This window comes from Sceloporus undulatus, chromosome 1, assembly GCF_019175285.1.
Source record: "Sceloporus undulatus isolate JIND9_A2432 ecotype Alabama chromosome 1, SceUnd_v1.1, whole genome shotgun sequence".
Taxonomy (NCBI): Eukaryota; Metazoa; Chordata; class Lepidosauria; order Squamata; family Phrynosomatidae; genus Sceloporus; species Sceloporus undulatus.
In genome coordinates, this window is record NC_056522.1 from 254,536,846 (window position 1) to 254,608,934 (window position 72,089).

The window sequence follows — 72,089 nt, forward strand, 5'->3', positions numbered from 1 at the left end:
ATTGAAAGTCTCAGATATTGTTCCTGTTCTTTCCAATTTTGTACTGGGTCAAAATAAATTGAACTCGGGAGTTGATATAAAAAGTCTCTGATCATAGTAGGAACTGACAGAAAATATTTTGGGATAAACAAAACGTATGGATATCCAAAATAAAATTGGAAAGAAGAGGAACAACATTTGGGAATTTCCTATCTTTTTAATCAGTCTGGATTGCATAAGAAAATTAAGCTTTTTGATTTCTTTCTTTAGTGCTAGGAAAAGGGCAAATTCATGCTATTTTTACTTTAGAAATGGCAACATGTCTGTCATCCTACTAAGAGCATCCTACGCATCTTTGTTTTTCAGATGACAGGGGTGAGTGAGGAATTCAGAAATGTATATAACATGGAAGCAATTTTGTTCTGATCAGGGACAAAATCTGAGCAGAATAGGTCCATAGGATGGTAAAAACAACAGCAACATAGGAGATCAGGGCAATTGGAATAGGAGTCAGTGTAATTGCAATAGATAAAATGAAATGTGCCATGAAAGTGACATAGATATCTGAATGGTACAATAGAAGGAGTGGAAGAACATAAAAATGATTAATAATATTTGAACTGAAGAAATTCAATTTAGATATGTAAATAATTCAGTGAGCAGAATTTACAGAAGCACAGAAATATGAAAGTGCTACTAAAACAGTACAAACCATAGTTTTTTGTGGGTTTTTCAGGCTATGTGGCCATGTTCTAGAAGCGTTTCTTCCTGACCTTTCGCCAGCATCTGTGGCTGGCATCTTCAGAGAAAGAGATGCCAGCCACAGATGCTGGCAAAACGTCAGAAAGAAACTCTGCTAGAACATGGCCACATAGCCTGAAAAACCCACAAAAAGCTATGGATGCCGGCCATGAAAGCCTTCAACTTCACAAAGTACAAACCGTGTTGTTTTTTTCCACAGGAGAAAAAACAGAGCAGAGGGTTGTAGATGCTTGAGGTGATCATATTCCATTAAAGCCAGAAGGTAACCTTTAGTGGGCAGAAAAAGTGTGAAAAAGAAATACTGACCTCTGCATCTAGAGCAGTGGTCCCCAAATTTTTTTGGGCAACTGCCCCCTTCCCCTTAGGTGACAACTCTAGTGCTCCCCAATGTGTTTTTCTTGATATTAGGTCTACTGTTCTCTTGCAAATTCAAAACAACCAACCTCAGTTGTTGCTCCCTTTGCACTTGGCTACCCTGGGAGCAACTGCCAAGTAGTTGGCTCACCGGCAACCAAGAAGCTTCTCATCCATTGCAACCTTGTGGGAAAGGCTGGTGCAGGTAAGTAACTTCTCAGTCACTCTTCCCTTTCACCTCTGTGGCAAAGGCCAGTGCAGGTGAGAGGCTTCTCCGTTGCTATTCAGCCAACTGCTTCATCACTGCTCCCTGAGTACCAGGTCACCCTGGGTGCAACAACTGAGCAGCTGGCTGAGCAGTGACTAAGAAAACTCTCATCCATGTTGGCCTTGTGGCAAAGGCCAGTGCAGGCAAAAGGCCTCTTGATTGTGGAAAATATGGAAAACAGCATTACTGGTAAGACTAGAATGCTAAGATGGCAATGGGTTGCTGAAGACAGCAGGGGTGTAAAATGCACTTATATAAGAAGAGACATTTTAAAACAAGAAAGTGGGGGGTCATTCTCATAACTAGCCAAGATGATGAAATTAATCTCAGGGTTGCTAGTAAAATTCTTTCTACTAGTCACCTTCTCAGAAGAAAAGATCACAAAAGAAATTGCTTTATCTATTAGTCTTGTGAATTCTGTCTAAGCTCTCTTTCAGCAGTACAATCATGCCTAACAATGTACATTAAAATTCCCCAGTCAGAGCTATATCTTTGTTATAAACACATACTACATGTTCAAGTCAAAGCAATAAATATACAACAAAGGGACTGATTACAGAAGCAGATATTATATTTGTATAGTTTTCTCCTGTGTTTTTAATATTTTATTAAATAAAAATACCAGCCCTTGTATATGCAATGCTTACATAGTTTCCCCTGTTTACACAGAAATATATGCTCTTCAGTTTGTAATCTGTGCTGTTTTTAGGTATATAATGTTAGCTAGAATATTAAATGCTGTTCTGCGCCTTCAGCTTGACAAAGGTAAAACTTCAAACAAAGCCTGACCAAGTGTGTTCTTACAATAGGCAAATAGCTCAAACGAGTAAAAGGTATCTGAAAATATTACATTTGAAATGTTGAGTTGAGTGTGTGAAGGGCTGTTATTTATGTATGTATGTCCTGAATATGTGTATGTGACTAATTAGTGCCTATCAATGGGACCCTCAGAGAAAGACAACAATCTGATAGAAGGAGAAAAGAACTGAAGTTAGAGATTAACAAAGGATGGAGTTTATATTAAAAATCCCTTTCCCATTTCAAAGCATATCTTTCCAGTACTCTCATGTTGTGTTGGACAGCAGCTTGGATTCACAAGCACCCACATCTCATTAATTATACCTACACTATTTAGAATAGCCTTTCCAGCAGATGTCTTTTTTGTGGACATAAAGGAGCTGAGGGAAATAATGGAGGTGCCTAGCCCAAGTTGAAGAAAGAGCTGAGTTCCTCTTCATTGGCACTAAACCAATGGAACAATTCACAGTGACTTTCTCTTCCCATCTATATGCATCTTGGACCAGCCCACTCAAGGTTTGACTCAAGTAAGCAAGTTATTTTGTGACTCTGTCTTTATGTGCTGTTGAGAGACATGCCTTCCTATGCTGCTTGCTGTCCTGATCCAAACCTTTCCATTTCCCTACCCTGCCGTAGATTTACAACTTTCTCTCTTATTTCATTCTTTTTTTGCAAATAACCTGCTGTTTCCCTCTCCTTCCATCCTACACCCCATATCTACTCCTCTCTTCCTGCTTTAGCATTAGCCAGACCCCAAGGAGTTATAAAAAGCAGTATTGTGTTTATTGCTTTCCCTTTTCCAAACTGTTTCAGTGTTCTAAAATTTTGTTCTACTTTAATTAGAATGTTTGGGGCTAAACAGACTGCCCCTTTGGAGCATCTTGCTGCTGCCCCTTTCCTTGCCAGATTGGGGTTGTGGCAACTACATGCTGTAACTCTGATCTGGCATTTTTTTGGCCTAAAAAGAATAGCAAAATGCTGGCTCCTTCTGATTGGAAAAGAGTCACCTTTGCCACCACAGCAGCACTTTCCAGCACTCCTTTTGGCATGCATCATCTGAACACAGTGACAAAGGAGCACCATGACACCACCCACCATGTGGTTGGGCACATGGCATGATGCCAGCATCAGGGCAGTGTTGAGGCATGCATCATGCGGACACCACACCTCCACTCTGCCCCAAGGTTGGCATTAAATGCTGGTTTGTTTAGCCTCTTAGGCCCAGTATATACCGCCAAGAAGCGGCACCCAGGCGGCGATTCTAGGGTTAGGGACTGCGCACTAACTGCACAGTGCCTAGCCCTAGGATGTCACGGCGGTGGTGTAATGGCAGCCTCCCATCCCATAGGGGGGCTGCCATCATGATGTAAGTGACACACAGTGTATAGACTGTGTATTGCTTATGTCACGAGTGCACCAATGGCGCACTTGTGACATGTGCACAGCATCTCAAGAAGAACCCGTTTTTCCAGGTTGTTTTTGGGGCGGAGGAATGACACACAATTTGGCTGCTGTGGCATCCCTCTGAAGGAAAACTGGCTGCCTCCAGCCCCTCTTTCAGGGCGGTATGTACCAGGCCTTAGTCTCCTTGAGGAATTTCAAAGACTATTGAGATGGAAGCAACATAGCCTTGGATTGTCCAGCCTTGGATGCCTGAATCAGAAACTTTATCCCCAAATGCCCAAATAGCCCAGTGAGCAGAAGTAAAGCCCGAAACCCAGATAATGAAGTACTGAAAATGGAATTGAAAATAAGGTATTCACAGAAACATTTTATATTCTTTGATACTATATTGTCTTCTACAGATTTTCTTCATAATATCTGGCCATTCCATATTCCTAGGCAAGACAGAGGTAAACGGCCGATTTCTCCATACACCCTTGAATGCACACGAAAACTTAAGTGTCTGATTCTTGATTAGTAGAAAAGAAACCTTGGCTGCAATATTCAGACAGAGGTGCTCTGCTTTTCAAACTAAGTAGTGAAGTCATTTTGATATGTCATTTGGCCTGGTGTACAGGATTAGAAATTGCATGGTTCTTTGCAATCATCGACATATCCCCACCCACTTAGTCTACAAGCAATTTTACAATCATAGCTAATCTTACTGGAAAAGGTTCTCAGGGATTCATGTCCCTAGATGCCAACAAATAGCATTTAAACTACCCTTGCTAATAATTCACACAGCAGTCTTGCATTCATGGATGAAACATTACTGCTTTTCCCTGGTAGGTGCCACCAGTTTGACAACAAAATTACAGTAGATATTTTGGCTTCTTTTTTCTCCTACAAGATTTAGAAACTGAAAAGCATATTTAGTTATCCTTTCTCATCTTGTATTTGTGTGCGTCATATGTCTTACTCACATAATCTGTCTCTTTAGAGGAAAACAATTTTATCGTTTGCAACATTATGATTGAAGACTGGGGGAAGAGAAAAAATAAACTGCCTAAATTTCCTAATGAAACATGCAGTATGGTCTTTAGAAGTAAGACCCACCGAGTTCAGTTGTTTCTATTGACTATAACAGGGCTATCAAAAACTGCTGTATCTTTCATCATTTTGGCTTCATTTAATTAAACAAAACACTGCCGCTGAAATGAAGTCTGCAAAATTTCATACAAAGAGGTGCAGGAGGTTTTGTTTTTCTAATATTTGTTATTTTTAAAAGGGAACCAATAACTAACTTTTCTTTTTTACAGAACTGGATGAAATTTGCAGCCATGGTTGCTTCATTGAGGGTGTAGTCTGACAATATCAGAGAGAATGGTGGGTGGGTAGGTTATGCTAGCAAAACTTGTAAAATGGAGAGAAGATTTATTTAATTTCCTTTGGTCTGAGGGACAGTTTGTATGAAAAATGGCCTACACATTAAAGCTGCTCCAAGGTAAGTGACTTGTAAAATCTCACATATATGTCTATGTACTTATGAGTAACTAGAAATGGGAAGTTTTTAATCTTTTTGTATGGACTGGAGGGATCAATTTACTTTCCAGTGTGTTTATATGGGAGTAATCTGTTTATGTAGCACACATAACAGTACTCATCATAAAGTTTTCTCTAGATAAATAACCTGCAAAATTTCATAAGGGGGAGTTGTAACTTGAAGTAAAAAAAGAGGAGAATTTTGGTAAGTGTGTCCCCTTGGTTGAAAACTAGATCTATCAGGCACAAAACTACCAATTTTTTCACAGAAAGAGATTGGAGAAATATCATGATTTTTAAATGACACAAAATCTGAGCCTCCAGGAATTTTCTGAGACCTCCAAAGTTTGGTTGCAAAGCTTTGAGCACAGGCCAATTTGAATTATACACAGATGGGGAATTTTTTTCTTTATTACACATTTTAAGGCAAATTTACCTAACCTAACATTTTTACAAACAAGCTGTAAACTGGAGCTCAAATACCGATTGAATTTCTCACTATTCTGACTTGCACATCAGGTTTTCAAACATGTGTGTGTGTGTAGAAAAATGCATGTATATATATATAACAGTGGAAATGGTGAAAACTGTGAAAATAATGTTCAGATCTTGGATTAGAGAATTTGCTTGCTGAATGTATACTTTAAACCAAAAATCATTAAAGTGCATGTATAAAGAACAATGTGTATAACAAATCATACAGATTTCTGTATAAACTTTAAATATAATAGAATCATAGAGTTGGAGGTGAACATGAAGGCCATGCAATCCAACTCCCTGCCATGCAAGAATATACAATCAAAGCACTCCCATTTAGCCTCTGTTCAAAAACTTACAAGGAACTTATGTCACCACACTGGTATCAGCATTTGAGATAAATCTAACTTTTTGTCAGAAAAATTGTCCAAGTTTGGATAACCTGATCTAAAAAGTTGGACAAATGAGAAACTGAGTGAAAGCAAAATTGATACATTACTTCATTCCTATGTTCATGGTTTGTCCAATACTCCTGCCAAAGATCCAATTGTATGCCTACATGATATTGCACATACAGTTGTCAAAGGTAGTAGTACTTTGTGAGGGTATTACTGTATGAAACATATACAGGATAACTGTTCTGGATTATCCAGAGTTCAAAGTCTCATGTATTAACTGGCTGTTTCTTTCAAAGTACTCAACATCCATGAGAATGTATTAGACTTTAGTTACAGCAAGGCAAAGGTTTTTCTTGAGGATATGAAGAATGAGGGGGGGGGGCTGCATGTCACTACTAATAGGCATGCAGGGGAAGCTTTAAATTCACACCTCTTGAATCTTTAATTCCAAAGAAAAACAAAAGTCTATGCCTCTCCCCCCCTCCCCCAGACAGAGAGAAAAGAGACAGACACAAGTAGTTGGATTCATGCACAGAAGATTTATTGACCCACCAAAGGACTCTGCTAATAGAAAAAAGGGGAAAGCTATATAATTGATACTCTTCTCAGTATAGACTCCTGCTCTTATTTTCAAGATGTACTTGATGGAGGCCAGATTTCTAGAGCAGATTTTCAGGGTGCTGGGTGGGGGGTGATAACTGAAAATAGCCCACCACCTTCTCTGTGGCCCCTGCTTGATTTAAAAGAGCAACAGTGGACACGACCCACAATTTTCACTTTTCATTCTTCTTGCTATCTGAAACTTGATAAATACCAAAGATATGAGAAGCTGTTTCAAATAAAATGAAAGTTCCACTCTCCCAGGACAATGCTTCCAAGAGGAAGCAAATGGCTACTTCTGAAAAGATGACAAGATGGATTTAAAAATAATCTTTCCTAATGGTCTGATCCCAACATGTGCTTCTATTTCAGAAGATGTTGTATGCATCTTTCTTTAATTCTTCTGGGTCTCATTTTTGCCTGTGGTCTTGCCTCAGTTCAACCACATATTCTTACAGCCTCATCTTAATCATATTTAGAAGCAAGGCTTGCTGATTTCAGTTGGAGTTGCAGTTTCAAATAGGACTGTTCTACCATGAGGTGGATGTAACCTCCACAGGCAGCAGATGTGTGGGGAGCAGTGGCAGTGGGCCGACCTTCCTACTGTTTCTCCTGAGTCCTCCAACCATTTGCTCTTTTGGGGAACAGGACAGTGTGTGCCACACACCTTGTCCTCTACCCTCTAAGCTGGGCCAGTGTCTCCAAGAATTGGCAGAGGACTCAATTTCACTGCTAATGTTAGAGTGAGAATGAGCTACAATCCAGTCAACTTCAGCAGATGGGGATTGGGGGGTGGGGGGAGAGAGACTACTGTTTCTTTGATTCAGGCAGCAAGATGGCCCCACTTCTGAATGTCTCTTGAATTAAAACTATTGACTTAGGTTTTGCAGGAACAAAACTACTAACAGAGTAAATGGAGGTTCTGAAAACTATGAGCTCTTATGTCTATATAACACATTATTTGTTTGCAATGTACAGTACACATCACAAGAAAGGGCTGGCATATTTGAGACACATCAAGTGTATGCGAACTCTTTACTAATATCATTTTAGTGCTAATTGTAACTGTTATTTCCCTCTTGCAGCAGAGAACAAAAGAACATAAATGGAAGGGAAAAACCATACCAGTGTGACAGAATTCATTTTCGTGGGCTTTATGGATGATCCAGACCTCCAGATCCCACTCTTTTTGTTGTTCCTTGGTATTTACACCGTGACTGTAGTGGGCAACCTTGGGATGATTGTTTTAATTCAAATTGATGCCCGACTTCAGACACCGATGTACTTCTTTCTCAGTAACCTCTCATTTGTAGATTTTGTTTATTCATCTGCCATCACTCCTAAGATGCTGATGACCTTTGTATCTGATAAAAGGACCATTTCCTTCATTGAGTGTGCCTTACAATTTTATTTTGTCTGTCTCTGTGTGACAAATGAATGCTGCCTTTTGGCTGTGATGGCCTATGACCGCTTTGTAGCTATTTGTAGTCCACTGCTTTATCACTCTGCAATGTCTAAGAGACTTTGCATCTTACTTGTTATGGCATCATACATTACTAGTATTGTAAATTCTACCACACAGGGTATTTTTATATTTAGTTTGTCTTTCTGTGGCTCCAATGTCATTAATCATTTCTTCTGTGATATCCCTCCAATCCTGAAGTTGTCTTGCTCTGATATTCACAACACAGATCTTGTCCATTTTACCTTTTCTTCCATAATTGTGATGAGTACCATACTAATTATCCTTGTCTCCTATATTTACATTGTTGCCACCATTCTGAAGATCCGATCTGTTGAGGGGAGACGCAAGGCTTTTTCGACCTGTGCTTCTCATCTCACAGCTGTCATGATGTTCTATGGGACTCTGAGCTTTATGTATTTGCGTCCCACTTCAGGTTATACCATGGCCCAGGACAAAGTCATTTCTGTCTTTTACACACTTGTGATTCCAATGCTAAATCCTTTGATTTATAGTTTAAGGAACAAAGAAGTAAAGGCAGCTGTGAAAAGGGCAATAGACCGAAAGATCATCTCCCAATGAGTATTTAAATTGTATTTTGTTGAAGATAATCTGGGAGATTATTATTTCATGTTTTATGATTAACCTAAAAATAAAAAGTCTTTGTGAAAGGAGATAATGTGCACAGGTGGGGTTCCATTAATTTTTTTCTAGTTTTGCAAGCAGTCACTCCTGTGGTCCTTTGATATGTGACTGCTTGTTCTTCAACTGTTTATTCAACTGCTTGTGCAACTTTTTCTGTGTGACTTTGTCTGAAGCTAGTTTTTCCAAGTGTAAATTACACTGGAGTCTTTCCTTTCACATATTCTGGAATTAAATCTGAAAAAGTGTAACAGTATTTCTGCAATGACACCACTGGATTTTGATCATTGTGTTCAAAAGCTATGTTAAAATAATGTTTGCTATCTTGAAGATTCTATCTTATTCCATCTACCAACTCATCAATCAATAGATATGTTCAAAGAGCCGGAGACAAAGCATTGTAATTTCACAGATTGCCTGAAATTAGTTTCAATATGTTGATTTTAATACACCCCAGAATTCTTATCACAAGCTACCCAATTGAAATGATTGCTGACGATCATTACCATATGTTTGAGGGAAGAGAGAGGTGCTGGGATGGATTATTTCTCCTGCCATGCAAACAAAAAATCAAGATTTCCAGTAATCTGGGTGGGTTACACATGGGTATTTTGGCTGCCATGTGAGACACTTCAGTGGTGTGAACCTATGCAGCACACATTTCTTTATTAAGTTCCTTTCTACCTAGGAATATATACATGGAAACTGCTGACAAATGTTTTGATATGTCTTTTATTCAAATTGGTTTCATTTAAAATAAATGTGCCTGATGTGATTTCATTAATATATTTTTATTGTTTTATGCTGTAACCAGACTACGACCTTGAAAGGCAGTCCATAAATAAATAAATAAATAAACAAACAAATTGTGAGTAATGTTATCCTGAATGAAAGAACAACAAACACTGATTCTAAATTAGTTTTATGGGAGGAAATGTTTTTTTAAAGGCAGACAGCATAGAACTTTCTTTAAAGTACAAAATCAAAATCACATGATGTATTATACCCAAAGTTTTAAAATGTCCTGGGGCAAAAAAAAAAAACCTGTTTAAAATAAGGCAGGGAATAATAAGTTATTATTATTATTATTATTATTTCAAAATACAAATAATATACAGTTACATTAACTTTACCTCAAACATTCATTTCCCCACATAGAAACCCATATCCCAAACCCTCTCTTTTTCTTTTTCTTTCATTTTCTTTCAAACTTACAAATTTGTCTTCATTTCTCTTACACTGTTTATTCATTCCTGTTTTGCATCTCTACCACAAAATAATCTTTTTACATGACTGCAGTTTTTCTTCTTTCTTTTCTATTACACATATCATAGAATCATAGAGTTGGAAGAGACTACAAGGGCCATCCAGTCCAACCCCCTGCCATGCAGGAACTCTCAATCAAAGCATCCCCAACAGGTGGCCATCCAGCCTCTACATAAAGACCTCCAAGGAGGGAGACTCCACTACACTCCGAGGAAGTGTGTTCCACTTTCGAACAGCCCTTACTGTCAGGAAGTTCCTCTGAGGTGGAATCTCTTTTCCTGTAGCTTGCAGCCATTGCTCCGGGTCCTAGTCTCTGGAGCAGCAGAAAACAAGTCAGCTCCCTCCTCAATATGACATCCCTTCAAGTATTTAAACAGGGCTATCATATCACCTGTTAATCTTCTCTTCTCCAGGCTAAACATCCCCAGCTCCCTAAGTCGTTCCTCGTAGGGCATGGTTTCCAGACCTTTCACCATTTTAGTCACCCTCCTTTGGACACACTCCAGTTTCTCAATGTCCTTTTTGAATTGTGGTGCCCAGAACTGGACACAATATTCCAGGTGGGGCCTGACCAAAGCAGAATATAGTGGCACTATTACTTCCCTTGCTCTAGATACTATACTTTTACTGATGCAGCCTAAAATCGCATTGACCTTGTTAGCTGCCACACCGCACTGTTGACTCATGTTCAACTTGTGGTCTACTTGGTCTCCCAGATCCCTTTCACAAGTAGTTTCATTCAGCCATGTGTCCCCCATCCTATATCTGTACATTTTATTTTTCCTCCCTAAGTGCAGTACCTTACATTTCTCCCTGTTGAAGTTCATTTTGTTAGCTGTGGCCCAACGTTCTAATTTATTAAGGTCATTCTGAAGTTTGATCCTGTCCTCAGGGGTATTAGCTACTCCTCCTAATTTGGTGTCATCTGAAAATTTGATAAGTATGCCCCCAATTCTGTCATCCAAGTCATTGATAAAGATGTTGAATAGCACTGGGCCCAGGACAGAGCCCTGTGGGACCCCACTGGTCACTTCTCTCCAGGATGAAAAAGAGCTATTGTTGAGCACCCTTTGAGTTTGGCCAGTCAACCAATTACAAATCCATGTAACAGTTATGTTGTCTAGCCCACATTTCACTAGCTTGTTTGCAAGAATATCATGGGGAACCCTATCAAAAAGCATCACTGAAATATAATCAATAATCAGTACCTATTATCAATTCTTCTATTTTTTTTCAACTAAGGAATAATAATCTAAAATATCAGGTCAGGGTGCTGTTACAGTAATCTTAGGCCCAGCTACACATTCTTTCAACCATATGATCACCCCTTGACTATAAGACCTTTCTTTCACAATTAACCACTGATGTAAACATGCTTGAAATTTTGCAATAGTATCATCTCAAGCTGATTTATTCTTAAAATTCCAAGGGACATAGTTTGTCTGTCATGATATAACAGAACACTGGAAGAGAATGATGCCCCCTGCCCCAGTACCATGCCAAATTCAATTGATTAGGAAAAACCATTCAAATCATGTGAACCTTTCCAACCCCTGAATGACCACATTCAGGAGTCTATATTTTATATATTTTAATACATAAGCTATAAATCTATTAAAATTGTATTTTCACTGGGTGTGTAAAGAGAAAGAGCCATTAAAATCCATCATGCATGGAAAACATCAGAAATCTAGAAATTTTGTTTAAACAGTGCAGAGGGCAAGAATATGCCAGAGAGAGCGAGAGAGAGACATGCTGGCTGTGTAATATGTGTGTACATATGCCTTCAAGTTGTCTGTTGACTTCCGGCCACCCTTTTTGTGCCTAGTGGTGGGAGGCACAGGTTGCCTGTTGCATTTTGTTACTGAAAAAGATGGACATGGAGCTGGTGCAACCTCTCTCTTCTTATTACATGGCCAGACTGAATCAGTTATTGACAAAGAATAATACTCTAACTGGGTTACTGCAGTGAGGTGGGATAATTTGCATTCAACCACTCTGAAAGACTAGTAGCAATAAAAATTACATTTGTCTTTTTGTTAGGGGAAGGGAATTATAACCCACAGAGAGAGGGGGGGAGCTGTGTGAAATAATACCTGATTAGGTATTTTGCTGCTGCTTTTGCAGAAGTGATAAAAATTACAAAGGGAAAGCATAAACATATATGCAATGGTATCACTAGTGGGGGTGAGGTGGTGCAGCCTGCACCAGGTGAATTCCCAGAAGAGGAGTGACACCCAGTCATCTCCCCAATGCTGTCAAGTCGTGTTCTCAAGGGAGGCTATACACGCTCCCTTTCCCCCATGCCACCCCACCCTGGGCTTCTCCTCATGAGGAGAAGCAGGGGGCAGGGTGACACAGGGGGAAGGGAGCACGCATGGCTTCCATTGGTGTCACCCCACCCTATCTTTCTCCTCAGGATGAGAAGGATGGGAAGGGAAGGCATGGGGCGAGGGGGATTGTGCACTGCCTCAGGAAGCCTCACACCCAAAGCCCTGCTAGTGTATATTTGTGTTGAAAATGTTCAGATGTGACATTGGTTGCTAAAGTTTTAAAATTGGTTACAACTGAAGGCCAAAAGCCTAGGCCGCAGACAATCTGTTCAAGGAGAACGGAACAAGACAAAATGTAAACAAGATATGTTTTCTGTCCATACTGTGATTGGTTCCTATGTTGCTTGACAACTTGTGGGAAGGAGGCTGGACTAAGTGATCACAGCGTGGGAATGTTATACTTATGAGAACAAAGACTGTTCTGGTGGATTCTGGGAGAATGGAGACTGAGAGAGTAAGGTGTGTTGTATAGTTATAGCTATTAGCTTGTGTATATAGCAACAAGACAATAAAAGCCCTCTTTAAGAGTGAACCTGCTGGAGTTTGTTTCTTTAATTAAGCAGCTGTTTCACTAGACATTGTTCCAGCAAGCTGAAAAGTTTGCTTTGATCCTGAGTTCCAGAGGAGCCTGCATCTGCATCCAGTTGGCACCAGACCGGGACCACGGGCAAGAGACATCATCCAAAACATTTCAACAATTCACCCGTGTGAATCATACAGAGTTCACAATACTCCACATGTATGATCCTGCAATTATTCCCATGCAAAGCCTCTTAGTCATAACAGAAGTGTTCAGCAAAGTGTTGCAAATAGTCTCATACCAATCACAGGCCATGGTAGCCAGCAGAAAAAACTCTGTGGTCCAAAGATGGCAAAGAGACAATATTGTGCAACAAAACTAGCATAGGAGATGGATTTGTTGCCCGCTAAAAAGTTTGTCAACATGTTTGGTGTGATGATGGTGGAACAGCAGGCATCTAAGAAGGATAGGCTGCTGAGGAAAAAAATACAAGCTTCCCCACCAAAGTGGCAATATCGATGGTGAAAAAGACCACAAAAAGTGGAGGATGCATCTCCAGGTGTTTTGTTAATACAAACAGAATGAAGTGGAACCCAGTGGTATTGTTTTCTTTAGCCATTAGTTTTGTTAGCTGAGAGAAAAAGGGAGAAAAGATATTTTGAAAATATAGAACATGGTGAAATTTGGATCAACAGATTTGTCCAATTTTTTTTCTTCATCCTTGTTCCAAACCTCAGTAATTAAGCTATTTATTGAACCCATTTTAAGTGTTAAAATGCTTATAATTTTTGGATGGGAGGGGAGCACTCCGGTGTCCTTTGCCTATTTTCTTGATCTGTTTTTCTTCTGGGTTTCTTTTTTAAATGAATTTTGTGTCACTGAACCCAATCAGCAGAATACTTCTTAAATTTCATAAGGTTAAGAGTAGTTAAACCTGACTGTTTGATGGCCACTTCAAAATCCCATTTCAAATGGCCCTCTATCCCCAGGAAATGTAAATAAACTAAAATGGTCTGGAAGCATGCTTTGGATTAGGTTAAGTTTAGTATGTACAGTTTTTATCACATGAAAAGTACATAAAATATTATTTTTTTTAAAAAAAACCTCAGAGTAGATTATTTTAGAAATATACACCAACTAAAATATTCATATCTCTCTCTCTCTCTCTCTCTCTCTCTCTCTCTCTCAATTTCCTATTTATAGCTAAGCTTGTAGAATCAGCTCCATATGTTCATTCGTCAAAGACACCCCCCCCCCCATCCTTTGCTTTACTGAACAATGAGGACAATAGAATATACGCAAACTTAAAAAGATTGCCAAGTGAATTTTGAAGCTAGTATACGTGAGAATCTCCATGCAAGTAGGTTATCTAAAGCTGATTGTGTAATAGATTCCTGTGATGTCTGGTTTTTAAAACTGTTTATGCCTATTGCAAACATAATGGTCATGAAGTCTCACCAATGCTGACTCCTGAATTATGAAAATGTGCAAACAATCCAGTTCTAATTTACTCATATCACACAATGACTGCCGATGTTCCTATACAATGGGGAACACATATTTATACAAGCCCACAGTTTGCCTTCCCACTCAAAACTACACTTTTAGCAATGCGCAAATGAAACACGTATTACAGAATCCAGGGAAATTATTTATGAAATGTATTATTTATTAGAAGCATGTATAAATCAAATCTACAGAAACTTTAAAACTATATCCCTCCTTTTTCTAAAGCATTACTTTAAACCTAAATCAAAGGTGTAGCAATTAAGTAGCTTAATATTGAAGGAAATTATCTATCTAGCACCTTGTTGATACTCTTGTATTCAGGAATGACTTAGGACATTTGTTTCCAAAGCTAAAGAGTAGTCTGGAAAGTCAATGAGATGTGAGATGCGGGAGGGGAGGAGATAATGGTTTTGTGTATTTATGTGTTTTCTTCATTTTGTATTTAATTTCACTTTGTTTATTTTATGTGTTTTGTCTGTCTTTCTTGTAAACTGATTTGTCAATAAAGTTCATTTAAAAAAAGAAACTAGAAACATCCAATGGAATCCAATGTAAAAAAGAGACAAAATCTTAGGATGTGTGTGTTTTAAAAAAGTTTATTCAAAAATTATTTTTATTATTATTATTTGAATTATTAAATATATATAGATTTATTTATATGTTTCATCTCTCAACATATATTCCTGGGGAGAGGGATTTGTATAGTGTGCCTCAGGAGTTGTTAAAGGAAGGATGGGGAGACAATATAACCAATGAGCCATCTCCAGACAAGAGAGTGAAAATTCTCCAGTTTAGATGGGCTCAGTTCCAGGAATAGGAAAAGGATATTTGCAAATCTCCATTTCATTTAGGACAGTGGCAGCTCACTACAATACACAGTCCATTCTTCATATCTGTGGGGGATCAATTCCAGACACACTGCCCCATGGATAAGGAAAAATGTGGGACCTTGAATCCCGTTGTCCTCAATGTTGAATGCCACATGCACACCCCAACTGAAAGCAGCAGGGCTTGCCATCTGCAGGTGCTTAATTTCTAGTATTATCTTACCTACCTCATCTATCTTATTTAAATTACTGTACTTAATATAGTCCATATCCACTGATTCTACATCCATGGATTCAACTATCCACAGCTTTAAAATATTTTCAAAAACTTGAAATAGCAGATCTTGATTTTGACATTTTTATCACCAGTTTACTATGCCATTATATATAATGGGACTTGAACATCCATGGATTTTGGTATCCATGGAGGATCTTGAAACCAAATCTCAGAGAACACTAAAGGCCCATCGTAGTCAATGCATCTTATATTCATGGGTTCAGCAAAAAACAATGTTACAGAATCAGACAATTTTAGAGTTCAAAGTTCATCTAATCTAACTTCCTACCTATGCAGGACATTCATTGCTAAACCAGTCCTGAGAGTCCAGTCTCTGCATAAAAACCTTCAGAGAATGAGAGCTCACCATTTTCCAAAGCAGTCTGTTCCACTGTTGAACAGTTCATCCTGTCAGGACATTCTTCGTTTTATATAGTCAAAATATCCTTTCTTGTAATTTGAATCTATTCGTTTAGCTCTTTCCTCTGGAGCAGCAGAAAACAAATTTATTTCATCTTCAACATGACATCCTTCCAGATATTTCAAGATATATCAGCATTACACAATTATAGAAGTTTGATAGCACCTTTACTGTTATAGTACCCCCCTATAGAATCCTGGCACGTGCAGTTTGGCAAAAGAGAAAGAATTTTCCAATATAATTCTTCAATTCACTGCCATGAACTGTAGTACTAGAACTCTCTAGTAGAAAATTCCAAGTCCCTCATGAAACAACAAATCCTAGGATTCTATAGGATGGGGCCATGGCATTTAAAGTGGTATCAAAATGCTATAATGGTGTAGTGTGGATGCACACATGGTTTTCTTTTCTCCAGGTTAAATACACACAATTCCCTCAACTGTTCCTCACGGGACTTGGTTTCCAGATCCTTTCTCACCTTTAGTACCCTTTTCTGAACACATTCATCACCTGTATTTATACCAAATGGTACTTTATCCTGTGGTATGTTCTGTGGCCACATCATGAGAAGGCACTGGAAAGGGCAATAATGCTAGGAAAATTAGAAGGCAGTAGAAAAAGAGGAAGACCACACACCATTTGGATGAACTCAACTGGGGAGATCATAGGAAAGAATCTACAAAACCTAAGCAGAGCAGTGGAGGACAGATGGTCTTGGAGATATCTCATCCATGGGGTCACTATATCGCAAATATATGGTACAGTTATATTGCAAGGAAATAAAATACAGGTTTCTCCTAGCATGATTTTTATTTTAATTTAATTTCATAGAAACCCTAGATATATTAAAACTATTTACAATTAAGAGACAATGACTATATTGGTAGGTTGGGAGTGAGGAAGGTGGGAAGGGGGAGAGCAGAATCTTGGATACAGACTTACACATATTCATTTCTTTTTCTGAGATCAGTTAATATCTATTCAAACATATGTGCTTACATTCTGCTTTGAAGAAACAAATAAATATCTGTAGATAGGGACAGAGCCAACTACTAAGGTAATCTGCAGCCTCATGAGACTTGCATATCAATGTGGAACAGTGCATAAATATTGGCAATGAGGATTCTTCAGGTAGGAACTTTTGGGATATAGAAGAAGTATCAGGAGATGTGTAGACACAATTAAGGAAAACTGGATTTAGAACATGAGCCTGAGCTAGTGGTCAACATGCTTTAGGAGTTGTTTCACCATGTGAATCTTTTGAGCTAGGCTGTGTTGCCTAATCAACTCATTTGAGATGTAGTGCTAGTGAAGAGTGCTGTGGATACCATGGACAGCCAAGAAGACAAACAAATGGGTTCTAGAACAGATCAAGTCTGAACTATCCCTGGAAGCCAGGATGACTAAATTGAGCCTGTTGTACTTTGGCTCCATCAAGAGGAAAAATGAATAATCAGAAATGACAATGATGCTAGCAAAGGTGAAAGGCAGTAGAAAGACAGGAAGACCACATGCCAGATGGTTAGGCTTGATCAGGGAGGGCATGGGTCTGAGCCTGCAGGACCTGAGCAGAGCAGTTGAGAACAGGGGTTCTTGGAGATGTCTCATCCATGTGTCAAAGTCAACTTGAGGGCAGCTCACATCAACCAAGTGTTGCTATAGGTAACCATGTGATTTAAATCCCACTTACATGGAAAAGATTCCCTCACAATTAAATCAGCACCATACATTCCTTTATTTACATGGATCCAATAAGTGTCTTCACACTCCCCTCACTACTCTGGTGTACAGCAAGCAAAGTTGAAAAATGAGAGCAGGAGTTTCTGGTTCAGGAGTGGGCAAATTGTCAGCCTCCTGGATGTAGTGGAGTCTCCTTCCCTGGAGGTCTTCAAGCAGAGGATGGATGGCCATCTGTTGGATATGCTTTGATTGAGAGTTCCTGCATGGCAGGGGGTTGGACTGGATGGCCCTTGTGGTCTCTTCCCACTTTATGATTCTATGATTGTCACTCTCAGAAATCCATTATAGCCAATAGTGAGAAATGATGAGAACTGAAAATCAGAAACATCTGGGGTGTAAAGACTTGTCCACCCTTTCTATATATACGTCATTGTTATCAGAAGGCATTAGAAGCAAAGCAATCTGGATGAGTAGCAATGAGCATAGTAAAGTCTCTGGGAATAATTCAACGTGCTCTTTAATGGCCTGGATATAGGGTGGGATATAAATATTTTAATAATTTAATAAATAAATGTAATAAATAAAGTTGTGGAAGAGCTCCTCCACACTTACGTCCTGGAATGGTCTATACTTGGGATACTTATGAAACTCAGGCCTTGTGGTCCTCTGTCATTCCTCTTCCAATGAAGACCTTCAAGTTTTAATCCCGAACCTGGGCTCTGTCCAAGTGGGATCAGTTTATGGTACAAACCAAATAGGCTCCCATGTTGGAAGCACAGAACTGACCCTGCCTAAGCCTGCATCTGCAATGCAGAAATAATGCAATTAGACAACATGTTAACTGCCATGACTTGATGCTATGGAATCCTGGGATTTGTAGTTTGCAGTGGCACCGGGACTCTATGCCAAAGAAGGTTAAGTATCTCACAAAACTACAAATCCCATAATTTCACAGCACTGAGTCATGGCAGTTAAAGTGGTGTCATTGTTTTTTTCAGTGGAGATGCAGCCCAAGAAAATGTAGTATTGGTGTTGGGATCTAATTATCCCCCAACTTGGTGCCATCCTGATATTTTGGACTTTAACTCCCATCAGCAGCAGGCAACATGACCAAGGTTTGAAAATGCTGAGGAGAGTTATAGCTCAAAACATCTGAAGGGAGCAAGGTGAGAAGCAGATGTTCTCCACTAACCGTCTTCCTGAATAGAAGCAAAGAAATTCACTTCAAGGCATCACTGTGTTTTATACACAATCTGCTTCAGTATGAAATGACTCATTTAGAGGGGCGTTATTGGCTTTCTGAAATAGATGGAATTCTTTTATCAGTATCTAGCTGATACTCCATAATGGCATATGTTTTGCCAGATATGAATTATGATGCCAAAAGTACATGTTAAAGAAAAGTTTTTCTACTGCTCTTTATGTTATGCCACAACTAGGGTGGGCCTAGCATGAACTTTTCTGTCTTGTAACAAAATACTTCTCGTGTTTTGACTGGATAGTTTGTGAGCAAAGATAGGATGTGATTCAGGTTAACAAAAACACAAGCAGTATGGAAAGGGAACTTGTAGCACCTTCCCAGACTAACATGGTTATGTCTCAGAAAAACACAAATGACAACTTTAACAGTGGCTGTTGTTCCTACTAAACAACGTGAGACAAAATACTAGAAACTTTACTTGAGATTTAAAGCCACTTTTGTGCATGTTCTTTGCTTCTTTCCCAGGAGATTCAAAGGTCATTTTAATTAACTCAAAAGTTTTTAGCTTGAAAGACAAAGCTCTGACTTCGTTTTTCTTTGAAAGTAACATTATGCTGCATGTTGCAAACAACCATCAGTAGCATTGGCAGCCACCTCTCCTATCCAACAGGTATGATTGCTATTTCAAGATAAAGGAAAAAAGAGGAGATAGTGACTTGGTCAGAAATAGAAATCTTTAAGTTAGCTTTATGAGGCATATCTAAAAAAGTGATGCAGCTGGGGAAACCTGCTCTCATTTGAATTCTTTTTAACAACAATCTGCATAAAATATGTTGTAATGGTTTCCTAGTCACCTAAAATATAATTGTAAGAAGACTACACTGGTAGTCAATGAAACACTTTATGAAATAAAGTAGTGAGAGAAACTTTAATAAGAAATGGGTCAAATTTAATTGTTTATATTTGAGTGTTTATATTGAAGACAAAATATGAGACTATTTTGGCTGTTGTGTGTTTCTGTTTTAAAGAATAAAAAAGGTTTAAGATCATCTTTCCTTCTAGCCATGTATAGTACTATTTCTTCATTAAATAATAATTATTTTACACTTCTTTCATAATACAATCCTAGACATGTCTACAGAGAAGTAAGTTCTGTTCAATTCAATAGGTTTTGCTTCTAGATAAGTATATAAAGGATTTCAACCTAAATATCTGAAAAGGGCATTTGTGGTAAGGTTTTGGCAATGTAACATTGTGTAAATGTAGTTGTTTAATTGGGTAAAGCAGACATGCTGCATTAAGTAGACATTGTTTAGTGGAGGCATTGTACATTTAAATTATATTTGCAGCCTTTGAGAAGCAATATTTCATAATATTTGTAAGGGTGCCGAATAAGTATTTATAGACCCATTATTCATTATGTTAATTTCCCCCCATAGCTTTTAAACATCACACTCTTGGACAGAAACTCCTCGAATCCTCTGACCAGCATGCTCAATAGCCATCCTGGCTAGGGAGGGGGGTGTTCTGGGGGTTGTTGTCCAAAAAGAAATGTTTTCAAGTATTGGTATGCTTTTTGTTTCATTTTGTTTTAATAGTAATATTTAATATGCAGTGTTTTCTGCCTTTCCCATAAGAAACTTCACAATGGAGAAGAGTGTAACTTATTATTTGTGACAGATATATCACATTTAACTTGCACACAGTGTTTTACAGTCTGCACATGATCACACTGAACCTCCATGGGATAGGCTGTCATAATTCATGTTTTTCAAGTGATGAACAGTTTTGCAGAACTGAAAACCTCAAGCCACTTCTTTCCCATTTTTGTAATACTATAGCAGTTCTAATAAATGGTATAGCCCAGCTCTATTTTTTTTATTTACTTGCTTTTTGTTTACATATTTTTTCTATTTACTTGGGTAAATTGTCCCTAACCAGATAACCTTGTATTTACAAGGCAGTTGGAGAAAGTTAAGATACAGCACTTTTCCAGTAATTCATCTTCTGTACAATAGGGATGTGGTTAGTTGTCAATGATTTTGATCCAGTGAACTGAGCATGCAAAAGGATTTGTTCTCTCTACTATGACATTTGGGTTCTCCATGAAGCAACTGGGTATGGAAAGCACTGCAAGAGCCTGCAAGAGGCAATGGGAAAGCTCAGACAAGATACTTTCCACAAAGGAAAACAAGACAGCTTGCAAAACTGAGAACAGTACTACGTAAGGTAGAAAGACAATCTAAAAACAAAACAAATATTTCATCTCATTGTCTCTCTGGTAAATCATGAATAGTCTATGAGAGACCACAGAAGCTTCTCACAGTGCTGCTGATCAAGAGTGGATTACTGACAATATGCATGCCAAATCTGACAGTGGTTGGTTACAGATTATCTCTCACTCCCCATAAGGTACATTGATTAGATCTTTATTCACCATGCAAATCTCTATGGTGACACTGAAGTGACAGTGCATGGAATCAGGAAACAGACATTACCTTTGCTTGATTAATCTGGAGTATAAAAGTGAATCTTTCATATGCACCCTATAGAATGATAGTATCCACACAATGTAGAACAGTAGTTCTCAACTTTAGTCCTCCGGATAATGTGGATTTCAGCTCCCATAGTTCCTGACTGTTTGTCAAGATGGCTGGGGTTTCTGGAAAGTGAAGTCCAAACCAAACAGAGGATCAAAGTTGGGAACCATTGTTGTAGAATGTTACATTAATTCTTTAAGTTCATAATTTATAAAAACAACAACAATAATAAAATCTTTTAGATTTTCCTTGTCATAATCTTAGCAAGATGCTATATTTGTTGCTGTATTATTCTCCTTCTTCTAGATTTGTTGGCTGCTTTGGGGAAAATTAAGAACGAGGGACAGCAACAAGAACATGGACAGATATGCATACTAATTTGATCTTTAAATAATAATAATAATAATACTTACATTTTTATTGAAAAATGAGCTGATTTTTATCTAGTTACCTTTGAATTTCCTATATAAGACATTTTAATAATAATTTTTATTTTTAAAAATATAAAATATAAAGTTTACAATATGAAATTATACACTTCCTTCAAAAAGGAAAAACCAACCAAGACCCCCCCCCCCAAAAAAATCCAAATTAATGCCAGGTTATCTAACTATCAAATTATCAAATTGTAAAGTCATAAGACATTATTATAACAAGTCTTTTAAAATCTTTTTTTTTAAAGATGCATTTTATTCTGAAACATTTTGCTCTCTGTTGTAAATTGCAACAAGTTGAGTTTGGTTTATAGTAGAATTCCAAGATTCCTGGCAATCGTATTAGTATTTGTACTTGTGTGTGTGTTGTGTGTGTGTGTGTGTAATCTTGGCAGAAAAATGGACAGAAATTGTGCATACTGTACATTCATTATGCCTCTTAGCTGCACTTTGGAGTTTTCCAAGCATTCACACACATTCTTGTTATGCTCTTTAAAACACACTGCAAAGTATGATACTGTTACTGATATTTTGTAGAGGTGGTTTGTTTATGACAATTTGGTGAATTCATGACAAAAGTGAGATTTCCATTTGCTTGGCTACTATATTAATCAAGTTTTTGGTCTCTTTTTCGATATTTGCCAGCTCTTTAAAAAAATCCAAGAAATTAACAGACAGAGATTGTTCAAGAAAGTGAATGAACTGCTGCTGTCCTCTTCCCCACCTAACTTCATACTTTCAAGCCTAAAGTTATACAATACAGCTATCATTTCCTCTGTTCATGCACATTTCTTTCCTCCATTTTATGCAGAGCACAGCAAAAACAAAACGTTTGGTGGCTCCATGTCAGTAGAATGGTGACCCCTGCTTTGAGGTCCAGTCTGAACTTTAAAACATCCATCCAGTACTGAATCTATTTGAGGAGAGGTCCATGGAGTGTGGTGGCCTTGATGTCTGTGGAGTGGTGAATCCCACCCAGGTTTAGTCTACTTTATAAAGGAACTGTCCAAGGTACTGAACCTAGTTTGTGTTGAACACTATCCCCCAAAATGCCTGGATAGTTCATTAAAGATTAGAATCTGCAGTGTATTCAACATACCACTGACTTCCATTGAATCCTCAGATTCTACTGCCAGAAAGACTGCTGGCCCTTACCATCCATCAGTTTTTTTATATTGTGGATTAAAAGCCCACCTCTAGCAGAGATGCTGATCAGCATGAAGGAAGGGAATGGATCAGTATTTACACAAGCGCTAAAAAGATTTTTCCTCACCCATAATTCTTTCTTTGAGGTCACAAATGGACCAAAAGAGAAGCGGGGAGTGGGCATTTTATATTGTGCATGTGATGAGGAACATCAAACAGCATCCTCTCTCTGATCTGTTATCTGTAATAACAATGGCCAGAAAGCAGAAGGAATTTTGATAGGTTTCGCAGTCTTTTTGCACCCAAGAGAGCAGGATGTGTCTGAGGCTAGGGCTGCCAGGTTTTCAAACAGCAATTAGAGGCTGTCAAAATTCATGATACAGGAGGCTGACCATCAGCGTGTGGCTATCAACAAAAATATTTACCTACATGCCAAATAAGGTATTGATTTCTGTTAATTTAGCCATGCATTTATTAGTAAACATTGCACATTGTCAATATGCAGAGGTGGTTTTGCCAGGAATCAGACTATAATGGAGTAGAATACATTGATGTAGGTTACCAGTAAAACTACATAGTCCTACTGAATACAAACCATGTTGGTAGAGTTCAAAGATATAGTGTACTAGTCTGAGAATTAGTGTGCAAGGGATCTTGTAGCACCTTTGAGAATAACTAAAAGAAAGAAGCTGGTAGCATGAGATTTCATAGAATCATGAGAATCATAGAGTTGGAAGAGACCGCAAGGGCCATCCAGTTCAACCCCTGCCTGCAGGGAAATCACAATCAAAGCATCCGCCGACAGATGGCCATCCAGCCTCTGCTTGAAGACTCCAATGAAGGAGACTCCACTACACTCGGCGGAGTTTGTTCCACTGTCGAACAGCCCTTACTGTCAGGAAGTTCCCCTAATGTTGAGGTGGAATCTCTTTTCCTGCAGTTTGCATCCATTGCTTCGGGTCCTAGTCTCTGGAGCAGCAGAAAACAAGCTTGCTCCCTCCTCAATATGACATCCCTTCAAATTTTAACAGGGCTATATATCACCTGTTAATCTTCTCTCTCCAGGCTAAACATCCCCAGCTCCCTAAGTCGTTCCTCGTAGGGCATGGTTTTCAGACCTTTCACCATTTTAGTCCCTCCTTTTGGACACCTCCAGTTTCTCAATGTCCTTTTGAATTGTGGTGCCAAGAACTGGACACAATATTCCAGGTGGGGCCTGACCAGAGCAGAATATAGTGGCACTATGACTTCCCTTGATCTAGACACTATACTTCTATGATGCAGCCTAAAATTGCATTGGCCTGTTAGCTGCCGCATCGCATTGTTGGCTCATGTTCAACTTTGGTTACTTGGACTCCTAGATCCCTTTCACACGTATCATTCAGCCAGGTGTCCCCATCCTATATCTGTGCTTTCATTTTTCCCCCAAGTGCAGACATTACATTTCTCTGTGTTGAATTTCATTTGTAGCTATGGCCCAGTTTTCTAGTCTGTTCAGGTCATTTTGAATCTTGATCCTGTCCTCTGGGTATTAGCTATTCCCCCTAATTTTGGTGTCATCGCAAATTTGGTAAGTATGCCCCCAATTTTGTCCTCCAAGTCATTGATGATGTGGAATAGCACTGGGCCCAGGACAGAGCCCGTGGGACCCCACTGGTCACTTCTCTCCAGATGAAAGGGGCCATTGTTGAGCACCTTTGGCTTCGGCCAGTCAACCAATTACAAATCCATGTAACAGTTGCCTTGTCTAGCCCACATTTTACAAGCTTGTTTGCAAGAATATCATGGGGAACTTTGTCAAAGGCCTTACTGAAATCAAGATATACTATATCCACAGCATTCCCTCACAGATGCATGTACCTCTAGGTTATGAATCCATCACTGCAATACTGAATACCAGCCACAATTTTATGTATGTTTTCTGGCCACCTTTTCTCTGAATGCCTGTGTGCATTGCTATGTGTAAACTAATTTCTGCAGCCTTCTCTTGTCAACTGAAGATGTCATGACTGCAGAATCTGCTTTTAAAAAAAATGAATTCACCTATTTTGACTGTCTGTCTGCTCCTTCACTGACCTGACTCTCCACCTCCATGAAACCCCCTATGTACTTGCTGCCCCATTAGTGATGGCAATCTCCATTTTATTTATTCTGGAATGTTCTGTCTTATTTGATATTATTTGTAACCATCATTGTTTAGTTCTCAATACACAAAGGAGGGCAGTCATCTTTCAGTTGCAGATGAGAAGCTCAAGCCAAGAGGAAAACTCACCTACACAGTAAGTCCTTGGTAGAGCTAAGACTTAAACCGTGATCTCTCTAATTGATAATAATGTTTATACATAATTGTTGATAATAATGTTTATTAACAATAACATAATGTTCTATTTTCATGTGAATTTCCTGAAGGTACAGTTCCAGTGCAGGTGGTGGTGAACATATTCCCTTGCAAGCTTGGAAATTTGTGGGCTTCAGTTATAAACTGCCTTTGGTTCTGGAAAATGATACATTTTGATCAAAGCAAACTGAAATAATGTAACCCCTCATTTCTAGTGGAGACTGCTATTTTTGTATAGATTACCTATGTGACTTAGGCCCTTGTGTAATCAGTGCTGTGCTGCAGCAGTGAGGGGACACTTATGCCACCTTTGTCTTTTGTTTAATGTTTTTCAAGATGTGTAGTGCTAGAGATCTCAATTCATTTTGGAATAGTACAGATTGAGTATTCCTTCTCAGAAATCCAAATTCCAAAATACTCCAAATCCAAAATTCTCCCCATGTGTGGCTGAGATAGTGACACTTTGCTTTTGATGATTCAATGTACACAAGCTTGATTCATGCACAAATATTAAATATTAGGTGTTAAATTGCCTTCAGATTATGTGTATAAGATGTAACAAAACATAAACAAATTTTACATTAGACTTGAGTCTTATCTCCCAAGACTATCATTATGTACAGTGCTCCCTTACTTACGTGAGGATACACTCTGGACCCCCCCCCCCGACATAAGTGGAAAATGACGTATGCTTGTGCCCCATTAAAAATAATGGGGTGTGTGCATGCGGGTGGTGCCATTTATTAGATTGTCCCCGGCTTCAGTGTATGCTGAAAGCCACAGAAGTGAAGCCCACATATGGCACGGGCTCACTGTATATGTGAATATCCAGAATCCAACAAATAAATAAAATATCCAAATCCAAAACACTTTTGATCCCAAGCATTTTGATAAGGGAAACTCAACTTGTAACTCCATCAGTTGAAAATGAATATTTTATGCTGGTGACAAGACTGAGAAGGTTTCAGTTTGATAGTTTTAACTGTATATGTAAACATACTATAGGATGTTAATGAAAAATCAACTCTTTCAGACAACAGAAGAAGGAAAAACAATTCTGAAACAACTTTCTTTGCTGTCCCTACTCAAATCCATCCCTGCAACCTCAAAGGTTGCCATAGCTTCAGAGAATGACGTGAGAACCGATGAAATGACAAGAAAAATCACACTACAGTTACTGAATTTATCTTTTTGGTTTCACAGACAATCAAAAGATACAAGTAGCCCCTTTGTGCTCTTTCTAGCCATCTATGTGGCCACTCTAGTTGGAAACATCGGCATCATCTTGGTAATTTGGATCAGTCCCCGTCTACATCGTCCAATGTACTTTTTCCTCAACAATCTGGCTGTTCTAGACCTCAGCTACTCCTCTGCCATTACACCAAGATGCTGATCAATTTTTTAACAAAGAGGAGCACTATTTCATTCCCAGGATGCATTGCACAAATGTATCGTTTTGCTCCTTTGCAGATGCAGAGTGTCTCCTGTGGCTGCTATGGCATACGACGCTATATGGCCATTTGAATCCACTACTTTATCCAGTGCTCATGTCCACAAGGTTTGTGTCCTTCTGGAGCTGGCTCTTTCTCACAGGCAGCATGACCTCTTTAGTGCACACTTGCTTTACTTCCACCTTCCTTCTGCAACTCCAATGTGATCAACCATTTCTTCTGTGACATCCCTCCTTGTTAACCCTCTCCTGTTCCAACACCTACATCAATGAAATTCTCTTTTTGTCCTGTGTGGTTTCATCCAAAGTAGCACATTCTTGTTCATCCTCACCTCTTATGCCTGTATTCTTTGTACCATATTGAGGATCCATTCTACAGAGGGCCGCCAAAAGGCTTTTTCGACTTGCACTCCCATTTGATAGCTGTCACTTTGTACTATGGCACTCTACTCTTCACCTATTTGAGGCCAAGCTCAAGATACTTTCTGGATAGAGACAAAAAATCTCAGTGTTTTATACAATGGTTTTCCCCATGTTGAATCCCTTGATCTACAGTCTAAGAAATGAAGAAGTGAAGGATACTTTCAGCAAATTATTGCAAAGAAACCTCATGGTGTTCAAAAGGACTGTGACTTGTCTCAGTCCAACTCATAGCAAAAAATCCAATTTGATTTTGGTTGTGTAACATCACTTGCAAATAAAACTTAAAGCTATGGATCTGTAAAAATCTACTGACAGATTTCATGAGACGTTTTTGCTTTCATGATTATATTGTTTGTGTTTTATATACTCTCAAGTTCACTTCATTTGGCAGCGCTATTGAAAGAGACACCTCCAGGAGTCCTGGTCATCAACTGCTCCTTCTGTCCTGCAAACACAAGGCCATGGCTTGCTTACTTAAATCATCCACCTGTCTCCCTCTTTTCCTATGGCCTTACACATTATTAAGCTTATTGTTTTTCCAGTGAGTCACATTGTCTCTTGATATGGCCAAAGTACGATATTCTCAGAATAGTTACCTTTGCATCTAGTGAGAGTCAGGATTGATTGACTGTGGAACCATTCATTTTAGCTGCCCATGGTATCCATAAAACTCTTCTCCAGCACTACATTCAAATGCTAGATTAAAGTGATTAATTTCTTTAAGGTTTTTTTAAAAAATAAAACTAACTTAAACCTTTTGGTCAATCCATGTATTTATATGTTGAATGTGTGCAGCTAAGCATTTCTATAAAGGAAGCTGAAGACCTTACAACTTTTTAATTTACTTGTGCTAAACTTTCACACAAATATGCTCTGAGTTATGTGTTTATATGCTTCATGCAATGTGAATGAATGCAACTCTGATGAAGTGTTCTCTGAATAATGTCTTTGGATGATATGCCATTTTTGAGGTGTCCCCCCCCCCCATGTGGGAGCTGTTGGAATGTGTGGAGGGAGTTGCACTTTGCAAATGGATTATATAAATTCATCTAAAGGAAGGATACTGTTTACCTCCAGTTCAGCCATTTGTTAAAGGATCATCAAGTCTAGTTGTACATGGAACACCTTCAAACTTCCCCATTCATTTCAAAAGAAGGGACTCAATCACATTCCTCTTCCTTTGTTCATATGAATATATTCCTTAATTAAATTAACAGCAAGGGAAGGGGCAAATGCTAACAGGTTAATGGGTTGCTTAAGCATAAATTGATTCACAACTGGGAATAGCCCATATGGTTCGTAATTAAGCTAAGGCATGAGGATTAACAGTACTGCCCTATCTTGTTATTCAAGAAATGGGTCCAATAAGTTCATAGGGCCCAAACAGACAGGCCAAAATAAAGTTACTTCAGGTCACTTTGGAGGCATGCTGTTTAAATGCTGCATGCGTTCTAAGAGGCCGTAAGCTGCAGCAAAAACCACACTCCCGTCCTAAGGACTAGAGCACAGCTTTGGGGCAGCTTCTGGCCTCTTAAGATGTGTGTGTCATTTAAACAGCATACCTTCAAAGTGACCTGAAGCAGCTTTATTTTGGCCTGTCTTTTCGGGCCCTAAGTTCCTATGAATAGTTATGATGTATCATAACTATATAGGGTTGTTCATAGATATCACCACAACAATATCTTCACTTTATGAGAAAGCAAAACGCAGTATTTTTTTGGTTGCATTTTGTGTATTTTTGAATACACAAAGCATATATAACCACATGACTCATGTGTAGGGGTTAACCAAGGACGCACCGCCCATACGTGCCTCACCCCTAGCACGTGACAAGGGCGTCAAAATGGCGGCGCCCTGTACAATGGGTGCCACCATTTTGACGTGACAAGCTTAGTGTCTGCACATCCCGGCGTCATTGTGATGCCGTGAGTGCACCATTGGTGCACTGTGCGTCACAATGGCACCGCAAAAAGAACCCACTTTTTGTGGGTTCTTTTGCTGCGTGAGGGAGCTGTGTGGTTTTTTGCTGTGGCTCCCCGTGCAGCAAAACAAGGTGCAGACAGACCGCCCTTTTTGGGCGGTCTGTATCCCACTTAAGTTCATCAAAAAATATGGTTGAGTATATGTGTAATAAAATACTGTACATGTAATGAAGCTGTAAATAAACAATATTAAATTAATGTTTTTAGTGTTATTTGTGATGTCCTACATTTTTCTTGAATGTTCTACATTTTGTGGTACCTTGTCCTTTCTTGAGGTAATGACATCTGGTCACCCTGCTTCACATTCTTTCTCCACACAAACGAGGGAGCTGCATGACCATGGTTCCATACAACAATCTCCGCATTGCTCACCTGTCCCGATATACTCATGGCTACAGCAGGCTAAGCAACCTAACCTAACATGCAGAGAGCTGCACACAGGGACCAGAGGACAGGAAAGAGATGTCTGATATTTGTGTGTGCAGAGGAAGGTTTCCCCAGGAAAGTCTCCTTTGTTGAGAGCTGGCTGAATTCTGGCCACAGGAGAGAAGGCCAGATTAGGGCTCTCTTTCTCAGTCAGTACCTTGTTGTTGTTGTTCTATTTATTAATCCGACTCTTTCCCCAAAACTGGGAATCAGAGCAGCTTACAAGCTTAAAAACAGTACAATTAAAAACAAGAAAAGGTATATTAAAACGAATTAAATTATACCATTGAAACAGATGCATGTAAAAGAATAAAATATATTAAAAAGATAAACGTGTTTAACATTCTTAAAAGAATACCACACCGAGCCTATCTTAAAAACCTTCTGTTTTAAATGCCCTTGAAAGAAGGTCTTAGCCAGCCAGCAGAAAGGAAACAAAGAGGAGGCCATTCTAGTCTTCCTGGGAAGTGAGTTCCACAGTCTAGGGGCAGCCATGGAAGGCCCATGTCCTGTCCCCACCAATCATGTTTGTGATGGTAGTGGGACAGAGAGAAGGGCACTAAAATGGTTGCAAAAATGAGTACCCAGCTTCTTGGGGGCAATTAGCTTATACTGTAAACCACTTAAAGAGTGCTTAAGTGCACTGATAAGCAGTATAGAAATGTACTTGCAATTGCTCTCCTGAGGATCTCAGAACCCGGCGTCCATACAGGGAGATACGGTGTGCCAATAGCCTGCTCCTAGCCATATAGGGCTCCTCTCACCTGCAGATCATTAAGTTTAAAGTTTAATATTGAAATAGTTAAAGAATGGTCCTTTATCCAACATGTTTTGGTCTATAATTATTCCTAGTAGGTAAGAATGAGCATGATTTGCATGGAAAACATAAACAAAGGGGGGGGGGAGAAAAGAAAGAAAAAAAAAATAACATCGCTCATTAAAAGCCCACTCTACAGCAGACTATAATTGCCAAAAGCATGTCAATATAAGAAAGATGTTTGTCAGCTTGTGGAAAGACAATGGGGAAGGAGACAACAAGGGGAGCACACAACCTTAGATGGAAGTTCCATAGTCTGAAAGCGCAGTTAGCAGGCCTCTCTTGCATCATAACCAAACGTACTGGGAAGGTAGCAGCATCACGAAAAGTACCTCCTCAAAAATCTTTAAAACTGCACAGGCTTCTATAAGGTCATTTAGATATCCAGAAGCCAAGCTGTCATAAGACAAAATCACATTTTGATTTGTGCCCTGAATGGATAATAGCAGAGATTGTTGCATTGCCAAAAAACATGTCTTATCCCTGATGGGATATAGTCAGTTTAGATTGCAAGAGGTTTTATTGCACTCAAAATGTCACCACTGCCACCAGGGCTGCAACCCGCATGCAGCGGCTGATTTTCAAAGAGGAAAACTCCCGTCTTTAAAATCAGCCAGCTAAGCATGGCTGGGACTCGGGCTGCATGTGGGTTGCAGTTACCCAGTGACAGTGGTGGCATTTTGAGTGCAATAAACCCACTTGCAATCCAAACAACTGTATCCCATAAGGATAGACATGGTTTTTGGTAATACAATATCTCCAGCCAGTACAACTGTTGTAATAAGGGCCTTATGTCCCCCCCCCCAAAAAAAATCTGGCCTGAGTCAATCTGGGCATGCCCTATGAGGAAGACTTAGGGAAATGGGTGTATTTAGCCTGGAGAAGAGAAGGTTAAGAGTGATATGACAGCCCTTTTAAGTATTACAGAGAGGTCATACGAGTTTGTTTTCTGCTGCTCCAGAGAATAGGAAATGGAACAATGGATGCAAACTACAGGAAAGAGATCCACCTAAACATTAGGAGGAACTCCCAGATAGTGGAACAGTGGAACACACTTCCCGAGTGTTGTGGGGCTCCTTCTTTGGGGGTCTTTAAAAGAGGCTGGATGGCCCTTTGTAGGGGTGATTTGAATTCCTGCATGGCAGGGGAGTGGACTGGATGAACTTCTGGTCTCTTCCAACTCTATGATTCTGTGTGTCATCATGGCCAGTTCACATGTCTCCAGGAACAATCCTATAAGTTTTTGTGGGTTTTTCAGGCTATGGGGCCATGTTCTAGAAGATGGCCACATAGCCGAAAATCCCACAAAACTAGGATGTGGCCATGAAAGCCTTTGAATCCTATTAAGCATAATGTTCTCACTGTACGCAATCAAATTTGGCTAGTAGAATGTCACTGAAAGCAAACAAGCTTACATCAAAGGGAGGTCTGTTTCAGCATGAGATAATTCCTTCCCCTGAATGAGTTTTGTTTACCCTCAGTGACATGCCACATGACCAGATGGGATTGGCAGTGTCACAGCTACTGGGCAGAAGCACAATTTCTTAAATAATGGTGCCGGCTTGAGTAACAGCCTCTGTATATCAGATGTCAGTGTGAGCCAGCAACACCTTGCTGAAAGTGTGTAGTAGGGACCAGTCTTCTTTTGACAGTGCTTCTTTGAAGTGGCTGAATCCTCATTACACAACAATGAGTGACTTTTGCATAACGTGAAGGTACTGATGCCAGATTATGAATCACCCGAGACAATCAAAAGGGTGATGGTAAGTACTTACAGAAAAGCCAAGAAACAAATTTAAATTAATCAAGCTTCCCTTACAATACAGGACTTTATATCTACTCCTACACTTGAGTATATGGATAATTATCTTCCACACACCCCATCATAGAATGAGTGTGCCTCTGCTTTCTTTTAGGTACTGTATGCTAATCTTCCTTGTTTCTTTCTGAGATGTGAAAGAAGCCACAAATTTTTGTTGCCTGTGGCAGAGTGATTTTATGTTGATCTTCTTAAGAGAGGTTTTTTTGTTTTTGCACCTGTGAGAATGATTCAACCAAAAAACATGTAAATTAAACTAAGTGCATAGCTTAACTACAATAGTGGTGTTACCTATGAAAAGTAGAAGCATCAGAGGATCGTTTTGCATTTTTTTCTCAATCAGAAAGTCCCCCCCACATGCTTGCTGTGTGTATGCTGTGCTTCACTGCTTCATGTGTGTTCCTCCCCGAAGCTGCACGCTCAGTGGAAGAGGATGACCATCGGTAGAAGGAGTGCACCTCTTCAGTCAGAGAAAGATAAAGTAATTTTGTGCAGAGAAATTTTGTGCCGATTGTGGAAATTTCAGTGACAATAACAAGATGTTTTTTTTTTTTTGCCTTGTTCATATGTAGAGGAGGCAAGAAAGTAAGAACTGTTGACATGGTGTCTAAACCATTCAAACAGCCTGTTTAATTAAGAATTAGTAATTTTTAGTGAGGGTTCCCCCCCCACCAATCTAGTATTCACCCTAATGATAGCACACATTTCTTTCCAATGCTCTTTTCAAGGCCCCTTCACTTCTTTGTTCCTCAAGGTGTAGATCAAGGGGTTCAACATGGGAAACACCACAAGTATAAAAAAGAGCAATGATTTTGTCTGGTCAAAGGCAAGCTGGAACTTGGACGCAGATACATGAAAAGGAGCGTGCATAGAAAAGAACAACAGCTTCAAATGGGAAGTGCAAGTTGAAAAAGTCTTATAGCGGGCTTTTGCTGAGGGGATCTTCAAGACAGTGCAAAGGATACAAGCTAAAGGGATCAGGATGAACAAGAAAGTGCTACTTTGGATGAAACCACACAGGGCAAAAAGGAGGACCTCATTGATGTAGGTGTTGGAACAGGAGAGGGCTAACAATGGAGGGATGTCACAGAAAAAATGGTTGATCACATTGGAGTTGCAGAAGGAAAGGCGGAAAGTAAAGCAAGTGTGTACCAAGGAGCTCATGCTGCCTGTGAGAAAAGAGCCAGCTACCAGAAAGACACAAACCTTGCGGCACATGAGAACTGGATAAAGTAATGGATTACAAATGGCCACATAGCGGTCGTATGCCATGGCAGCCAAAAGAAGGCACTCCGAATCTGCAAAGGAAGCAAACAGATACAATTGTGCAATGCATCCTGGGAATGAAATACTGCTCCTCTTTGTTAAAAAATTCATCAGCATCTTGGGTGTAATGGTAGAAGAATAGCTGAGGTCTAGGACAGCCAGATTGTTGAGGAAAAAGTACATTGGACTATGCAGGCAGGGGCTGATCCAGATTAACACCATGATGCCAACATTTCCAAGCACAGTGGTCACATAGATGGACAAGAAGATAACAAAGAGTAGTGCCTTAATCTCTTGACGATCTGTGAAGCCAAGGAGAATGAACTCAGGTACTGTACTATAATTCCATGTCACCATTGCTTCTAGTTTTTATTTTACTTCTTCTGGTTCAGTGGCAGAGGACTCAAGAAGAGGAATCAATCTGTGAACTGAATTGGTTCTAGAAAATTATTTCCTTTGCTTCTCCCCTGAAACAGAACAATGATAGTAAATATTCTTTTAAATCACCTTGTTGTATTTCATAAAGTGGTGGCCAGTGGCTTCCATGCAAGTAGGATGGTGAATCCATCCTGGATTTTAGCCCAGAGTTTAAGAAGATTTCTGAGGTACCGAATCCTATCACCCAATTGCTTTTTACAATAAAACCTAGAGCAGATTTACTATCCTATTGACACAGATCCACCAGACACTGCTGGTTGCACTCTCATTGAAGACAGAAGTTCTTAGCTTGCAGGGGTCCCTGGCCTAGCTTTGTTTTTAGGAGTCAGGATTGCAATGGTAGCGAGGATTGCTTTTGTACAGCTTTGGCTGGTGTGCCAGCACTGCTTTTCCAGAAGAAGACAGATCAACATCAGACTACTTTTTGTGTCTGTCTTTTCCTCCATATGAAAGAAATTCCAGTATCCTGCTGCTGTTCTTGCAACTATCTTTATAAACTATCCCCTACATTTCTCATATGTGCTGGAGAAAGCTGTCTTTTTCACATTTCCCTCCCTCTTCTCCACAGTCCTACTGTATCTCCTCTTTTGGAAAAGTGGGCTATAAATAAACAGTGTTATTATTATTAAGACAAACACCTTGAAATTCAATAGGATACAACATTAAGATGTAAGCAATACTTGTGCATTTTCTCATCTTCAATGAGTAATGGTGTCTCAGTACTTTAAGACAATCTGTGCAAGAAATGGTTAGCCATCACAAGATTTTATTTTTAGATTTTTAGACACACTTTCCACTGCCTTTGCAAAAGTTTTATTGAGATAAAACCAATGTTTTTGCATAGAAAACAGATTTTTTTTCTGCGGGATACTTTTTTATATAAAAAAGGTTTTATACAAATAAAGCTTCCACAAAGTTTCAAAATATGAAATATAATTGGAAATGTACAAAAAGTCTCATAATGTTACTGAGCAAAGCGAGCTGTGAGAAAGTCCTGTAACCAGACGTAGACCAAAAAGGCTCTGATCTCCGCTGGCCACTCAATTGCTATAGAGGAGAAGCCTTCCACCCCAGGATAGTCTTGAGGAGTTGACGGTTGTTGTATGTTAGAGGTAGTGAATTCCTACCAACTCAACAGGATCATTTAATATTAGAAAACAGGATGCTTCTCTCTTATGCCCCCCCCCCCACATTTCTCATATGCATTGGAAAGGATGTAGATGTGTGCATCCCTGTGCAAGCAACTCAGGGGCAGTGTGCTGCTTCCTGACTTTGATGTTTTCCTTTTCTGCCCCACTGTAGCACCTTGGCAGAACACACACTTTCCACACCAGTCCTTACCATCTCCTTATCATCAGTCCTTACCATCTCCATATCTAGGACTGGAAAATATTCCTACCTGAAACCCTGGAGACTCATTGTCAGACACCACTGAGCCATGTGGACCAGTAGTCTGACTGGAATAAAGTGACTCCTGCTGCTCCTTGTTCAAGGTTCACTGCTGCTGGCCAGTTATCTACAGTCCACCATTTTGTGTCCAAATAATGGGGAAAATTCATGCAACTGTTTAACAAAAAACCTGGGGGATTGTTGGAAGGGATGAAAATGCAGCTCTGGGATACAATTCAGCTGCTGCTTCCTGCAGATCCTCCAGTGGCAGAGTGATGGATGCAGAAGCCTCAAAAGCAGCAGCAAGATCCTGTATTTGCATTAAAAGAGCACTAGATCCAACTTGTGAGGGGGAATACTTACATATGTATGTACACATTTTTCTTTGAGTTACTAAATTTTTTCAACAACAACAAAAAATACAGCTAGCATGCAAATTGTGGGAGAGAATGTGGACAGGTCACAGCAGTCAAAAACCAGTCAATGGTAATAATACTGATAATGTACAGAGGATGGAAGAATGGCAGCCCTTGACAACTCCCACTGTTTGGGCTATTCTTGTAAGAATCTAGGGTTTTGTGGATTCCAATAGACCTGTCAGTAAAATATGTTTATGGCGTAACTGAAGGTTAAGAATGATGCCAGTCTTACAAAGCAAACAGCTGATTTTAAGAGCATTTAAACTCTTGAAAGCTGGAGACAGCTAATGCTGGGCCGTTTTTTTTCACTAGAGTGCATAAGAGGTATGAGAGTAGAGTTGCTGGGGTGCCCCTTATTATAAGGGATATTCCTAATTCAAGAGTCAGAAAGCTTATCCTTATAGTGTTGGTAGGTGTCTGTTGTTATTGTTGTGGTGGTGTGCCTTCACATCATTTGCAGCTTATAGTGACCCTAAGGTGAACCTATCATGGGGGTTTCTTGATAAGATTCTTCAGAGTGGGTTTGCCAATGTCATCCTCTGAGGATGAGAGAATGTGACTTGGTTGGTGTCTCTTACTGTAAAGGATGTCCCCAGTTTGAGAGTTGAAAAGCGTTACCTTTTATGTATTATAAACATGGTGCCACCCCTCTCATATTTTTCAGTGTGGGCCTGCATAAAGACAAATGTGTGCATCATGTAATTTATGAATGTAGATGATATATTAATTTTACGGAGAAACACATAATTAAGAGAAATCCATACTTTCATTCTGTATTTAGATAGAATACAAACTTGCTAACAGCTGCTTCCTGATTGTCAACCTTGCATATCATGCATTTCAACTGCCCTTTATTGCTATTTTGAAAACCGGGTAACACTATCTGAGAGCTATGCCCTTATCATTCCATTATTGCCTCTGGTAAATAGCCCGTGTGGTGTAGTGGTTTGAGTGTTGGACTATGACTCTGGAGATCAGGGTTCAATTCCCTACTTGAGCATAAAATAAAACCCCACTGCATGACATTGGGCAAGTCACATTCTCTCAGCCTCAGAGAATGACAATGGCAAACCTCTTCTGAACAAATCTTACCAAGAAAACCCCATGGCAGGTTCATCTTAGGGTCACCATAAATCAAAAATGTCTTGGAGGTACACAACAACAAACAACAAAAATAGGCTGTGCAGGAGTATGTCAAAAACCTGTAAAACTTTTTTTAATCAGAGATGACAATGGGAGAAAAGAAATGTGTTTATATGCCGATGTCACAATATTATCAATTCTTTTTTTTAAAATTGTTGTTTTTCATGAGCCCATCTCTGCCCTATCTGTTTTCACAGGGATGTGTGAAATCAGTTATTTTTGTACTACTGATGACTCTTCTTACCAGTATAAGACAAAATGAGAACTACCTTGTACATGCAGATCAACATATGTTTTACTGGTGAATTTAAGTGAGAACGAAAAATTGAATATGTACTCTATGTGTGAAAGTGCCCTCAATGGCAAATTTGTAAAACAGGGAAGTGGTAGAACTCAGGTGTGACCAGAAACTGCACTTGCTAATCTGGAGACCACACTTGTCAAATATAGGATGTACTGTCAGACACTGGTGAGGAGAAAAAGCACTTTTTACATATTCAGAGCCATTATTATTGTCAATGTTAATTTTCCTTTTACACTGAAAATAGCTTACTGGGATGAAAATAGCGTACTTGAAATTCAGCTCCAAATATTACTGTATAATAATCATTGCACTTATAGAAAAGATGCCTATTTTTTTCCCCTTGAAGCTCAAAACACTTTGCTCCCAACTTAGAAACCTGGGCTCAGAAAACTCCATGCTTTTTTGCACCCAAGATAAATCACTGAGGCTTCCATACCAAGGAGCACAACAATTTCTCATTATTACTTGGCAACCCATAAAAAAAGCAAGAACCCCATATTCAGAGTCGGGTCTCCTTTGCTCGCTCCTATTGTTAGACTTACCTGAGAAGCATGTAAAGGCATATTCCGCTGCCTCATTACAGGAAGCTGCTGCTTTTGAGGCTTCTGCATCCATCACTCTGCCACTGGAGGCCAGGCCCCTGAGGAGCGGAAGGCAGCTGGGTGCAGAGATGGGTGGGAAGAGGTGCGGTATGTGCAAATTATAAAAATACCTATTAGGATGCTGCAGTGGCATAACATGAATAATTCCATGTGTAATAATGAGCCCTTTCCTGGCTGAGTTATTGTTTGTATTGCCTGATGGAAATCTAAGCTGGATAATTGTGGATTGAACATCACCTGTATCTTGCTATGAGCATTTTCAAATCACAGTAATTAGAGGTAATATACAGACAAAAAGGGCCTCCTTGGTGCCATACTGGAAAAGTACTTCATTTTCAAAGTTTTTGTTCCCACGGGGGGGGGGGGGGGGGACCCCAAAGACACAGAGTATATTCTACCTCCCTACCCCCATGCTTTCCTCGGTCCTCTTCTGTGAGGACTACACTGCATCAAGTTCTTTTATATGACTCACTTTAGCAGGGAAGAACAAAGCATTCTGTGGCCTACTTGTTAATTGTGCTAGAGAGTATCCTCAGGCCACCATTGTGCTTTACGTTTCCAAAAGCTAGAGTGCATGCTGAAAATGATGATGATGATGCAAAATATAGCTAACAAAACCTCATACAAAATTTAAAAATATAATTAAGCTATCAATAAAATTAAAAACAATTTAAAAAGATCACTAAAAAGAAGAAAAAGTATGGACAACACAGAATGTGAAAAGGCCTGTGCCCATGAGCAGTTAGCTGTCAAATGTCTGCTGAAACCCTCACCTGCCTAGAAGCCTTATTGCATGAGAACAGCAAGACAAAACTAATGGGAGACTACAGGCTTTCACTATGCCTCTCTGCATGAAGTTGTAGCACTTCCATTTTCTTCTTAAGGGAGATGATAGTAAAAACATGCATTTTGGCATGCTGGAAAAATCTGTTTGACAAAAGGCATGCTTTTACAATCATCTGCCTCAGGAAGAGGAGCAGAAGTGCTACAATAGGATGCAAAGAGGCACAGAGAAAGCCAGTACTCTCTCACTTTGTTTCCTCTGTTTCCTCTTTCTTTTCTCTTGCAATAAGGGCCTATGAAAGGATGTCAAGATATGCATAAATTGTAAAAGAGTGATAGCTTTACTGGCCAACTGAAATGCACAAATGCTAGCTTTTGACGTTCCACTGGCTTCTTCATCAGGCAAAATATGTTTTTAAAATCATGCAGAAGCAAGATGATGATGGGAGAGTCACAAGCCTGCATTTTGTATCAGATGTTGTTTCTGTTGTAGTTCAGCTATTCTGAAGGAACCTCAATGCAAGCCAAGGCCATTTCCCCTCTTGGCCATGTTGGGGCCAGAGGCAAAAGGCAATAAAAGACAGGCAATAACATTTGAGGTCTATTATTGCCCTTTAATCCTGGTCCCCACATGGCCAAGAGGGAGACTTTCAACGGAACAACAAAAGAAACAACGATTAATACAAAATGTAGTCCTGTGACTGTACCATTGTCACTTTTCTTCTTCTACATGATTAAATTTTTTTTGAACCAGTGGAGCTTTAAGAGCTTGTATGATGTATTTTGTGCATTTCAAGTGGCCAATGAATATATCACTATTTTGTGGGTTTTGGATTAAAAATGACCTTAATAAATTAGAAAGCTGGACCAAAACTAACAAAATGAACTTCAACAGGGAGAATTGTAAGATACTGCACTGAAGCAGACAATATGAAATGCATAAATATAGGACGGAAGACACCTGGCTTAACAAGACTACACGTGAAAAGGATCTAGGAGTCCTAGTAGACCACAAGTTGAACATATGTCAGAGGTGTGATGCAGCAGCTAAAAAGGCCAACATGATTCTAGGCTGCATCAATAGAAATATAGTGTCTAGATCAAGGGAAATAATAGTGCCATTCTATTCTGCCTTGGTCAGGCATCACCTGGAATATTGTGTCCAGTTCTGGGCATCACAAATCAAAAAGGACATTGAAAAACTGGAGTGTGTCCAAAGAAGGGTGACTAAAATGGTGAAGAGTCTGGCCCTATGAGGAATGACTTAGGGAGCTGGGACTGTTTAGCCTGGAGAAGATAAGAGGTAATATGATAGCCCTATATAAGTATTTGAAGGGGTGTCATATTGAGGATAGAGGAAGCTTTTTGCTGCTCCAGAGAATAGAATCCAGAACAATGGATGTAAGCTACAGAAAAAGAGATTCCACCTAATCATTAGGAGAACCTTCCTGACAGTAAGAGCTGTTCAACAGTGGAACATGCTCCCTTGGAGAGTGGTGGAGTCTCCTTCTTTGGAGGTCTTTAAGCAAAGGCTGGATGGCCATCTGTCGGGGGTGCTTTGATTGTGTGTTTGATGGCCCTTGTGGTCCCTTCCAGCTCTATGGGTCTATGATTCTGTTGCCTTTTGCTAAATGGCCAACATGACTACCCCTAAATATATAATCTGCAGAAGGTGATCATGTTTCAAGCTCTTGCTGAAGACTATAAGTGCCTTGCTGCAGATAAGAACAAGAATATATATCCTAGTTCATCCACAGCAGTCCATGCTATACACCCTACTGGATATTGACATGAGACTCACTTTGTGGCCTGAGATCTTCTTTCTTCCCCCGTTACTCTACTGTGTAAAAAATATGTGGTTTCCAAAATCACAAATCAAACTTCCATGATAATCTATGTTTAATATATTGACAAAATAACACATATTGAGTTATATTGGTACATGTTAGCATTTCTGGCAAGGTCTATAGAGCTGTATTGCAAAATATTATCGTTCCCCCCTTCTAACTACAAAGATCTTCAGTTCTTCATTCAAGATGGTTCATTGTCCTGATCTAGCTGTAGTGGCAGCTGATAGCTCCTAGACAGACTGGCAACTTTCCCTTGAGAGTGCAGGATGTCTGGAGCTCCTCACTCACTTCAGTGGAGCAAGGACACCTTCCTGTACAGAAACACCTAAATGCTATTGTTAATCCTGGTATCTCCTGAATCAACTGGATTTAACTATATGTTAATTCACCTTTCAACAGTTGACTCAATGGGTCTTCTCTAGCTGGCACTAACTGACAGGATTCCGACTAAAGGTATTTAAGTCTCTTCTTCCATTAAAGTGAATGGGCCAGTCTATTGAGGATCTTTCTTCTCTAAGTTGATGGCAACACTTCAATTCAACCACCAATGACTCATCCTTGCCTCATTTACTATCTTTTTTCATATACAGTTAAAGATGAATATTCTGTTTTACTGAATAGTATCCAGTCTAGAAGGAATTACCACAAAGGAAGACGGTTTGAACCATTTCTTCATTCTGTGTGTTGGGAGGACCCATACCAAGGCTTTTCTTCGAAGTCTCGTGCCTTGAGTCTCATCTTCATTTAGTATTATTGATAACAAATATTCCAAGTCTCATGTAATGTTGAAGACGGCAGATGTAGTCTGAGATTTTCTCAGTTCAGGGTCTGACTCTGAATAAACACAGTAGATGCTAGATTTGAGTGAAATAACTAGCAATAAACCTAGCAATAAACACAGGTCTGGGAACCAAAGTTGTCATTTTGTGGCAAAGAATGGTGATTTGTAGATGATGAAAAGCAATGGGAATGAGAGGTGTGTGTTGCTAACTCATCTTTAATGATTGTTTTCATTCTACAAAACCCCAAAGGTCTAGATGGAAAATGTGCACTGTAGGTGGGTGAAGCAACTTCCCACCTGTCACTTCTTCCTAGGATGTTACCCTCTTGAATTTATACTTTTTTTTTCAGAAAAAAGATGATGGATTAGCTTCACAGATCCTGCTTTGTTTATAAACAACCTTTGGCCTTTAGCTCTGCTTTTTCATAAACTTCTCGTAAATCTATTCCCCACGTGGACTCCTCCATTCTTCCAGAGGGCATTATGATTCAAAAAGTTGAATGTGTGATTAAGGCTCTTTCTACTGGAATTCAGGAAGAATTTTCTCTTGCCCCACAGAGAATTATCTTTGAATTGTAATCAAATCTGATGATGAGTAAACACAAAATAATAACAGTCTATTCAGGGTTCCAAGATGCTCAAAGGAGGTGGTATAATAATACCCTGATTACTCGAGCAAACACTGACACTTTTACTACAATTATTTGAATTTTTAATGTGTAAAGCTCCGAGGGTCTGTTTCTAACCTTTTCCCTTGGCTGGATTAATCTTATTAAATTTAAAAGGTAATATTGTATGTCTCGCTAGACAAAACCCAGAGAATATGAGATTGTGCTACCCTCAGCATCAATGTGGCATTTATGAATAATGCCAATGTACTTCATTTAACAAAACACAAATTCAAACAAAACCCTTCATTTTAGAATAGTAATTTCACAATCAAAATGTATTATATTAGTAACAGCTAATTCCACGGTTTCACTGATTATACAGAAGTGAATGAAGCCCTGCATTTGCTGCTTATATAATCCACCAATGCTTATATAATCCACCAATACCCAAATGTTCACAACAGGAGGAGAAATGTGTGGGTTCAGTCTATATTGATAGCAGAGCATCCGCCAATGGCTACTTCAAGCCAATCCTTACTGCAAGAGCAATATGGATGGAAAGAATAGTTGATGATGAGGGGTTGGTGAAATGAAAAAAAAAATTGGTATCATGCAAATCAGGAAACACTGATGAAGAGCACCTGCCCAAAGCCCCAGCCTCACTGAGAAGCTCTAGCCCTGAGATCCTGCAAGAACATTTAGTGTCGTACTTCACCTCTCTCACCCCCAAAGACTTAACATTTTCTGGCTTGGATGGCAGGGGACAGCTGAGGATTGTCTGGTATGTTTTAATAACTAGCCCATGGGAATCTTCATTGCCTCCTCTGTCCCTCAGCTACTATATAGGTATTTCAGGGAGAGGGTGTGGAAGCAGTGATTCTCTGGAGGACAGACTTTCTCCCATTGCAAGAATGTCCTTGAAAACTGTACAGCTTTTTTTTTTTAGGATGTTGTTAACAGTGGGGAGAAAATCAAATAAATTGTTTGTTGTCTCCTTTAGGTTAAAAGAATCACATACCAGGAATGGAGGGGATGAAAATGACAACTATCAGCTAAAATGCTAATAAAAAGTTCAATCATTTTTTCATATTGCAAATGCATATAAGACATAATGATGATTCTTAAATTTGAAAACAAATATTACTGATATTCAGTTTGATGGATATTATTTTGCAGTGCCATATCCCCAAAGTTGACCACAAAATCCCAGATCGATTTATTTACGGGTCAGTGTGGTAATATGATAGCAGCTCTTTCAGATTACCCCATGCAGTTTGTTTCTCTCTTGGGCCAAGCAGTAAGTGTCCTGGGTGATTGATTGCTGTTAAACGAACAGAATCCCTTTCCTGCCCGCTGTCTAAGGAGTGAAGGATGAAAGGAAAGCTGAGACGCTGAAGCAAAAAGCCTCAATTACAGTTTTTCTTGCTGCATGCACACATACACAAAATGAAGGAACCTCCAAATTTTACCCTTGACTTATCCATGAGTCATGGCAAAATCCATAAACCAAAAACCTGCCAAAATCCAGAAACCTGCCCATACATGAGTTTGACCTATAATTGAGGATATATGATAACAAAAAATCCTCTGTGCCATTTATATGCTAGAAATAAGAAATTAACATGAAATAAATATCACTATCTCTATAAACTCATATGTTCCGCTAACAGCCAATATTAATAAACTCACCAACAATATTTTTAACAACCTTTATCAATCTGTTCTCGAAACATATGTGGTTATACATTTATATCTCAACCCTGGCCCTTTAACTTGTTATATCACGTTCAATTATACATCCATGTATTTTAGTTATACTTGTATATTACCCTGTTCAGTATATATCCATTCAGCTTAGTTAGACATTATCATGTTTGGTTATATGTCCATTAATACAACTCCACATTTAGTTATATTTATAAATTATATTATAAGTCACTTAAATACATACAATCAAACACATCAATTCATAAACCATCTTATACCCTCAACAACAAATAACATAACAATGCTCTACTTATTATAACCATGATAAAAATCAACATCTTATAAGTCATCTTATACTATACTTATACTTTTATATATTTCTAACAGCCTGTCTAACAGCCTTATCTCCCGCTTAAACCTCTCCAAACTTCTGTCCCAAGCTCTCACCATAAAATTCCTCCTATACATTCCTTAGCTTCAGTTGCAATAGCTAGCTCAGTTAGAAAGCTTATTAACCTTTAGTCACTCACTTCCACATGTGGAGGTGGAGATGCCATACTCTTTATGTCCCGATCAGAAACTGAATAGACCTCCTTTGGCTGATCTGGCTGCTGGTCTTTAAGATGGGCTGGGCAAGATTCAATTCCCCTTTCAGCCATGGAAACCCACTGGCAGACCTTGGGTGAGACAACCACTCTTAGCCCCATAAAACGCCATGATAGGGTCACTTTGGGGTCACCATAAGTCAGAAATGACTTGAAGGTACACAACAGCAACAACATCAGTCTTACTGAACAGAGCAGTTACAGATCCATAGATCTAGGTTACAAAACTATAATTGCAATACTGAATGCCAGACACAAGTTAACACCCAAATCCATAAAGTCTTCATACAGAAAAACTGCCCCCATCCCTGAAATGAGACCAGCCAAAATTTAAAGTGTAAAAATGAGAACCCAGGTGAAATCAAGCTTGACAATTTTGCCCATCCTTAGTGGTTGCTACTGTGGCACACGAAGCAAAAAAAGAAAATGCCCTGCAGCAACATTTCTCCAATCGTCAGCTTTCCTGTCTTCAGTTTCTTTTCCTCCTTGGTTTCTACAGATACTGGGGGTGGGTGGTGGCAGAGTAAGAAACAATGTTTACTCCACATTCTATATCTTTCAGTACATATGTTATTCCTCTGTGAAACAATTGCCAACCATACTTTGATTGTCTTGAGTTTTGTGTATGTTGTGTCACATCAACAACTTTCACATCCTTAGTCACTAGAGGTTGCAAACATTTTTACTTTCCAAAGTAGCTACTTTTTTAAAAAAACCTTTTTAAAAATGTGAATGTGTGAGAAACTGAAGCTGACAGATTTGTCCATCTAGGCTCAGAGTTTTGAGTGTTTGAGTTGTAATAATCAGAATTTGTATAATTATGTATTCAGCTGTGTTCTGAACTGGAGTTGCCATCTTTTGTTTTCAAAATGTGCCTCTTCATGTTCCCTTCAGGTATAACATGGTTCTCCTCCTCCTCAACTCCTTGGAACTAGCAACTGAATATAGGCTGAAGTGTTCTGAATGGATTGAATTGTGAGATGAGGAAAGTTATTTTTTGTTCCTCTTCTTTCCCAGGTCAGAACAGTGTTTTCACAGTAGCAAAGACTGAGATCAGATGAATGTATTCACATTTATCTTTGGAGATAAAAGTGAATCTTCTAAAAGGTGCATTTCTTTTTATAAAGCTGAAGAAATTAAATACCTCTTTTGTAGGGCAATGCATTTTACTGTTCTAGATGGAGAATCAGTGGGTCTGTTTATTATTCATTTTCATGATATTTTTTGTAATGGAGTAAGAGACTTTCATGGTTCCCTCAAATATGAATTGCATTGTAAACATGTGGGTACTGTCTGACCTTGTGAAAATGGAGTGTGTATGTGTTTGGTTTTCAGTTCACTTGTAAATCATGAAATCTGGAATGTCCAGAAAAATCAGTGAGGTCAAGTTTGGATAAATAGTGCAATGTCATCATTTTGCTCTTTGGGTGTTTCAGATGGGTTCCAATTGGCCATGTACCTTAAGTGCTTGCAAGGATAATAAAAAATGGATGCAGGAGAGAAGTTGGCAGCTAGAGAGAATTAGTAAGGAATGAAAAGTTATTGAGGGCTAATGTCTGGGAAAGCAGCCAAGTAACTGATAGCAAGTCCAAATCAACCAGCTTGTGAAGGCCAAGTAAGCCTCAAAGAGCAGACTTAAAAACAAGGCAGGGTCCAGTAACAAGGTTCATGGTCAGGTAGGGTGCAAGACAAAGGGTCAAGCCAAGAGTGAAGTCAGGCAGTCCAGGTCAAGGGTTTCAGTAGAATAGCATGGTCAGGTTAGTCCGTAGTCCAAAGGCTCAAGACAAAAAATCAATACTGAGTCAGGATGCAAGGTGCTTTCTCCAGAGAACTCAGATAACTTCTAACCAAAGCCCTGATGTCTTTCCCAACCTTTTATCATCAGCCCTCATTAGTACAGGTGGTCTTGATAAGCTTGAATTTTCCTCCCCTGAGTCCTCAGCCAGGCTGGACCTGATAGCTTCTAGCAGTCGGGGCCCAAGTTCTCTTGCATCCACCTGCCCTATCACCACCATCACCACCTTTTTATCCTTATTACCTACTCTCTATTTCACTTTGAGAGCAAACTGGATCTCTATGGATGTAGGTGATCTCTATAGAGAGCAGCATTGACTGTACTGTACTGCTAATCCTGTTCTCTGCAGAGCTAGTTGGGCCTACATGCTTGACTTGTGGTGGTGTTTTGTCAAACCTAGATATTATGACTCCCCAGGGCCACAATTCCTTGGTCTGATGTTCTCTTAAATCAAGAATAGTTTGATTGGATCTGGAAAAGTACATATGAATGTTTCTCTGCTGTGGCTTCACTATTAAAGGAAATCAGCTAACTCTTCAGTGTCCTCTGATGGTTTTGTTTAAAGGGAGTGGCAGGATGCTTCCAGAAGCACTCCATGAAATTTTGGAGATCAGCAGGGGGGCCCTCTTGGCAAGTGTACATGCAATTTGCTACCATTTGCTTTCCACTGTCTGAAATTGGCATCCCACTCTGCCTGGTGGGAGAGTCAGTCCTGACCTGTGATACAGATAGCAAACTAATCCCTCAAAGGTATTGACCCACTATATACAGTATGTATGTGCACGTATGCACATATGAGTATGTGCTGAACTTAGCACACCTAGACATAATATTTGCAAAACATCAATATAGTGAAAGAAACTATTGGCCAGCAAGGAGAAGTTACAGTTATTTTCTGGTTTAGCTAATCCTCTTTGTTTGAACTCTTCAATACGATGCTCACAGATAACCAGGAAAATGAACATTCATAAGCCTGTCATCAAGCTGAATATGAATTTAAATACTTCACATAATCAAGCTACAATGCTCTGGTACATTACTGAACTGAATCCACATTGTCTTAAATCTGATGGCATTTTACTTAATATTACACTAGATGTCATCCCTTATTGCTTTCCCACACTCTCTTCAGTGTGTCCTTGACTTCTTTGTTCCTAAGGCTGTAGATAAAAGGGTTAAGCATTGGAATGCCAAATGAATAGAACAAAGACATAATTTTGTGCTGACCTTCTGAATAGTTTGAGCTGGGCTGCAAATAAACAAACAAGCCAGTTCCATAAAATATGGTGACAGCACTCAAGTGGGAAAAGCAGGTAGAGAAAGCTTTTTTTTGGCTCTCATGCACATTGATCTTGAGCACTGTGGAAAGGATGTATGTATAGGAACTCAATATGACTAGGAGAGGTCCCAAAAGAACAGTCCCAGCACAGATGAAGGCCAATGTTTCAGCTGCAAAAATGTCTGAACATAAGAGTTTGAGGAGTGAAGGGATCTCACAGAAGAAATGGTCAATTTTATTGGACTGACAGAAAGACAGAGTACTTATCATAGCAGTATTTGTCGCTGATATCAAAAAGCCAGCTGCGAATGCCCCACTTGCCATCTTGATGCACCGAGAGTGGGACATGATAGATGTATACAACAAAGGGCTGCAAATGGCTGCATAACGGTCATAGGCCATAAGCCCCAAAAGGATGCACTCTGTGCTTGCAAGAGCAACAAAGAAATACATTTGGACCATGCACCCTATGAAGGAAATGGTTTTCCTTTGTGACAGGAAATTTTCCAAAACTTTTGGGGTGATGTTGGAAGAGTAGCAGATATCTAGAAAAGACAAATTACTGAGGAAAAAATACATGGGGGTATGAAGCTGAGGGTTCATTCTGATCAGCAAAACCAGTCCCAAATTGCCAACCACAGTGACAATATAGATCAGCAACAGCAGTGTGGAAATGGGAATCTTCAGTTCTGGCTGATGGGCAAATCCCAAGAAGATAAATTCAGATACCCTGCTGTTATTTTCTTCTGGCATCTATATAGCAGAATTATTCCTGTGATGCTTATGGTGAATGATTATGGACCTTCATATATCTTCAGGAGTCATATTTTTTTAAACATATGAAAAATGCTGATTATTATCCAGGGTTGAATATGTTTTTAATTTTGCTGTTAAGCAACTCATCTTCTCTGTATCATTCCAGATTTAGTATATGTGCTGCCAAAGCAAGGATGACACACAAATTTGTTAATTAGCTGTCTGGCTTATTGTCTCCTTCCCCCCTTTCAAACTGTAAATATAATATAAAATAAATTTGATTCTACATCATAGTATTAATAATCTATGTATTATCTGTAATTAATCTAAAATGAAACAAATATGATTTAAAAACAAATATGACTTAAATATACATTGCTAAATATATTTTAAAAACTGTAACAGCTTTATTTCTAGTAAACTGAGCAGCAAGAAGTTGCAGTGGCTCAAAATTCTCTCACTTTCTCTTCTGAAGGTTGTCAGCAGACAGTTATTGACAGTTTGTAATATTTGCATTTATTGACAAATATACATATTGATCAGGGTGGAGTCACCATTTAAACACTCAAAAGACTGCCAAAATCTACTGGCTTCACTCTCAGTACAGTTCTGTAGAGGAAACATCTGGCAGCACAATCAGGTTTGCATCCAGATGTGGGCACTTGCAAGTGACCTGCAGAGGAGGCCATCCCACTAATGGCTTGGGGCTTCCATGTCAGTAGGATGGTGAATCTGCTGTGGCTTTTAGTTCAAAATTTAAAGGAGCTGTCTAAGGTGCTGAACAAAAAAGTTCAGTACCTTGGATAACTGCTTTAAAGTTGAGGCTGAAACATGGATCAGATTCACCACCCAAGTGACATGGAAGCTAGAAACTGCCATAGGGTCCGCCACACTTCCTCCTCCACATGATAGCTGCCCCACTGCCCTGAAATTACTATAGAGCTTTAATTCTTTTTTTTTTGTTTTAACACAAATAGTGAGCTCCCATTGGGGGAAAGAAAATCCCATTGGGGAAAAGGTTGAATATAAAATAAACAAACAGAGGTTCATGAGACCCTGCTTAATGTGGTGGGATTTGATGGAGGGAACCCCCAAACTGAGTGGATGTACCTTTGGTCAGCAGAGCTCTTGTATCCACAAAGATTATCAGCACAATCCAGTCATGCATCCAGAGTCCAAACTCAGTTCTCTGTGTGTCTTCTGTATCTGTCTCAAACTGCCTCTATTGTTCTTTACAAACAGTGTGTGTGTGTGTGTGTGTGTGTGTGTGTGTGTGTGTGTGCATGTGCATGTGCCTTCAAGATGCCTATGTGATCCCATGGATTTTATAGGGTTTTCTTGGGTAAAGAACACTCAGAGGTGGGTTTGCCAGTTCTTTCATCTGAATTATAACCTGCAGCAACTAGTATTCCTTGGTGGTCTCCCATCCAGGTACTAACCAGGGCTGACCCGTATTAGCTTCAAGATCAGGCAGGATCTGGTGCCTTTAGGGTATTTAGTCTACAAACAGTGAGGCACATAGATTAAAATATTCTTAGCTGGAGGGGGAGTTGTTTTTTGCCCCCTTTCAAATATTTCAAAGCAATTCAGAAATCTTAAGGATTTAACTATTAGTTCTCTTGAAACACACACTACCCTTTTCTCAAATCTGAAGTGCTGGTCATGTATTGCCTTAGAGCAACAGATAATAAATGCTCCAATCACAGAAAACTGTCTGGAATCTTATCACAATATCTTCAGTTTCTTTGCCTAGTTCATACTTGTGACAAAAATTCAAGAATCTAATGGGACTCCTCTTTTCATTGGGAAACTAAGAGTAAGGGCAAAGCTATGCAAGGCCTTCTAAACAGGAGCAAAAAGTATAAAGAACTTGGAGAATTAGTGAAAAATGCAATCCATGTCCTATTGGTAGTCTGAATCAGAATCCAGAGGGAAGCCTATTGTCCTGAAGTAAAATGGCTATTGTGTAAAGATGTGTGCATGTATGAGATTTGCTGTGTTCTATGTTTGTTTTTTGTTTGTTTTTTAGATGTTGTTGTGTGAGTTTGTTGGCGTTATATTGCTAAAAGCAAGAACCACAGTTAACACTCACCTCCAACCTAACTAACTCAGTGCATGGCCACAGTGATGGAGCCATATTGCATCTTAGTAAATGCTGCCATAATTTGCTAACTCCAGTAAATACTGTAGAATAATCCCACAAGCTACTCCATCCCCTACATATAGAGCATCATGAGTAGTGTGGAAATAGATGCTGTGTCGGCATCCATAAACAACAGATTTACAACACAGCCCTATGCACAGGTACAACATCTTTACTACAGTTGTACAATATTTGAGAGAAGGAAGTCTTGTTGTGTTTAATGGACTTAGTTCCAGGCAAACTACCTATATGGGATTCCACTATAAAAATGGTGTAACTTGCGGAAAGTACTGCATCCTTAAATGAATAAGTTCTACCCCTACTGCATGTTTTACCTATTTCTGAGTATAATTTGTTTTCTTCTACATCCAAGCCTTCACCCAGAAAAAGATTTAGTGAAACATTCAATAGCTCTAGTGAAATTTATGTTAAATACTTAGAGATGGAAATAATAATTTAAAATTTTCAATAAATGGTTGAAAAACATATTTCTCAAATGCTGGAAAGATGTAATAAGGAACCTGGACTGAGTTGAGTCTTTGCAGTTTGAGACTTATCCTGTGCTAAATTTGCATTCTTTTATTTGCAGAAAAGAGCAAAATATTTTCTGCACAGAAAAAAATGTTTCTTGAGCAGAAATTAGTGTTTCCAGTGCAAAAGTAGCATGTGTGCATTTGCACAGAACAAGTCCTGAATTGTGAATAATCTTTGAAAACCAAAGACTTTCTTGCAGTGGGAAGAAAATTACTAAATTTAATTTTTTTTATTATTTTGAGATTAAAATTAGTAATTACATTCCATTAAATACGTATTGTGCTCTTCCACTTGCAGACATCCCACTTAGGAAAGTGAATGATGACACTCCTGCCAGTTCTGAAACAATGCTGGTTAGATAACAAATTGTAATGGTTTACAGTGTCTGAAACTGGCATATGCTTCTTATGTTTACTTGGTGTTGAAATTTGCAATGAAGCAAAGAACTGTGAATGTGACCCTGCTTTGAATTTTCCTCAATGTGGGGGAGAGTGTGATATGTGGTTCAAATTTTCTTGCTTTTTGTTGGCCACAATAGAGGAGAGACAAGGTTGGCTTCGAGGGCATTGGAGGATCATTGCATGAGTAAAGTAGTAAATCAATCCTCTGCAAATCACCCCCCTACTCACACACACACATAAATGTGCACAATAAAAATAATCCATATATTGAAAAATGTACATAAAGTCTATAGAGAAATATAAGAAAATGAACAAAGAAAGAGATGTGGCTGAAAACATGCACATTGAGGGAGAAATTGTACCAAAATACACACAAATGTCTGTATGGAAAGGGAAAAAAGCCTTACAATGCAGTATGAAATGGATGGGATGAGAATGCCCATGGAATTGTGAGAACTGCAACAACAATAACAACAAGAAGAACAAGGAACATACAGAATTTTACATCCCTAGCCTGCATATCCAAGGGAATGGACATGAGGAAAATTAGAATGAATGACAGACAGACAGACAGACAGACAGACAGTCTACTTGTTTACAGTGTATGATTTTATGAGCTTAAGGGAGAATAAAAGTTGTTTAAACAAGTAGAAAACTGCCTGTATTTTCACTGTAATCAATTCTGTTATCACAGACACAGACCTCATACAGCTGTTTCATACACACTAAACACAAACACAACTCACACAGCACAGTCCACAATCAAATCCTGCATTCACACATGACACCCATGCAATGCTCAGTTAAAGGCACAATTGCCACAGAGCATTAACTCTCTCACACAATGCACATCTCTGTTCTCTCTCCCTTCCTCTTTCTTCTCCCTGTATACATACTGTATAAGGGCAAGAATTAGAACATTGATCAGGATAGATGAAATGATGACCCACCTGTCAGACCAGAAAGAAAATCCCTTCATGGAGGAAGTTTCCTGCAGTATCTTCAGAAGCATTACCTTTCTATATTTCAGATGCCACAACTTCATTCTTGCACAACTCATTCATGTTAAAATATTAATTAATAATGCTAGAATATGTATTTGTCTTATTCATGTCTATGGCTTACTCGCTGATGTTTAAAAAGAGAGTAAGAGTAAGCTATTGCTTTCTTCCATTCTGCTAGCTCCTTTAAACTCCATTACAAGCATACAAGTGGGAGCACATACCTGTGGTAACCCTCTGTTTGCTAATTTGAGAGACTTGATCTCAGAGGAATACAAGGAAGTAGCAGTTTATCATGTCTCCATATTGTTGGACCAGTTAGAATGTAGAACGAGAGGCAACCTTTGGATTATCAATGGTCACAATTTTATTCATTAGACTTGAAAGCAAGAGAACATATCTCAAAAACAGATATGGAACCTTAAACATCGTTTTAAAATAATCTCCAGCTCCCAGGGTGATTTTACTTTGATAAAAAATGAATTCCAATATAACTTAGCCATCCAATTTACCTCAATAAGTTCATTATATAGAACAGACACTTTTCCATCCTTCTCTCCTGTTGGTAATAGAACAACTAATGCATGTCTCTTTTTGCATCAATGTAAGAAAAATAAATGTGGAATAACAGGCAATTTTTGCCTCAGATGCCATAGAGAGAAGTTTCCTATCAAGTTGCTCAAACCCTTAACCATAAGCGTGCTTAAAGTTTTTATTCCTAAATCTGCATGAAGCCGCTGTTAAACTTATCCAACATGTATACAAACAGTTTAAACTGGATTACATTTTAAACGGATTAAAAGCTGAAATGACAAGAGTAAATAAAATGAAGAAACTAAATCCAGAGCCTGGAAACATTACTTTTTTAAAACTGCAAAATTCCCCAACCAGCAGGACCACTGACTGTGGTTAAAGAAGTAAGCTTTATAGTACAAAAAGTAATGTCTGGCATTCGGTAATGTAGGAGTTTATCACAGAGGACGAATCCCATGCAGAACTAAATTTAAACTGGAAATAACTCACATTTGCAGGTTGTTTTTTCAGATAATGTTCAGGGTTAACCCGAACAGAAAGTTGAAAAAAACCTGCATTTGCGAGATGTTTTTCAGATGACGTTGGCATGAAAGAAATAACGCAAATTATTTCAGATTATTTTCACATTATTTCTCTTTCATGCCAATACATCTAACAAATGGAGGGCAAAGCGGTAAAATCTCGTGCAGGAACAGGATTTTAAAATTTCAGTGCTGTTTATCAGGTGTGTTAGTGTGAAAGAGAAATAATGTGAAAATAATCCAAACAGAAAGCTCCTTTGTACTGTCAGAATTTAGTGAAAGTACAGTGGGCCCTTGGTATACGCGGGGATCCGTTACAGACCCCCCTGCATATGCCAAAATCCGCATATGCTCATGTCTCATTTTTCCCCAATGGCAGCGCGCATGCATGCGTGCCGCCATTAAGGACAAAAGTCCCTCTCCGGGTTGCCATAATCGTCCACTATTACCAGGGACAAAATGTGGAACAAATTCTAGACCAAACTGTAGGACAACTGCAGGACAAAACTCAGCCCAAAATGTAGGACATTTAAGAAAAATGGAGGACTGCCTCCTGCATCCGGCCAAACTTTGTCCTCCTCGCCGCTGCCACCGCGAAAGAGCTGGGTGCAGCCTGGAGGCCTCTTGGCCTCCATGAGCAGCACCCGGCCCTTGAACCGCGGCAGCGGAGGAGGAGGCGGCGACACGGCAACGGAGCAGGTAAGCAGGGAGGGGAAGAGGGAGGGAGGGAGGATAGGTAGGTAGGTAGATAGGTAGATAGGTAGGAGGGAGGGAGGGTGGGAGAGAGGGAAAGAGGAGGGGAGGAGAGGGACTTTTGTCCCCAATGGCGGTGTGCATGCACACACACTGCCATTGGGGGCAATTTCCCCGGATTTGCCATGCACGTAAAAAGGAGCTGGTTTTAACAACTTTGCATTCAGGTTATTTTCATGTTATTTCTCTTTCATGCAAATGTTGTCTGAAAAAATCTCGTAAAAGCACTTTTTAAAACTTTCTGTTTGAGTTAACCCCAAAGGTCATCTGAAAAACAATCCGCAAATTCAGGTTGTTTTCAGTTTAAATTTAGTTTTTGCACAGGATTCGTCCCATGTGATAAACTCTGTAGTTACAGATTTGCAACCTAGAGCTAGAGATCTATAACTGGTCTATATTCAGTAAGACTACACAGTCTTATTGGAAACCTACTTAAATGCCATCCCAATCCATCTGTTCTGCTTCCATTCACAGTAAAAGGAGGAGGATATTGTACCCTATGTACCCCAACTGGAAACTGAATGGATATTCTTTGCCCAATAGGGTGCCTGTCTCAAGATGGTCTGGGGGGAAGGGTCAGACCAGGAAATGCTACTTAATTACGCAGATATAATTAAGTAGCTAGTGTAGGATTCCAGTAATTATTTTTAAGCTCTGAGTAAAACAAAAACAAAACTCTTTGGCCCAAATGCCAATAAATACAGTGGACCCTTCCCATCCATAGGGGTTTGGTTCTCTTCCTCCCACCCCATGGATGGCCAAAATTGAAGACAATCATGGCCCCTATTATTCAATGGTCCATACGCACATGCCACCATTGAATGATATAGGGAGTGGCCATCTGCAGGTGGTCAAAGCCACAGATCACTGCAGATCACCAGCCCACCAATAGGAAGGGCCCACTGTATCATCATGGAAAAGTTTATTTTCCAGCTGTGATAGTAATATTATGCTTCCTCTTCCAAGCTACATATACTCAGAACTTGTAATTGTCTCTGCCTGCCTCCCAATGAGGACAACTTAGGTTCATCAAATGTCTTTTGGACAGTTCTCCTTTTTCTAACTGGTTGCCCATGATCTTATTAGGCAAACTGAAGGAGATGTGTGGGTGCTTCAGCTTTACCACCATAAAATATGCAAAGAATCAATAGTTGCCACCACTTACTAAGTTAAAGAGCAGTAGAACTGGTATACTAAGTTATTCCAGCTTCAGCCGTGAATCACCTTGTCCCTAGCACACTTCATAAACTGGATGAGAAGACAAAGAAGACAAGTGGGGTGAGATAAAATTATGAACATAATCCAGATGTAAACAGAACTGCTGTGGCTTTTAGTTTATCTTACATGTGAATCTTTTAGGATTATATTCCCTTCCCATAAGCACCTAGAATGGGCCAGCACTAGTAACACTGCCTCTAGCATCAGGCATGGCTGCTGGGGACACCTCCAGAGAACCAAATATTGGGCTGTCTGATAAAAGTTTTGTTGATCATTATGGGCTGACATGTAAAGAAAAGTGTGGGAAATATCAACTCTGGTAAGGAGAAAGGTTGGAGAGACCCCCAACAGTAGTTCTGGAGATTATTAAAGGAGACAACAGCTGCTCAGGGTCCCAATGAGGATCAGTCCTCAGCTGGTGCAGAGATGAGTGGGTGTTCACATTCCTGCCTTGCACCATGGATCCACTACCACCATGCATCCCTTACTTACTCAGCCATTGTCATGAGTAAGAAGCCTCCTATTGCCACAATCAATGGCATGTCTCCTTTCATTCTGAGTACTGAACCTCCTTTCCTTAAATAATTTCTTACTAATTGATCCAATTTGCTGTAGTTATTGAATATAGGGATGATGAAATAATGAAACAAATGCTTTATAATTCTGATCCTCTGAATGTTTGGAATTTGGTTGCAGGCCAGTTCCATAAAATACAATCACAGCAATTAAGTAAGAGACACATGTAAAGAAGGCTTTTTGTTGACTCTCTGTTTAGTTCATCTTGATCACCATAAAAAAGTAAGAATAAGGGCTTAGGGGACGTGGTGGCTTAGTGGTTAAGACATCAATTCTGACGATCATAAGGTGGTATCATTAGTCCCAGATTCTGCCAACCTAGTAGTTTGAAAGCATGCAAAAGCAAGCATAAATAGTTACCACTTTGGTGGGAGGGTAACAATGCTGTCTCTTTGGCTTAGTAATGGAGATGAGCACAACCCCCAACATTACGGCTAGACAGTCATGTCAAGGGGAAGCCTTTACCTTATATTTAAGAGCTTAGTGTGATCAAGAGAGAACTCAACATGTTGGCTCCAGCACAAATGAAAACTAGTGTTTCTGTTACAAATGTATCAGAGTACAAGAGCTGTACAAGAGGAGTGGGGAGTTCTCACAGAAGAAATGGTTGATCTCGTTAGACTGGCAGAAAGACTAAGTGCCTATCAAAGTGGTGTGAATAATTGAGTTCAGGTAGCCAGCTGTAAATGCTCTGCCTGCCATCTTGATATACCAAGTGTGGGACATGATAGATGTATACAACAAACAGTTGCATATGGCTATATAACGGTCATAGACCATCAGCTCGAAAAGGATGAATTCAGTACTTACAAAGGCAACAAAGAAATACATTTGGACGCAGCGTCCTGTGAATGAAATCATTCTCCTTTCTGACAGCAAATTTTCCAAGGCATTGGGCTGGGAGTGATGTTGGGAAGAGTAGCAAAAATCTAGGACAGCCTAGAGGAAAATGAGGGAAAATGCATGGGGCTGTGAAGGTGGGGGGTCGTCCTGATCAGCAAAACCAGTCCCAGATTGCCCACCACAGTGATGATCAAGAACATTATGAAAATCCCAAGAAGATAAATTCAGACACCACACCTCTATTTGTACAGTCATCTGTGTGGTAGACATACTCTTGAGATGTTTGTGGTGAATGAATATGGACTTTTTATACCTTCAGAAGTAATAAGCAAAGATGTCTTGAGATCTTACTATATTTAGTAATGTGTAGTTCACTCTCAGTGCTTATTCACTGCTTGGTCCCCTTTGCTTGCAGATCAAAGAAGGCTATTCACTTTGCCTTGTTGACCTTTAAATATAAAATAAAATAAAGTGTAACATAAAGTCTAGGGGTATTATAATAACATACAGAAACCTGTAATTTTCCTCACATTTTTCACAGGTGATTTAACATTTACACTGAATATATGAATTCTAAAGTATATTTTATGAATAATTGATTTGTTTTTATAAAATCACTTTTATTTATGTCAGTTCCACAATAAACGTTAAATCAACAACAACAACAACAACAACAACATGTCCAAACATAACTTAACTATTTGTTTTGTTAATCAGCATCTGTTTTCTTTCCCTTTTCAGGTTAGATAATTTAAAGTGAACCTGTTGTTAATAAAAAAATACATACACTTATTGTAGTCACAGATCTATGCCTACACATCTGGGAGCAAACATTATTGCCTTCAATAAAACCTGACTTCTGAGTTGGCATACATTTCCTATTACATTGGATCTTTGTTATACACTGGGGTTTGGTTCCAAGATCCCCCGTATATAACAAAATTCATGGATGCTCAAGTCCCATTAAATATAATGACATAGCAAAATGGTGTCCTTTATATAAAAAATGGCAAATCAAGGTTTGATATTTGAAATTTATGGGTTTTTAAAAATATTTTAAAACCATGAATGCTTGAATCCGTGTATAAAAAAATCCGTGTATAAGAAGAGCCGACTGTACAACCCTTCTAGGTGCTGGCTTTGGAGGGTTTCTCAGCCCTACAGATGAAACCTTTAGGATACATGGAGGGACTGCAGGGAGGAAATGAGATCACCCTCCTTCCTGATTCCAGTGGATTCTTCTGGCTAGCGCTGGATCCTATCCCTATATAGAATAGCATTATTAAACTATTTCACTTTTGTCAGCTTCAAACATTTTGGTTAGAACCTTCACTATTTTCCAGGATGAACAATGAAGGCAAGGGAAGTAGTTGTCATTTTATGATACAGCAGGCATTATTGTTATTGTTATTGTTATTATTAAAACTAGGACTCAGGGTGGCTCACAACATTAACAAACAATTCAATTTAGAAGAAGATTGGGATTTAGTAATCAAATACTGGGGGAAAGAAATAGAAAAAGAATGGCTACTGAAGCAAGTAGTGAGTGAGAGAGAGAGAAAAAGATAAACAAACAAACAAACAAATGAATAATTTAAGCTACATCAAGAGAATGAAGAAGCAGCTAGAAATGAGGAGACTTTTAATCATAATTAGATAAATCCAAAAACTAGAAAAAGCATGGGCTTAAACAAAGTAACCACACATGAATTAGGATAAAAAGAAGGAAAAAAAGTTTTCCTGTCAAAAACCAAAAAACAGCTACATATATACTTGTGGAGTTAACTGTTATTAAAGGTTGGACGAAAGTTTATATATCAAGCAAAGTAAGTTTATATGTTATATACTACATGTTATTTCTATGTAGAGGTACGTGTAGATAGTTAATCAGATCTGTATATTCATCCAAGGGATGCAGTGGCTTAGCGGTTAAGACAGCAATGCTGATGACCACAAGACCCAAGCATCGCATGATGAAATGAGCTCCCATCACTAGTCCCAGCTTCTGGCAACCTAGCAGTTCAAAAGCATGTAAAAAGTGCAAGTAGATAAATTGGTACCACTTTGATGGGAAGGTAACAGCATTCCATGTGACCTGGAATTTAGTCATCCTGGCCATATGACCAAGGAGCTGTCTTTGACAACACTGGCTTAGTAACAGAGATTAGCACCACCCCCTTACCTTTATATTCAACCAAACTAGCATTGTTTTAAGCAGACTGTAGTGGGAGAGATTTGTTTTCCCAAAAATGCTGCAGACAGAAAAGTAGATCTAGAGGCATTCTTTCTATTTGCGTATACAGGGCTTTATGGCAGCATACATAAACACCACGAGTACAGTGTGAATCTCCATGTGCATGTTACAAGCAAATCAATGTGGTCTCTTAGAATCATAGAATCATAGAATCATAGAGTTGGAAGAGACCTCTAGGGCCATCCAGTCCAACCCCCTGCCATGCAGGAAATCCAAATCAAAGCATCCCTGACAGATGGCCATCCAGCCTCTGTTTAAAGATCTCCAAGGAAGGAGACTCTATCACCCTCCGAGGGAGTGCATTCCATTGTCGAACAGCCCTTACTGTCAGGAAGTTCATCCTAATGTTCAGGTGGAATCTCTTTTCCTGTAGCTTGCATCCATTGTTCCGGGTCCTGTTCTCTGGAGCAGCAGAAAACAAGCTTGCTCCCTCTTCAACATGACATCCTTTCAAATATTTAAACAGGGCTATCATATCACCTCTTAACCTTCTTTTCTCCATGCTAAACATCCCCAGCTCCCTAAGTCGTTCCTCATAGGGCATGGTTTCCAGACCCTTCACCATTTTTGTCGCCCTCCTTTGGACACGCTCCAGTTTCTCAATGTCCTTATTGAATTGTGGTGCCCAGAACTGGACACAATATTCTAGGTGGGGCCTGACCAGAGCAGAATACAGTGGCACTATTACTTCTCTTGATCTAGACACTATACTTTTATTGATGCAGCCTAAAATTGCATTGGCCTTTTTAGCTGCCGCATCACACCGTTCACTCATGTTCAACTTGTGGTCTACTTGGATTCCTAGATCCCTTTCACACGTAGTTTCATTCAGCCAGGTGGCACCCATCCTATATCTGTGCATTTTATTTTTCCGGCCTAAGTGCAATACCTTACATTTCTCCGTGTTGCATTTCATTTTGTTAGCTTTGGCCCAGCTTTCTAGTCTATTCAGGTCATTTTGGATCTTGATCCTGTCCTCTGGGGTATTAGCTATTCCTCCTAATTTGGTGTCATCTGCAAATTTGATAAGTATGCTCCCAATTCTGTCATCCAGGTCATTGATAAAGATGTTGAATAGCACTGGGCCCAGGACAGAGCCTTGTGGGACCCCATTGGTCACTTCTCTCCAGGATGAAAAGGAGCCATTGTTGAGCACCCTTTGGGTTCGGCCGGTCAACCAATTACAGATCCATTTAACAGTTACTTTGTCTAGCCCACATTTTACAAGCTTGTTTGCAAGAATGTCATGGGAAACCTTGTCAAAGGCCTTACTGAAATCAAGATATACTATATCCACAGCATTCCCTTCATCTACCAAGCTGGTAATTTTATCAAAGAAAGAGATTAGGTTTGTCTGGCATGACTTGTTTCTCTGAAACCCATGTTGACTTTTTGTGATTATGGCATTGCCTTCTAGATGTTCACAGACTCTCTGTTTAATGATCTGCTCCAGAATCTTTCCTAGTACTGATGTCAGACTAACTGGACGATAATTGTTGGGATCCTCTTTTTTCCCCTTTTTGAAGATGGGGACAACGTTTGCCCTCCTCCAGTCTGCTGGGATCTCTCCTGTTTTCCAGGAGTTTTCAAAGATTATTGCCAATGGCTCCGATATTACATTTGCCAGTTCTTTTAATACCCTTGGATGGAGTTCAACTGGTCCTGGAGACTTAAATTCATTTAGATTAATAAGGTATTCCTCTACTATCTCTTTACTTATTCTGAGCTGAAATTCCTCTATTCTGTCCTCTGCTCCATTATCCTCAGGTTGAACACCCTTTTCCTTTTCTGAGAAGACTGAGGCAAAGAAGGTGTTGAGTAATTCTGCCTTTTCTCTGTCCCCTGTTAACATTTTGCCATCCTCTCGACGCAATGGCCCTACCGTTTCCTTCTTCTTCCTTTTGCTGCGGACATATCCAAAAAAGCCCTTTTTGTTGTCTTTAACCTGTCTAGCAAGTCTGAGTTCATTCTGCGCTTTAGCTTTTCTGACTTTACCCCTACAAATGCCTGCTATTACTTTGAATTCCTTTTTCGTGATTTCCCCCTTTTTCCATTTCTTATACATGTTCCGTTTCAAACTTAGCTCCGTTGAAAGTTCCTTAGTCATCCATCCTGGTTCCTTGAGACACCTCCCATTTTTCTTTCTCACTGGAACTGTTTGAAATTGTGCCTTCAGTATCTCTCTTTTGAGAAACTCCCATCCATCCTGAACTCCTTTATCTTTTAGTATTTCTGACCATGGAATCGCCCTCAATACTTCTCTAAGTTTACTGAAATCAGCTTTCCTAAAATCTAGGATGCGTGTCTGACTATGCCTGGCTTCTCCTTTCCACTGTATTACAAACTCCAGGAGAACATGGTCACTTCCACCTAATGATCCCACCACTTGCACCCCATTAACCAAGTCATCCTTGTTGGTTAGGATCAGATCTAAAATAGCTGACCCCCTTGTTGCCTCTTCCACCTTTTGGACCATGAAATAGTTTTCCAGGCAAGTGAGGAATTTGCTAGACCTTGAGGATCTGGCTGAGTTTGACTTCCAGCAAATATCAGGATAGTTGAAGTCACCCATCACTACTACATCTCTCCTTTCTGACTGTGTGGTCATCTGTTCTAGAAAGATATCATCCAATTCCTCCATCTGACTTGGGGGTCTGTAGTAGACTCCCACCATAACATCCTTGTTGTTTCCCTCCCCTTTAATTTTTATCCAGATGCTCTCTTATCAGTGTAAATTTTCTCACATGACATATATGTGCTTTTTCCTGTTCTAATCTAGATCACTACTCTCTCATTGTCTCTCTGTGTGTAAATACACAAGAGAGAGAGAGACAGAGAAGAAGAAGAAGAAGAAGAAGAATGTGTAAGTCACTTAAGCTGCTAGAATTTCATCAGAATTCATGGACAGATTTCCCATTATGCTTCATTGTTGTTATTCTCCTCTCATGTACACACTGCTCTCACAAACCCAGTTTTAGATACATACTACGGAAACATACAAGAGAAAGAATAAGAAAATTCACCTGACCAGCTGCAATCATAAATTAGCCTTCTGAATGACAATAAAATAAAATAAAATAAAATAAAAAATCAGTGAACAGCAGAAGTGTTTTGCAGCACGACCAGAATATCTTTTCTGTTTTAAAGATATTTAATGAGTACTTCTCTTTTCAAGATAGTAAATACTTCAGGAGCCCTAGAAGGTGCAGATCTTATTCATGCCCAGGGTGCACTATTTTAATTGACATTTAAAGAACTACTTCTTTCTTCTATTCCTTTTATGAGTACAGTATTCATGACAGAGCATTGCATACTAATTTGAGATATATCATCTCCTGAGGAATAGAAAAAAAATGAATAGAAACTCAGAGTTTGACTGTTACCTAATTATTGGCCAGAATGAAGACTATTGTCAGGATCTGAGTTCCCATCAGTTCCTGCCATGCTTGCTTGTCATTTATTGTCTCCAGCACAAAGTAAAACTAGTGCATTAACCACAGTAGTATCTTAATAGGATAGTTTGAGGAGTGGAAGATCTTCACAGAAAAAATAGTTGATTTCATTGAACTGGCAGAAAGACAAAGTGCCTACCAAAGTAATATAAATAATGGAGTTGAAGAAGCCAGCTGTAAATGTTCCACCTGCCATCTTGATACATTGGGTATGGGACATGATGGATGTATACAGCAAAGGGCTGCAGATGGCCACATAGCCATGTGCCTTATTCCACTAAAAGAAGTGCTTTGTGCTCACAAGAACAACTAGGAAATGTATCAGGATAAGGTACCATTGGAAAGGATTGTTTTCTTAAGCATGAAATAATTCCACATGATAAGGATCTAGGAATGTCCAAGTACTAAGGAAAAAAAGTACATGGGATATGAAGGTAAATGTTGCTTTTGTTAACAAAATCAACTCTAGGTATCTCACTACACCGCAGCAAGAATATAGATCATGAAGGATAGCATGAATGTACCTCACAAATTCTTAGAAAATTAAATTAATTTGAAAGTATTCTCTGTACTTCTTCTCTGTCTGTTGGAACTGCAATTCAAATAGATGACACAGACACATATCATACGGGAACAGAGCAAACCCATTATCTTTGTTTTAAATAACTGTTTTATTTTTATTGTAATGTATAGTCTAAAAGGACAAAAATATTAACTAAAATACACAAGAAAGATGGGGCTTGCATTTTGGTGGTACATATTCTCCAAGATTTCCAAGATTGAAAATGGGGACATGTGTCCTAGAATCATAGAATCATAGAATTGTAGAGTTGGAAGAGACTGCAAGGGCCATCCAGTCCACCCCCCTGCCATGCAGGAAATCACAACCAAAGCTTCCCTGATAGATGGCCATCCAGCCTCTGTTTAAAGACCTTCAAGGAGGGAGATTCCACTACACTCGGAGGAAGGAGTGTGTTCCACTGTTGGACAGCCCTTACTGTCAGGAAGTTCCTCCTAATGTTGAGGTGGAATCTCTTTTCCTGTAGCTTGCATCCATTGTTCCGGGTCCTAGTCTCTGGAGCAGCAGAAAACAAGCTTGCTCTCGCCTCAATATGACATCCCTTGAAATATTTAAACAGGGCTATCATATCACCTCTTAACCTTCTCTTCCCCAGGCTAAATATCCCCAGCTCCCAAAGTCCTTCCTCAAAGGGCATGGCTTCCAGACCCTTCACCATTTTAGTTGTTCTCCTTTGGACATGCTCCAGTTTCTCCACATCCTTTTTAAACTGAGGTGCCCAGAACTGGATGCAGTATTCCAGGTGGGGCCTGACCAGAGCAGAATAGAGTGGCACTATTACTTCCCTTGATCTAGACACTATACTTTTATTGATGCCGCCTAAAATTGCATTGGCCTTGTTCGTTGCTGCATCACACTGTTGACTTATGTTCAACTTGTGGTCTACTTGGACTCCTAGATCCCTTTCACATGTAATCTTGTTCAGCCAGGTGACACCCATCCTATATCTGTGCATTTCATTTTTCTGCCCTAAGACAAACTAGGCTGCAGCAGATTGCATTTTCCAGAGGCTGCTAGGAAGGGAAAGATTCTGTCCCCTCCTCTCCTATCCCTCCTGCTGGCTGCAAACTACTTTTAAATTTTGTAATTGAAGTCTGTGGGCATAAAGGGAGTAAGTGAGATGAGTGAACAGAATCTGGGACATTTTCAAAGCAGTTGAGAAAGAGGGATGGCTCAGGATTACCACATATACATGACTATAAGTTGATATCATGTATAAGTCAAGGGCGGGTTTGGGGCCCAAAATTAGGGATTTTGATATGAACCATGGATAAGTCAAGGGTATCCCTTCCTCCTCCTCCACAGCATGACTGTCTCCTCAGAGGACACCCAGGCTGAGGAAGTGGAAGGGAAACAAACATTTCCCTCCCAAGCCTTTCCTCAGCCCAGCTATTCCTTTGGGAGACAGCCAAGCTACAAAGAAGCTCAAGAATCAAGCCTATTACTTTATTGCCCTGTGTATAAGTCGACCCAGGTTTTGGGGGTCAATTTTTATATCTGAGTATACATGATAAGTAGGACTGTCCCTACCAAATTAGGACAGTTGGGGGATATGGTAGCACTCTTACAAATCAACTGTTATAATTACTGATGTCATTGAGCATAAATATTAATTTCTATTAATATACACACACATATAAATATGATGAACTGGATATACCAAGTGTACATTTTAATCAAACCTCATTTTGAAATAATATATTTCCCCACAAGGTTTGGAACTCCACATATATATATTCCATTCTGAGCAGCCAGAAAAGTCTGCTATATCCTTTCAATAAGCTCCATTCATATGCAGATAAAATTACAGCTTAGCATTTGACTGATTGTGGATGATCTCCTAGGCAAGAATTCTATAAAGTTCTTTTTCTCTCTGTAACATGCAGATGCTATCTCATATCACCACATAATATGCTGTTATGCAAGTGGAATTAGAAACCTTGTACAATGTACAGAGATTCCTGAATCATGGGCATATTTGAGTAGGAGTATTTCTTCTAGGAAGCAGGGTCAGCGCAAATCATTTCACTGTCTGAAGAAAAGGACAGGATGCTGCCTCATCCATTTCCATTTCTTAAGGCAGACCGGCAGTTGAATCTTACTTCCACCATAAGGTCAGGACAGATTTTTCCACCCCACAGGAGGCCAACAGGCTAATTTAGGGACCTCAAGACAGAGACATGACTTTCTTTTCCAACATCTTACTCCCATCCTATCACCCTATCATCTGCTTCCTGAAGTAATTTCGTCATTCTGCCACATAATGAGACCAGTCCACTTTGAAAGGACATTGTGGCAAATTTGCCCAGTTTGGACTGCCTGAATTAGGAAACTCTCTGGAAGAGCTCATCAATGCTAGAAACTATGATTCCTTCTCTGCTTAGTTTACGTTGTTGTTGTTGTTGTTGTTGTTGTTTGCTTCAAGTCATTTCCGACTTATAGTGACCCTTCAGTGACACTATTAGGGGGTTTTCTTGGCAAGATTTGTTCACGGCTAGCTGCCAAAAAAATAATGGACAAAATTAATTTAGGCACCTGCCTGAGCACATTAATCCTGCCAGCACTTTCGTATCCTATTTTATAGAAACAGGTCCATACATCACATATTTGTATTCATATCAACAGGATCATCAAAAGCTAGAGACAGTCAGCTTTCAAGTCTGTGAAAACCATTCATGTATCTGGGCTTTGATGTTGGCAAGGGCCAGACATGTGTCTAGTGGCAGTCTTATATAAAGCCCCAGCCTGAGCATAGAGGCACAGGTTTTCCTTGCTGGACAATCTGTGTAGCCTGAGGTAGATCTGGTCAATATCCTATGGAAAAGAACTTTGTCAGTATTTTGCTATAGCTTCCATAAGAATTGTAATTTTGTTAAACTTGCATTTTGCTATATGAACATAGGAGATTTACTTGCTATGTAGTGGTATGAATACTTGTGTTTAATAATGTTATTTACAATGTTGTATTTTTCTTTTTCCAATAGATTTTATATGCCGAAGCCTTGATAAGTAGAACTATATATTTTGGTTGAGAAGTGTTCCTGGTACTATAAATTTGTGTATCTATCGTCTGGTCAGTCAAAAAATTGTTCCAGAAATGATTCTTAATGGAAAGGGAGACCTTGCTTGGGCAATTAATGATAGCCAATGTACTGACAGCAAGCGTTCTGCATGATGGCACAATCTGCCACAGCAGTACCTCAAACACACTGTACTTCTAAGTACCACAAAAGTACCAGACCATCAAACCTTTGATTAACTTTCCCGCTCAGCTAATATGGCAGGAAACATTCCTTGTTATACTGCTTCACTCACTGAGAGTTGAATCTGCCTCATGCTTTCCTGATGGCACCCTTTCCCTCTCTGTTCCTCATACTGTAAACAAGGGAGTTTGACAGGGGGATGGTAAATGAATAAAGGACTTTTCCTGACCCAGGTACTAGTTTGATCTAAGTCTTGAACACATGAAGAAGTAGCTCTCATTGAATATTGCAACATGCTACGTACGATGCAGAGGTTGAGAAGGCTTTGTGCCTCCCCATGATGGTGTGGATCTTCAATCCAGTGGCAAGGACTGACAAGTAGGATGCTATCTAACTCTGTATGGCTATGATGTTGAACCTCACAATTGAAGTATCTATTTGAAATATGTGCTTGAGCAGGCCAGAGTTAGGAGCTGGTGTCCATCACAGAAGAAATGGTTGATCCTGTGAAAATGACCAAGTGGCAGGCAAAATATCAAGCTGGTGTGTATAGCTCTGTTAGCCCCATCAATAATGTATGCCCCAGTGACTAGCCCCATGCAGATCTTCTGTGACATGACACTCATGTACAGCTGAGGGTTACAAACTGTAACATAATGGTCATAAACAGATCATAAGATGATGGCGGTCGGTGTGTGTGTGTGTGTGTTAGCCATTACATCGGTCTGGGGCCCTTGGTTGGGCACATGAATTTCTAAAAAGGTAACTAGTTAGCAAATTTACCTAAGCACTTTCTTAGCCTAGTGTTGGCAAACACCTTGCCGAAGTCCTGAACCTAGACAGATTTTTCACATTCTTTTTTTTTAAGTCAACATGTATCATGATCCTATTATGTCTATGATGTTTTTCACAATGTTTGTTTTCCCCAAGGCAGAGAACTCTCCAAACACTTAGCAGATAAAATCCCAAAGGCCACAGAAGTGAAAGAAAAGGCAGTCCATTTCACACACTCTAGTAAGATTTGCTTCCAGACTCAAGGAAGAGTGTCGTTGGCATTCTTCTGGTTGCTGTTGTTGTTGCTGTCCTCCACTGGTTACAGATGGTTGTAGATGGATGTTCTGCTGTTTCACAGATTTAGAAGAACAGGTAAGAAGAGCAGAACATGTTGGGCCTGGGAAATATTGTCTATTGTAAAGAAAGCAAGGGCTTTTGACAGAAACAGAAAGCTTGGCGAAAAAACAAAACCAAAACCAAAATGTTGTACACAAAATCACAGAGACAGAATGGTGTGCAGATATATTATTTAATGTAGGCAGCTCAATGTAGAAAGAAACTTCTAGTCTGCATATAATTAAAATTCAAAACCATCTCCTGCCTGTTTGTACCCAGGGCTGTGGATCAGTTGTACACCCAGAGTGAGTCCTGCTAGCGCTAGTACACTTGGTAAGTCTTCCAAACCTTTAAGAACAAGTTGACTCTGAGGTACACATTTTCTGGTATGAACAGTTTCAACATTATATGACTGCCACTATGTGTGTTTGTGATATTATTTGTCCACATCATTCTCACCAAGTACAGTGGGCCCTTGGTATTCATTGGGGTTTGGCTCCAGAATATCTCCCTCTGTGGTTACCAAAATCTGTAGATGCTCAGGTCCCATTAAATAAAAAGGTGTAGTAAAATCACGTCCCTTATAAAAATGACAAAAACAAGATTGCCTTTTTGGAATTAATATATTTTAAAAAACATTTTCAAGCCATGGATGGTTGAATCCATGGATAAGGACTCCATGGATTTGAAAGTCCAAAAGTATACAGAGTTTAAAAATCATTCTTTTGGACTACAACTTCCATAGTCTCCCACTGGAATGCTGACTGGGGAAAATCAAGAAACTGTAGTCCACAAATAATGGACCATATTTAAACTCTGCCAATACATCAGGAAAAATATGGGGGGGGTATGAAGTTTCTGTGATGGGAAACCATTTTCTTCATACTTATCCATCAAATATTTCTGTGTATTTTTAAATTAATGTATGGTCCATTTGGAAGCAAAAGCAACAAGAAAAAAAAATAAATTGACAATTTTAAAAAATCTGTTCTGTACTATTTTATAGACAGGATCATATTCATGGACTGAGAGAAGTGCTCTTGAAAATCTGAAAGGATGGAGAAAGGAAATTACACTCCAGTGACTGAGTTCATCCTCCTGGGCTTCTCAGACCACCCAAAACTGCAGACCATCCTCTTTGTGGTGTTCCTCGTGATTTATGTCACAACCTTGTTGGGAAATCTTGGAATCATTTTGTTGATCAGGCTCGAATCTCGACTCCACACTCCAATGTACTTCTTCCTCAGCCACCTGTCCTTTGTTGACATTTGCTATACTTCATCCATCACACCCAAATTACTCAGTAACATCATCTCAGAAGCAAGAGAAATTTCTTTCCTTGCTTGTGCAGCACAGATGTACCTATTTGTTGCTTTTGTGGTGGCTGAATCTTTTCTCTTGGCTGTGATGGCCTATGACCGATATGTGGCTATTTCTAATCCATTATTGTATACAGCAGTTATGTCTAAAATGAGATGCATTAACATGATAGCTGGTTGTTACACGTGGGGCCATTTTTGTGCACTGGTCCACACCAATTTTGCTTTTAGGCATGATTTCTGTGGGCCAAATACCATCCAACACTTCTTTTGTGACATTTCACCAGTGCTAGATCTTTCTTGCTCTGATACTTACATCAGCAAAAGGCTGCTTTTTGTTTTGGCCACCTTTGTGGAAACTAGCACCATGACAATCATTGTCATGTCTTACATTTTCATTATTGTATGTGTATCCAGGATCCAGACAAGCAAGGCAAAGTACAAAGCCATCTCCACTTGTGCCTCTCACTTCACAGCCTTTACCATATTCCATTCTACTATTCTCTTCATATACTGCCAGCCTACTGCTGCAAGCCATTCAGGAGATACACACAGAATTGCATCAGTATTCTACACAATGGTGACACCCATGCTAAACCCTCTGATCTACAGCTTGAGAAACAAGGAGGTGAAGTCTGCCCTCAAAAGGCTCATGGATAGAAAAGGTTTTTTCTTAGTCAGCATTTAAAATGTGAAGGGGTGTAGGAAGACAACTTTCACAGATGGTACAGAGACAAAAATCATGGGTAGGTTGGAAGGCTTTGGGCGCCCATTGAAGTGGACTTATGCGCCTGATTGAAGAATTATATTAGAAATGCTTTTATTAACTGTTTGTGGTCATGATTATGGGTGAGACTAGATGTTGACTTGGGGTCTCAATAGAAGCTAGAATTCAGCTTTTGCAAAGACTAATGTCAGAGTGAGCAATTCATGCATAAGATTGTTTTGAGAACACTGTGCTTCTTGATAAGGTTGAATATCCCAAACAGAAGACTTTGAGGTTTCTGTTTTATAAACAATGTCACAATGAACTAGAACAATTTCTGCTATTTCAAAATGCATAGACATGTTCATCTGCTAATGCCGTAGAATGTATGTATTAACATAGGTGATTTGCAATCAGAGTGTGGGGTATGAGTTTGGAGGTCTGGTTTTCCTGTATTGTGCTTGTGTATAAAACCTACTGTAAAGAATGTTTGTGGTCTCTCTTGCACCTTTCGATGCAGGAATAAAACTGTGCCTTCTGTGACAGTAGGTCAGCTTGGTTGTTTATCCTAGTCAGTGGTTTCTGCTACACTATAACAATACAAGAAGTTACTGTGGGGAAAAAAAATTCTTAAGTAATGGAAAAAATACCAGCCAATTCATGCACTCTAATTAGAAAGTATGTTGCAAGGCTTCCAAAAACGCAAATATATTTTATATACAATATTGTCACATGCTCAGTGGATGTATAAATTTATTGTTGTTGTTGTTAAGTTGCTGATATCCTGACTTTCTCCCAATATAGAGACTCAAGGCGGTGAACAGCAAATTAAGTAACAGTTAATTAAGTAACAGTGACTAAGATGTAAATGAATATTGTGTAAGTTCTCCTACTATAATGATCCTAATTTTTACTCAAGTCTGTCATGCCATGAATTCTCAGCAAAGCTGCAGAGAAAGTCTCCACTCGAAATTCCTTCAAATATATTCCTTTTGAAAGCTTTTTCTTTATTAAAAATATTTTATTAGTTTTATTATAAGCTACAACAAAGTAATTACACAACCTGATTTTGTCAAACAAATTAGAAAATAAAATCCAAACATAATAAATAATCTTTCCTTCTTCCTTCCTTTGAAGATTTAGCTCTAAAGACTTCACTTCATTTTATTTGGACCCAGGATATCCTAGCTTTTTTCCAGGACCATCAAGCATGGGGAAAAGTGTAAACTTCAGTAAGGCATTTCCAACATTTATGAGAATGACTTTTGTAAATCATGGTTAGTTTTTTCTGGAGTAAGATGCCCCCTATAAAACATCTTATACCAATTTTCTTTAAAACCATAATTCAAAGTAAATTTTGTACCTGTGGTCCATGCTCTTTCTTAGTTTTCCAAAAGTATTGGATGATGGATATTCTGGGCTCATTTAACCATATTGTCCTTGACAATTTCCTCTTCCATATCTATATTTATCAACAATTTATACATTTTAGCGACCGTATACATGCTTTCTGATGAAATGCTGAATGTCATTATGGTGTCACCACATGTATCAGTTGAGATGATATCCCACAGACCTTTCTGGTAACTTCTTGCTGTCAAATGAGGTTGCATCTGTTCATCCTGTAGAAAAAGAGACACCATATACTTCATCCAGAGGGCAGACTGAGACTGGACAACTTGACTGGGGTGGTGCAGATCAGTGACACTGTCTGGCATAGGCAGACAGAAGATATGGCTGTTGGTCCCAACAAGCAGCTTGACCAGAGAAACTCAGGGGCTAAACAAACCTCCCCTTTGGTCTGCCACCACCCTTTTCAATGCTGGATTTGGGCCACAGCTACTACATGCCACAGCCCCAATCTGGCAGTTTGCTGGTGCTAAAAGGAACAGCAAAATGCGGCTCCTTTTAGCACTGGCAAAAAGAAGCCCTTGCTGCCATGGCGCCAACTTTTCAGCACTCCTTTGGCACAGCACATTTAAAGTCTGTCCCAATAGAGTGCCGTGACACCCTCCATCATGTAGATGGGTGTGTGATGTGACGCCGGCATGCAAGCGGCGTGGGGGTGGCCAGCGTGTATATGTCATGCCCCCACACCATCCCCACACCAGCATTTAACACTGGTCTGTTTAGTCCCATAGTCTCCAAAGGCAAAAGCAATGGACCTTGCTGGTAAAGATCTTGGACTTCATTAAGTGGGTTTGTTATGTTCAACTGACCTGGGATGGTTTTCTTAATAACAGAAAGGCAGGATTCTGGCCACAGTGATTTAAGATTTAAGATGCACTTGATATTTCTTGCCTGTGTGTGTTTTAATTTGATGAAAATGGGTCTTTGAGCAAAAGGCCATAGAGAAAAATAAAGAACTATACAATGTAATCCTGTATACATCTACTGAAAAGCAAGTCTGATGGAATTCAAGGAGGCTCACTCCCATAGGACTGCAACCACTACCAGGTATTTAGATAGATGATCTGGGGAATTTTATATAGAATCTTTCCATAGATTATGGTCATCATATTGTTCTCCAGATCAAACATTTTAGATTTTTTCCCAGGTGCAGATCATTTTTCTCATGAATTATGTGCCCCCCATCTACCCTAAACTTGCTGAAGGCCTACCGGTTTTTGCCATATGTTAAGTTCTGGACAGGGAAATGGGCAGACACAAACAATTAAGCAAATATGTAAAAGACATATGTCTTTGGAAATGTGTTATGTTTGCTCATAGTGGTAAGTATACCTATTGCTTTTATGTCCTGCACATTTGAATCAAACGTTTAAAACATTGTTCTGTTTCATTTTGACCTGGCAGGTTGCAAGTACAGTATTTGCATGAAAGCAACAGGGAAACCTAGCTAATTTAGCCCTTTGGTCATAACAGAATTGGTTCCAGCCAGTGGCATCACTAGAGTCTGTGTTACCTGGTGAGGTAACCTATGGTGTCCCTTTGACCTCCTCCCATATCACACCATATAGAATCCTAAGTAATATTTGTTGTACTAATGTTATTTGTAAATCATAATTCACTTACATTATTGATTGTAATGTCAATAGTTGCAACATGAACAGATAGCAAAATTAAAAATTATACCTTTAAATTACAGTATCATATGCACAGCCTAAATGTATTTACGCTT

At 39.3% G+C, this 72,089-nt stretch overlaps 3 protein-coding genes and 3 pseudogenes across 3 annotated transcripts; 3 read left to right on the top strand and 3 right to left on the bottom strand.

The window, feature by feature from the left end:
• The first annotated feature begins 7,666 nt into the window (after positions 1–7,666).
• LOC121935172 (olfactory receptor 1019-like) lies at positions 7,667–8,605 on the top strand. Its single transcript, XM_042476399.1, has one exon. The coding sequence runs from the start codon at positions 7,667–7,669 to the stop codon at positions 8,603–8,605; it is 939 nt and encodes a 312-aa protein (XP_042332333.1).
• A 17,702-nt stretch (positions 8,606–26,307) lies between these two features.
• On the top strand, positions 26,308–27,292 carry LOC121926184 (annotated as a pseudogene).
• Positions 27,293–32,797: 5,505 nt separating this feature from the next.
• Positions 32,798–33,697, bottom strand: LOC121926190 (annotated as a pseudogene).
• A 7,346-nt stretch (positions 33,698–41,043) lies between these two features.
• LOC121926197 (olfactory receptor 5F1-like) lies at positions 41,044–47,799 on the bottom strand. The gene is made up of 3 exons (XM_042458973.1): positions 46,881–47,799; positions 43,203–43,247; positions 41,044–41,153 (listed from the first exon to the last, which is right to left on the bottom strand). Exons 1-3 carry the CDS (start codon positions 47,797–47,799, stop codon positions 41,044–41,046), a joined length of 1,074 nt encoding a protein of 357 aa, XP_042314907.1.
• A 7,596-nt stretch (positions 47,800–55,395) lies between these two features.
• Positions 55,396–56,526, bottom strand: LOC121926203 (annotated as a pseudogene).
• A 3,848-nt stretch (positions 56,527–60,374) lies between these two features.
• LOC121926209 (olfactory receptor 5D18-like) lies at positions 60,375–68,932 on the top strand. The gene is made up of 2 exons (XM_042458997.1): positions 60,375–60,391; positions 67,981–68,932. The coding sequence occupies exon 2, from the start codon at positions 67,982–67,984 to the stop codon at positions 68,930–68,932; it is 951 nt and encodes a 316-aa protein (XP_042314931.1). The 5' UTR covers positions 60,375–60,391; position 67,981.
• The last annotated feature ends 3,157 nt before the right edge of the window (positions 68,933–72,089 follow it).

Excerpts from the sequence above, each read along its gene's own strand:
- LOC121935172 (XM_042476399.1), top strand. The coding sequence starts at position 7,667 with ATGGAAGGGAAAAACCATACCAGTGTGACAGAATTCATTTTCGTGGGC.
- LOC121926209 (XM_042458997.1), top strand. The coding sequence starts at position 67,982 with ATGGAGAAAGGAAATTACACTCCAGTGACTGAGTTCATCCTCCTGGGC.
- LOC121926197 (XM_042458973.1), bottom strand. The coding sequence starts at position 47,799 with ATGCCAGAAGAAAATAACAGCAGGGTATCTGAATTTATCTTCTTGGGA. Across the intron at positions 43,248-46,880 it reads ACTGAAGAGAGTGTGGGAAA|AGGATTTTTTGTTATCATAT; the intron begins GCAATAAGGGAT and ends TAAATGGCACAG. Across the intron at positions 41,154-43,202 it reads CAATTATAGGTCAAACTCAT|GTTTATTGCTAGTTATTTCA; the intron begins GTATGGGCAGGT and ends GTTTATTGCTAG.